The 54,902-nt window shown below is 32.5% G+C and overlaps 4 protein-coding genes across 4 annotated transcripts; 1 reads left to right on the forward strand and 3 right to left on the reverse strand.

Annotated features, from left to right (window-relative positions):
* Nucleotides 1-601: 601 nt before the first annotated feature.
* LOC139527318 (uncharacterized) lies at nt 602-16,615 on the reverse strand. The gene is made up of 11 exons (XM_071322681.1): nt 16,363-16,615; nt 11,934-12,816; nt 10,058-10,644; nt 9,404-9,525; nt 8,927-9,018; nt 8,435-8,475; nt 7,647-7,808; nt 6,297-6,413; nt 3,655-4,311; nt 3,022-3,082; nt 602-1,673 (listed from the first exon to the last, which is right to left on the reverse strand). The coding sequence occupies exons 1-11, from the start codon at nt 16,471-16,473 to the stop codon at nt 1,372-1,374; spliced, it is 3,135 nt and encodes a 1,044-aa protein (XP_071178782.1). The 5' UTR covers nt 16,474-16,615; the 3' UTR covers nt 602-1,371.
* A 32-nt stretch (nt 16,616-16,647) lies between these two features.
* On the forward strand, nt 16,648-27,653 carry LOC139526259 (uncharacterized). The gene is made up of 12 exons (XM_071321391.1): nt 16,648-16,770; nt 17,441-17,561; nt 18,696-18,779; nt 20,096-20,227; nt 20,492-20,623; nt 21,252-22,020; nt 22,913-22,990; nt 23,465-23,759; nt 24,117-24,218; nt 25,219-25,314; nt 25,828-25,915; nt 26,952-27,653. Exons 1-12 carry the CDS (start codon nt 16,648-16,650, stop codon nt 27,035-27,037), a joined length of 2,106 nt encoding a protein of 701 aa, XP_071177492.1. The 3' UTR covers nt 27,038-27,653.
* A 1,536-nt stretch (nt 27,654-29,189) lies between these two features.
* LOC139526260 (uncharacterized protein F54H12.2-like) lies at nt 29,190-30,329 on the reverse strand. The gene has a single exon (XM_071321392.1). The coding sequence runs from the start codon at nt 30,327-30,329 to the stop codon at nt 29,190-29,192; it is 1,140 nt and encodes a 379-aa protein (XP_071177493.1).
* Nucleotides 30,330-31,336: 1,007 nt separating this feature from the next.
* Nucleotides 31,337-32,473, reverse strand: LOC139526262 (uncharacterized). The gene has a single exon (XM_071321394.1). The coding sequence runs from the start codon at nt 32,471-32,473 to the stop codon at nt 31,337-31,339; it is 1,137 nt and encodes a 378-aa protein (XP_071177495.1).
* Nucleotides 32,474-54,902: the final 22,429 nt, after the last annotated feature.

Consider the following 54,902-nt stretch of genomic DNA (forward strand, 5'->3'; position numbering starts at 1 on the left):
TTTCATTCTTCATGTGTTGTTCATGGACACGCTTCGATCAGAAAAAATGAAAGTGAGTGTTTATAATTTAATGGAAAGGAAATTAAAACTTGAAGGACGTTTCACACAGTAATATTGTATTTTGTGTAAATATATGTATATTTCATTGAATAAATTTATATTGATGTGGAATTTTTCGTTGTGTATTTATTTTCTGGTAAAGATATAAAATGTTATATCATTTCATAAGTTTTCGTATTCATTCGTATATTTCCGTATGTATATATATTTCCGTATGTATATATATTTCCGGTAGTATTCGGAAACATTCGTTTATTTCCGAATGTATAATTATTTCCGGTAGTAGTCGGAAACATTCGTTTATTTCCGAATGTAAAGTAATTTCCGATCATTTCCGGAATCGTTCGTTGATATCTGCTTTTTCATTCCGGAATTATTGGGTTGCTTCCGTACTTTACTTCATTGGTTGCATTTTATTGTGTACTTAATTTCTTTTTTCTGGTTATGTATTTTGTTTCTTTTTTTTCCTTGATGGTGATGTATTTTGATTCTTGTTTCACTCTCTGGTGGTATATTTTTTTGTCAAATAAAATAAACCAAAAACTGATTCCATTTCTAAAAGGGAAAATCCATTGTTTTCCTTTTTATCTTTGTAAACTATTTTAAGATTAATTTAATACATTAAATGCTTTTTTAATACTTTATTACTAACTTGAGTATTAGATTTTTCATATTGGCTATAGAATTTTTACAAATTTTACAATATCTTGTAAATTTATTATGAAATGTTTCCTTCAATATACTAGTCCAAAGACCATTTTTAACATGTACACATAGCATAAAATTTGCTATCTGGTCGTTAGACCAAAACTGAAGAAGTGACTTTTTATTGTTGTAAAAAAAAACATCAATACAAACTTAATAAATACCAAATGTTTAATCCACAAATGTTTTGAATAAAGATTGTGGTCTTTCAACCAAAAAGAATGTTGTCAAACGATATTGTATTATTATGGTCTAAAGACCAAATATTCATGTATTTTCTTATTCATATAGAAAAAACAACCAAACAATTAAACCAATCTATAGGTTGTTTGATACTCATAAACTGGTCTTTAAACCAAAAAAAAAGAAAAGAAGAAGAAAATGATTCGGTAGAATTTTTAGTATTTACTATTAAAAACAAAAGATCAATATCAACGAATAAAGGCCAGATAATAAAAAACACAAAACACATCTAGGATTCACTGTCAATGTCATTCTAAGCGCTTTGGGTCTCTCACATGTTATCAATAAGTTACTACTAAGATATTTTGGAGAATAAAACAATTTTTATTAATGAAATATTTAAAATGTGTTCGAAACTTGTAATTACAACTGACAACTGTCTGAATAATATATAAGTTGGTTTGAAATAGAAGGATAGATATGTGATGTAACAATTCTTTCCCAAAGACTTAGGAATATTTTGAGGTAAAATATCAACACTAAATGCAAATATTCATCTATCAAAAGATACATGAACAATGATTCTAAAAGAAAATATATCGCTAAGTATAATCTATGTTTTTGGTAATAACTTTTAGTTTTAAAAAAATAAATATATGAAGAGTAAATTTTTCTGGAAATTTCTTTAACATTCTTCTTCCTTTTCTTTGCTTGGCATGTTTTCTCTGAAATAGAAGAAACGATATATTTACCTAAATTTGCTTAATGCATATTCATCTTTTTTTCTTCAGCTTTAAAGGAAGATATCAATATGAGGTTGAAAATGGCGATACCTTCGTGACTATTCACGGAAATATTCGATGATTTTTCATTTCCTATAGTTAATTATCCGTTTTTAGATGGTGACGTTCCCTTGTCACCATCTTACGGTGTTTATATATCTCAACTTGTACGATTCGCTCGTGTATGTAACAATGTTTTAGATTTTAACGAGAGAAATTTATGTATTACTGAAAAATTATTACACCAGGGTTTTCGATATCACAAACTAGTCAAAACATTTACTAAATTTTATCATCGGTATAAAGACATCATTCGTAAATATAGCTCAACATGCAGACTTCTAATACGTTCAGGTATTTCACATCCAATTTTTTATGGAAATATTCTTTATAAAGCACAAAGGTGTCAGTATTCACCTCAGAAACTTACAAAATCTTTGAATAGACTTATTAAGAAGGGATATAATTACGATACTGTTGTCAAGTCATTAAAGATTGCATATTTTGGCGTTAATATTGAGTCATTGATAAGGTCTTTGCATCGGAACTAAACACATTTATTCTAAAAACAGTTGTTGGCATGACACGGGTTATGTTCTTCTCATATATGTTATGATGGTATGATACTAAATCACTAACGGGAAGGATTGTGCCTGATGTTCATATGATGATTTCATAATCTTTCAGTCAGTTTAATTGTAGTCTGGAGCTGGCATGTCAGTTAACTGCTAGTAGTCTGTTGTTATTTATGTATTGTTGTCATTTTGTTTATTTTCTTTGGTTACATCTTCTGACATCAGACTCTGACTTCTCTTGAACTGAATTTTAATGTGCGTATTGTTATGCGTTTACTTTTCTAAATTGGTTAGAGGTATAGCGGGAGGGTTGAGATCTCACAAACATGTTTAACCCCGCCGCATTTTTGCGCCTGTCCCAAGTCAGGAGCCTCTGGCCTTTGTTAGTCTTGTATATTTTTAATTTTATTTTCTTGTGTACAATTTGGAAATTAGTATGGCGTTCATTATCACTGGACTAGTATATGTTTGTTTAGGGGCCAGCTGAAGGACGCCTCCGGGTGCGGGAATTTCTCGCTACATTGAAGACCTGTTGGTGACCCTCTGCTGTTGTTTTTTATTTGGTCGGGTTGTTGTCTCTTTGACACATTTCCCATTTCCATTCTCAATTTTATTGTCAATTGTCGCGATCGTAAACGATACTTTTTGGGCATACTTACCCTCCAATATACTTAAAATTTCTCAAATGATAGAACAAAATACAAATTACATAATACCTTCTGATTCTTTTCTATTTCCTTTTGATGTCTTTTTTTGTTGTTTTGGCTGTACTTGCACCTGAAATGTACGAGTTCATATACATTGTAGTTTGTTTGAACAAATCACGTTTCTACATTTTGAAAATAACATCGAATGCAGATTTTTAAATAATTGATCTTTGACTTAACATATAACAGAAGACGATAGCGAAAAAAAAAGGTCACATTTAGTAGCGTGATCGACTTTTAAACATTGCAATGATTTCCACAGAAACAAGTATTAAAATGTGTAGTGGGTCGGTCTAAAGTTGGAGCGATATGACTGTTTTTTTATACTTTGCTCCATGTTGAAGGTTCACTGTCACTTTCAAATGAAAAACGTAGAGCGCTGTTCCTTTGGTTTTTATTTCGTGACGTATAGTATTTTTGTGTCCTATATTGATAAACTATGTCTTATCTTTTAGTTAAATGAACTCTGGAAAGCATAATATACGGACAAACTTTTCACATCGACTTAAAGCATTATTTATATTGTGATGGTCTATTTGTTTTACTTTTTTATTCCAATACAATGAAACTAGAGATTAAATTGATTAATATATAAAATGAGAAATGTGAAAACTTATATAGATAAGAACTAGACCGACTTACAAAACATTCCTCTCGCTCATTTTCCAATAATCTCCTTAGTTCTGCTGGAATGTCTTGATCAACGGATGGTCTTTGTCTTTTCAATTGCTGTTTGGGTAACAAAGGGAGAATCCATTTTGCCTTTGATAGAACTTTTGTCCTTCTGTATGGCAGACTGTCTCTAATTTTTTCTAGATGTCCAAGAAATCCTCCCCACCACTTTTGCTCTGTATGTTCTATTTGATCAGTGAATAGACATTGCCACTGTGGTATTCTAGATTTGATCTTATTTATATCTATCTTCTCGAATTGAGGATTGATAACTTTTGGTATTCCCTTTGGTAAATTAGGTTTCCCGGAAATTAGTTGAATAATGCCATGTTCAGTTTTCCATTCGCTGTCTTGGAAAGCTTTGTACTGCATTTTCACATTATGTGTTGCTAAATCCCGGATAAACTTATAATGCAAAGGTTTAGTATGCTTACGAATGTCGTTAAGGCTTGATGTTATCCATGAACGAATGTCATAAATAGCCTCTATATCCTTAACGTTCGGAAGCATCTCCTTCAGACGAGGCATTGTTTCAGCATCATTCCTACGAAGAGTTTCAGCTATTCGGCTAAAAGCAGCATCCACATCTTCGTGTGTATGTCCTACTGGTAAAAATGATAAATGTACCTGAAAAGAAAATTTGCTATTTGTAACAGTAAAATAATTGGTGATTTAAATACGCTAACCTGTAATGCTAGAAAGAACTAACATTATAAGTGTGTAAAATGCCAAATTGCTTGTATTTTAAGAGTTTACAATACCCATCGTATTGAAAGGCAGTAAACTTCAAAATGTATATGAATAAAGAGCACGTGATACGCCCGTAGTATTTTCAAAGAATTAAGTTCCAGTACTCCTAAATGTCATGTTATAAATCTATATAAAAAAAAAATTCAAGGGATGTTATATTGATAGATATAAACCAGCCTTCAAAAGTTTCATGAAATCTTTTTGAGTTGTTGTCCGAAAACTGACTAATCCCCATCCCTTTATGACTAAAACCCCACAACTAGGAACGGTAATTGCCATAATATATAAAATCGATAGCATACTTCAATAAACTTCACCAAAGTATCATGAAAAATGTTCAAAGCATTTGACAGTTATTATCCGAAAACACTGGAAAATACCCCTTTTAAATGGATAAAATTCCTATAACTTAATTGAACACGTAAAATCTAAAATTCATAAAAAAAGAAAGAGACTCACGTAGACAGATCTATATAAATAATGTTTGATGCAGATTGTTATTATCCGACATGTTGACAACGGACGGACGGACGGACTAACGTTCAGCGGTATACTATAATACGTTGATGTACATGTACTTATACAAACTGTGAGTCAACTAGCCTATTTTCAAGATGTGTGTGTTAGCTCTCTGGTTAGAAAAAAGTTCCACCTAATTCATTAAGATATAACTTCTATTCAATATAAGTTTCACTGGGAAAAACATTTCTAACTAAAATCGTAGAAGTATTTTACTTCCATGCTAAAACCTTATATTACAGGCATCATAACTTACATGATCAACCAAAAGTCACACAAAAAATCCCCAAAAGGGGGTCTTGTAAATGAATGTTTTACAGACAGACGTACCATTAGCATGTATAAACTATAATCAATGATACATACATGTGTGCAATTTCAGAGGTAATTATATGGATAGGCAATAATTAATGTGTCAATTGATCATATATTTTCATAGTCTGGTAAGATACAATGTATATGTATATACTGTGCACTGTTCTTTTTATCTACTTGATGTGAATGACCCCATGTGGTTAGCATCTTTATCTGTGGAATTATTGTTGACACAAGATAATTAATCCTTATTAAGATGTCACAGATTATATGTTAGAGAAGAAATATATACAAACCATTAATATAGTATAACAAGAGGCTACGTTATTCAAGTCCAGTCCTACATTTATAGTCCCTCCTCGTGAAAAAGAAGGGGGAAGACGGTTCTGATCCCAAAATCCCGGGCTTAAAAACATGAAATCCCGAGGTCCCGAATTTAAAAAAAAAAATCCCGACATCCCAAACTTCGGAAAGAGAATTCCCGGGTCCCCAAAGCGTAAATCCCGAAATCCCGAAATCCCGAGCTTATAAACACCCCGAAAAATGTCCTGCCGCCCCTCAAGACCATACAATTTCGAATAAAGCAAATCATTGTATTTATTTCTCGAGTAATAATAACACATAAGAATTCAGTGCTGATGAATTTTAATGTACTATATTTTCAAGGATTTGAGGGATCACAGGACCTTATAATTATCCAATACCCACCCCCTCCCCCGGTTGGATCTGCCTATACATTATGTTTAACACTTCCCACAGTTTTAACCCTTAAACCAAACCGTTTTAAATCTTGAAATAACCACACCGTTTAAATCTAGCAATAGCTAATACTTATTTCTTGAAGTGAAGAGGAAGTCCTCAACAAATTTGCCGAGCGGAGGTAAGAGGAATATATATATTTTTTTTGCGTAAAACTATTTTCACCTTTAAGAGTGCACACGCTCATATATATACCCACACAACCACCGGGTAACTGTTCCTTTCAATAAAGTAACAAGAATCGCAATGATTTGTAAATTGCAACTTACCTCATTGAAAATGCGTTGGTGAACAAGGAGTTCACAAAAACCCAATACATATCGATTTTTATTTTCCCGCCAACAATTATCTGCTTGCAAGTACAAAATAGGCGGTAACTTGTTACCCTACAAGAACAATAATCATAAAATTACTTCAGTATAGTATCTTACCACAGTTTTACCTTATAGACACATCGTTTTATAATAAACTTCTTATAATCACTCGTAATAATCCGTAAATGGCTCCCGAACAATTCATTAAAACTGTCAAAACTGTCGCAAAATGACCAAATCGTAAGGGTTTGTGAATGTGTGTGATCCTTAAGGGCTCGTTAGATAAGTTCGTGGATGTGAAACGGTGCAGGATAACTGGGATTGTCCATAGATCAACTCAAACCATCTACAAAGTCAACTCGGATCAGCCTATTCAGACAAAGAGATGTTCTACTTTTTAAATTATTAAACGAGTGTCTACGAAGAAGACAATTCAGACCGTCAATGAAAATGCAGCGAGATTATTAATGATAATCATCTATAATAAAAAAAAAATCAATTTATGGAAAAATTACGGATTTACATAAAACTTTTTGGGGGCACATTAACTCGATTTCAAAGGCAACAAGTTAAAATGGCAATTGTTATGCCCCACCTACAATAGTAGAGGGGCATAGTGTTTTCTGGTCTGTGCATCCGTAAGCCCGTCCGTCCGTCCGTTCGTTCGTTCGTGTACTTTGGACACATTCTTGTTATGTTAAATATATAACAATTAACCATTCAAAAAACACAAAACTCTGTCATTCAAATTATATGGCTAATCAGACGAACTTATTTGTTTTGGGTGTATAGATTAATTATTTTTAACAAATTAAAAAGATATGTAGAAATGTGGATAACAGTAAAACTCGAAACCAATTCAATACTTAATTGATATGGTGTGCCGCTTGGATTCTGTTATCTCATTCTTTACATAATACTTTCGATTCAAAAAATGTATTACTTTTCATATAATGCCTAGGATAAATGCAACTTTTTATTGGTATGATTTTGTGTGATGTGTTCATAGGAGTTCAAATCTGAGAATCAGCTATTCCTTATGTCATGTTTACCTACGGCGAGACTTTTTGATGTGAAAAAATACAGGGCGTGTCATATAACAAGTAATTGGAACTCTTTTGACCTTATTTCCGATTGTTTTCAAATATATTCATATATTTTCAAGCTGGAAATGTGACCAATTCAAGCGGCACGCTCTATCACTTTGTATATAGTATAGGGAGTGCTCATCACCACCCTCACCCCACCCGAGGTCACACATGTATTGCCTGATCATACGTTTAAATTGTGAAGTGTTTTACTTACCATAAGTTTTGAAATCTGGTGAAGAATTAGCATAAGGATATTCATGGTCAGGTTAGAGTCGTGCGCATATTGGTTCCAGTCGAGAAAGGTGAAAAATTTATTTTGTCCATGAGCTAAAACTCCGGTGACATGTGTCGTTAGTTGATCAACTTTATTCACAGCCTGCAATAAAACGTGTCAATAAGACAACTACATATATATGTAAGGACCAAAGTAAAAGATATATACAGATATAGATTCGTTTTAAATTATTTTTTTTTACTATACTAAAGAAATATAATAAAAAATGATTTACAAGGCATACTAAAAAGAGGAAGTCTGTAAAAAACTGACAAAATCAAACGCTGTGTACGGAACAAGTTAATTCGAAACACAATTGCCATATTCCTACATTTTTGTAGCTTGGTACATAAATTCTAATTTTAAAAAATGGAGGTACAATGTCGCGTATGACTGTATGGATCTGTCATTTAATTTACAGTTGTGGCGTGGTCGTAAATTCGCGAATAATTCCTCTCAAACTGCCGTCTAAAAACTTGCAATGAGATAAAAGCTTAGTATGATAAATTAATTGTACATAAAAAATCGCTCTAAATGGATAGATTGATTTATTGTTGGTTGCTTAACCTCTGGTGCTCTTTAAAAGAAAACGTTTGCATGGTAAAAGATACAAAATAATGTCTGAATAATTCCAAAGTTCCACATCAAACTCTATAATCGGAAGAAAACTATGATGTTCGTACATTTCCGAAGAGGGAATTTTCTGTTATACAAAATACCTAACTTACCTTTGCCATTCGACCAACAAAATGAGGAAGATTCGTTTTTGCTACAATGAAAACAAAATTTAAAGTTCATGTTATAAATAGGTAAAATTATGAAAAAAATAGGCAATCTGATAAACTGTTTAAATTGTCATTTCAGTCATCCAAATTTGATTTAATAGAATAACATCACAGTTAAATTCCCATTTGGAATACAAAAAAAAAAGCGGAAAAAAATAATTCCTTATCGAATTCGTTTCATTAGTTTGAACAAAATAGAAAAGATTTTAACTTCAATGTTTTTTCTGTTCATTCCAGATCTTATTGGTTATGCCTTTAAAGTTATCAGATGCTCAAAGGCAATGAGAAATTGGCAAACTGAGTCAATAGTATATCGACTTATACAAAACTGACGCAATTTTAACTGACTTTTACAAAAATGACCGACCATTAATCTTACGGTCGACTCATTTTTCTCTAAAAAGTCCAAATATTTAGCCGTAGATCATAACTTACACTGATCCATTCCATCTATAATTAAGCTTAAATATTGTGATGGGGATGTCTTTGCAGCGTTTTTCTTTGTGTAATAGTACTTTCTTTCTAACCTGCAAAAATAGAAATTAAACATGTTAAAATATTAGTTTGCTGTTCAGCTTGCTTCTAGTAGCAAGCAAAGTCCACAAATACAACCCGATAAATTGATTGTCAGATTTTAATTTTATTCATATTGTTAAATATCAGCTGCTAGATACGATATGGAGCTTTTTGAATTCGTTTGCTGGGCTCACTCGACAAAAAACTTCTTATCGTGACCTGCAGCTTACCATTAATATACAGACATTGTCAATGTAACACACAAACATAAACAACAGGACACGGTCGATAAATATTATTGGCTGTAGCTATAGTAAATTTATATTCTTCTATGTGTAGTATATATTATAACTTGACTTTGATGTCATATTTATTAATTGCATATTTTATACATACATCTGTCTGCTATTGTGTTCTCTTCGTTCAGCTCGCAATTTTTCTCTCATCACTGGATCATGCGTGGTCTCTATCTGTCTTTCCAAACTTGTACATACTGTGCATTTCGAAAAGGAATTGGTCTGAAAGTGTAAATACAATTACAATACACATAGCATATACTGGCAAATGTTTGCGCTACATACCAATGACTAATTTGTAACTATTTTAGTTGCACTTTCACATCTACATATACGTAAGAAGTCTGAATTTATAAGTTAAATCCACAGTTAACGTTTTGCGAATAATCAAGTCAGTGGCGGATCCAGAAATTTCATAAGTGGGGGTCGACTGACTGCCTAAGAGGGGGCCAGCTCTGGTCATGCTTCAATGATTCCCTATATAATCAACCAAATTTTCCAAGAAAAGGGGGCCGCCTAAATCCGCCTCTGCATATACAATTATAGTGAAATTGGTTAATATTAAACTGTCCAAAATATGTCCTGGTTTACAGCATCACCTTTGTTTCGTAATGTACCCCATATAATGGAATAACAATTATTGGTACCATTTTTTTCACGCAAAGGAACATACACGTTTCAGACCTTATTTTTTTTAATATAAGTTTTAACTTGATTAAAGATTTGTGCCTAACTTGTTTGTTTTAATTTATACCTTTTTGACTTTAAGATTGGGTAAATATTTTTTCCACATTCCGTAGAAGGCTGATGGCATTAAAAATTCTTCTGATCTTTCCTTCATATCTTCTTTATATCTTATATAAATCATGCACTGTCGTGTCCGATAAGGTAGTAAGAGTGTATTACAGTCGGGCATCCTGTCAACGTAATATGTAGCGTATTCTTCCAGCCAGTTTATAGCTTGGAGTGATTTTATGCTGGCACAGTAGTGTCTCTCCGATACAGAAAAACGTGCTCCTCCTATGAACTTTTTTCTATTAGAGTAATAGAAATTTTTGTGAATTCCAAGCATTCTCATCAATGCCTTTGGACAAACTACATGTCCGTTCTGTATACGGAAGTATGGTGTATACTCCATATTAGTTTCAGAGAACTTTTTTAATAACCACTGGTTGCGACCATTTATTGTCTTTGACCAGAATTCCAATCGCATGTTTTTAACCTCCACAAGAGAGAATTTCTTCGTACAAACTTTACTACAACAGCGCCTACATGACTTTAAATCCTTCTGAATACTTGCTACTTTTGTATGACGAGCAAGGAGACGACTTCTCTCTGGATCTACAAAAATGTGATATGATAGTTTTGTTAATAAACTAAAACACTAATTTTATTTATTTATTTGTTTTTATCTATTTTAAGCTCTCTTTGTTATTTTTCCCGCTTTACTTAAAGCTATTTTTCCCGCTTTACTTAAAGCTATTTGATCATCAAACGTAATCAATCAATCTTATGTATTTGAACATGCAATTAACCGTAAGTGTTTTAACCACATGTGATTTAATCAACTGACTAAAGAAAAGATTAACGAACAATATGTAACATATGAATACTGATAAAGAACAATTGACCTTCACAAAATATCTTATGAACCTTTAAGACCATCAATTAACGTTAGCCATAATGAGCACTCATTGAAACATTATTCTCAAATCATGACAGATTTTAATAGGATAGTACAAATCATTGCTCTTCTTTTAAAACACGAAAACAATACGCAATAAATTAAATGCGTCCGATGCATTTTTCTAGATTACCCTCCACCAAGAACTCACAAAGCTTCGATGCATAAAAACGATACAGTTGAATAGCTATTTAATAAAAAAAAATCACTTAAAAATAATAGCCAAAATCCTTCAAATCCTTCAAACGCCAACTTTGCCTAAGGTAGTTGAAACGTTTCTAATTATGCTAGTAAACACCAAATTTTATTAAGGAAATTCACAACCATTTAATGTACTGAAACAAGTGTATTATCGTTTGTCGAGCAAAGGCAAGTCATATTTCTCTTTAGAATGAAATTCAAAACAGTGTGGCTGTGGCTATTGATTGACACATTAAATTCATCCATTGGCTGGGACAATTTAGGTGAACGTTTGTATGTAGCAACCACTGCTCACTATGTACTTTTTAAAGACACTTAAACTATTGGGTCACCAAAGGTTCTTCACCAAAGGTTCTCAACACCTTAATAAAGTAATTCGAAAAATTAATCAGAAATAACACGATGTTTTGATTTATACCAATTATATAAATCAAAACATAAAGGTTATTCCTGATTAATTTTTCGAATTATTTTATAAGTAAAGGCGTTAAGAAACCTTTGGTGACCCCACAGTTTAAATGTCTATCGTAGGTACGTCGTGAACAGTGGTCGTTACAGACAAACGTTCACGTAAATTGTCCCAGTCAATGGATGAATTTAATGTGTCAATCAATGGCCACAGCCACACTGTTTTGAATGTCATTCTATATTACTTTCTAACTTATGGATAGAGAGTTGTCTCATTGGCACTCATACCACATCTTTCTATATCTATTATGATAACAAACAAAAAAAAAACACTTACGTGATTGCGATTCAAGCAAAGGTTTTGTTTCTTCTTGGGGAAATGTAGCTCTAACATCATGATACATTTCTGCCATACCAATTGATGCATCTGAATACACTGAAACATTTTCATTTATACTGCTTTCTGAGCGAGAACTAGCAAGATATGAAGTTCCTTCAAAACCAGAAGATAGTGACAGTATTTCGGTTGATGCTAGATGAAGTGTTTCCGTATCATCTTCGTTGAATTCATAAGGCGACGAAGGGCAAATATTACATCTCAGTTTTGTGCTAATTTCTGAACCCATATAACAAGAACTTTCATGTTCACTGCTGGAAATTCCGAACGTTGGTTCTAACTCGATTAAAGTTCTATTTACGGAATAATCAAACAGTCCAAAGTCATAATTATCATCTGATATGTCTGCCACCCCACTAATCACTGGTATTTTTCTTGGTGTACTGGTCATTAAAGCTTTGTTTGGCGATTTTAATGTTGTGTCATAATTTACTGCATACTCTTCAAATGACTCTAATGTTTTTGTTTCTAGAATCAACGACAGGCTGGATTCAGCAGTGTTGCTTAAGTCTCCAAAACAATATGAATCAGACTGTCCAAGATTATGTAAATCAGAATCTCCAAGATTATACGAATCCCCTAAATTATGTAGCTCCGACAATGAATCTCCTAAATTTACCCCGTGTTTTTCGGTATAATTTAAACACACTACTGAGTTTTCCGCTGATTCTAAAAAATGAGAACCACCAAGATTACTTGAATTTACAAATGTATATTCATCAGTAGCGCTCGATGCATCAGCGAAAACAGTCACATCGTTCAAAATTGAATCAACAGGTAGGATAATTTGCGGCACCTGAATGGAGAATGTCAATATTCGTCTCTGAAATAAACAATCGATTATTATGAGCATAAACTAAAAGTGACAATGGATATTTGTAGCCGTATTTTATTCGCTGAACTCCGGCAGTTTGTGTTGTGTTTCTGTTTTCATGTATACCCACGATCTCTTTTTACTCGTATATATATTCATACGGTTAAAATCAGAAAGCTGATGAAGCCTTGTAACGTATGAATATTGAAAAGACTAAGTGATAAAATTAATATATACTAGAACACACCCGCGAAATCGCGGGCATTCAGAGCGTAGTTTAAAGTATCAGTATGTAAAGTGTTGTTGGAAGAATTTTGTTAAATACAGAATGACTGGAGAATTTCAGCAAAAGTATCATAAGTCATAGGTTATTGTTTTTTTTACCCTCCACCTTTATTTCCAAAGTTCACAATTTTTGGTTTTCTATCAATTTCAATATGAACATACATTTAGTATGTTCAGAACATTTATTTAAGTAAGGATCCTGTAATTCAGTGGTTGTCGTTTGTTTATGTGTTACATATTTGTTTTTCGTTCATTTTTTGTACATAAATAAGGCCGCTAGTTTTCTCGTAAATGCATTGTTTTACATTGTCATTTCGGGGCCTTTTGAAGCTGAGTATGCGGTATGGGCTTTGCTCTTTGTTGAAGGCCGTACGGTAACCTATAATTGTTAATTTCTGTGTCATTTTGGTCTCTTGTGGAGAGTTGTCTCAACATGGCAATCATACCACATCTTCTTTTTTTTTGTAATCAATGAATTTTGTAAAAGATTTAATGACTGGAAAAAGTATCAAAAGTTCACATGAATAATTTTAGCGCTTATCTGTATATTATGAACATTCATTACTATATAAATAAAGCGTATTTACTTTAAATTCTAAGTTTACTAATCGATCCATGGTGATCATTGATATAGTATACAGACCCTCTCTATTTAATAAACTCTGTGACTGTCGTGGATAGTAAACTTGAAAATGATAGCAGATAAAATTCTGAAAATACACTTTATTCGTAGTTTATGTATGTTCAAAGTATACAGAAAAACGCAAACCGGAAGTCTAATCTGACTTAAAATTTCGTACAATGACGGGACAATACCCGGATGCCTTTTTTCTCGTTTTTCTCCTAAAATAACTCAATCTGAATAATCATATGAATGGATGACAAATGCGACTATGCACTGTACCTATAGGACACAGAGGCGTGTTGATTGATTTATTGTGGAAAGAAGAGAAGCGACACCAAAAATGAGGTCTTCTCGTTTAATAGTATAGATATACTGCATACATATAGTGTAAACGTTTTGAAACTGTATTGCATGACTGTTTTACTATTGATAGTTTTGAATTCTTTACGTTTTACTTTACGTAAATGAGTGTAGGGCAAAAAAAAAAAAAAGGGGGGGGGGGGGGGGGGTCCTCTGCGCTACAATGTATCAATCAAAATTTATCTTCTTCAAAATTCAATAATGAATATAAGCTATGAGGGAAATCAGATGGATTTAAATTAATTTTTGTTGTCAACGGCCTCACACAAAAAAAATCAATCAAATTTGGGATCAGCATATATTTTTTAGGAAAACAAATCATAATCCCCTCCCCTTTGAAGTTTAATGGTCGTTCTCTAATTTTGGTGCTATTTTCACATTTCCTGACCGGTGTGAGAAAAAAAAAATTCTCCTCACTATTGAAAAATCTGTTCTCGGCAAATGATTGGTTGAAAAGTTAATTGTGACGTTTTCTTCTTAATTTAACATACACAATTCAATTGAATGTCTTATTTAAGTCTCATCCCTCAACAAGTACATGTAAATAAATACATTGTAACTTGAACTAACACTAAATAAATTGAGAGCCATTATCAGAGACTATAACATGCTTAGATATAATACACTAAACAATATGAAATAAAATACTATTTACACATGTACATACGGAGAGTGAAATCACTTTATATAATAATATCCATTATTCAGATGACGATAGGTCATAAGTTGGAAATAAGTACCGACTGTATACCATAGCAAAAAAGAAATTAAAAAACAAACAACTACCAACTAATTTAAAACACTACATGGAAAATACGGAAATGGGGGTTAGCAATACGAGCGCATTAAAAAAAATCTTATCGCATGTGCTGGAATATAGAAAAAAAAAGTAACTGTAGGTCTGAATAAATTACCTATTTTTTTTTTTTATTTATTTAGAGTTGTCGTCTTGCTTTATTCATACAATATTATATAGGCTTATTAAACAGTTGTTACAGTATAGCTAAAACAAATAGCAAAGAAACAATCACCACTGCTTAAGACGTAATCCCACTGAATGTGTGGATCGTAGCTTTTAAGTTATGCAATGTCCAGATAAAATGTTACAGAATCTGCGCCCCGTGGTGAAAATTGCCGTAAAAGTAATGTATGTATACTAAGTATTCCGATCTATAACGAAAAATCTCACCCGCGATCACATCCTCAAAGCAAGAAAACACTTACATGTAATGCGATTAGCTCTCCAATTATAACATTTAGGAGGATTAATACGTTACTATTAACAGGATTATATTAAAGTCTCTTTTGTGAAAATTCGTAACTTAATAAACTTGTCTAAGTGGTTTTTTATTAGATGTCCGCTCCTGACCCCATACTTTTGAAATTTATCATTTGATATCAGTCCTGTGACTGAAAACAAGCTCAGCGTATTTTAAAATATACAGTGCTAGGAAATTTCACCGTCACAGGCCGTAGGAAATTGTATATGGAACGTCGAAAATAGGATAGGAAGGTACAAACATGTACAGTTCCCATGAATTTTTTTTTGTATATATAAAAAAACAAAGGAAACATTTTAGTCTTGCTACCCACGTGTAACTAGCAAATCGATGTTTATCCTCAAGAATACCAGATTAACCTTTATTTGATTTATTAGGTTAATAAGGTCCACTAATTTTCCCTTATCTAAATATTAAAGCATACCCAAAGAAAAGTGATATATACTGTATGATCTGTCTGCATTGAATATGTTAAATTCATTAAAAAGGAGTGAAAGATATAATCACAACAATAAATCATAATAAAAGAAGATGCGGTATAATTACAAAAAAGGCATTTCTCCGCAAGAGACCAAATTACACAGACATTAACCACTATATGTCACCATACGGCCTTCAACAAGACAAATGTTAATAAGTTCAAACGAGAACACTAACGGCGTAATTAATGTACAAAATAAGGATCGAACAAAATAATATGTAAAACAGCAACAAACGACAACGTTACCACTGAATTACAGGTTCACGAATAGGGACAGGCAATTTTAGAATGTGACCGAACCAAGTATATATAAGCGAACGCCTTACACCCCTCTTTTTTCTGTAGAGTATACATTCGGTTTTTAAAAAAAACCCGCCAATAACTACCCAAATGTATCTTGAAGTCTTTGATCATGAATATTTAAAACATTTTAATTATAATAATATATGTGAACCTCTATATTTTTGAATTAATCATTTTTTTTAAATTTTTTTTAAAGATATGAATATTTCAAATTGACTTACCTCTGAAACTGGGTTGCAGTTCTCTCTTATATTCGTCTTGACACCATTCAAAGTTTGAACAGATAACAACACGCTTAAACACAGAGCCGATAAAAAAATACAGCAGTCCATTATGTTCTAATTGGAAAGTAAGAAACACATGGTTTAAAAATATACATGTAAAAAATGCGCACGTGTCTAGCAGGCGTGGCTTCGCAATGCGATTAAATATAACCAGTGGTGTGACATTGTAGCAGTCCACTATTTTTTTTCTAAATCGAGATCAAACGGTCATATTACGCAATAATGTCGGGTTCAGAGAGATGGAAAATCATGATTGAAAACGGAAGACTTTGTGTAGAGGAAAATGGTAGATATTTTGAGGACATCGACAATGTTGGAACAACAAGAGAATTTGGAATTATCAAGGTGACTATATAAACATTTTAGTAATTTACAATTTTATTTGGTCAATTGTGGATAAGAAAAGCCATCGGAAAAAAAACTACAAGCTCAACAAACTTGTATTGAAAGCAAATCAAAATATTCAAATCAAAATAATACATAAAAGTAAAGAGATACTTTTAAGTATAGAGTAGATAACTTTCTATTAAAAGTTGCATTTAACTTATATTAAGGACGTCACTAACACAATTAGTGTACTACATGTATACTATTGTTTCTTAACACATTGTTTTGGAGTTGTAAACATAGGAAACTCTAAAAATATAAACTGAAATAGTAAAACTGTTTTCTTCTTCTGTATTGAACATTGTTGAATTACATCTTCAAATGTTAGGGCAAGTACATTTAGATTTTGAATTCCTTGACATCATGTCAGTGTTTTAAACAAAATCATTGATTGATCTTGCACATCTCTCTACATAAATATCTCAACTCTCGTTTTCAGAATGAAGTTTACTTTTATTAATGTTAATCCATCAATAAGCTGCATATTCTTTATTACATTTACTCTTGTGAAGTAACAACTGTTCATTTTATTGTGGAACGGTCATACAATTCACATTTGTTTTTATTTTAGACTTTGTTCAATGTTTGTCAACGTTCACAAAAACATGATGTTTTCTTATAATTTAAGGTTACATATGAATCTGGAAAAGCAAAAATGTATAGTTTGAAAAACTTATGCGAAGGTCTTGGTTTTGGGCCAGCTGTCAAGACTCGTTCAGGTTTTATGAAAATATGGAACTCCCTGAAAGGTGAGAAATGTATTTAAAATGTGTGTGTTGTTCTTGTATCATGAGTACATAGTATGTGTATGAGTATTTGCTTCTCTTGCATTCGTCACAACTCGGCCGATTCCGTACCTCCATCTAAAGATAGAAGGAGAGTAGCGGTGACTCCGAGGATTGCCAACTGCTACTCTTGATTTTGACATTTTGTCCGATATTCGGAATCCTCTAGTTTTATCCATGTAGTACCAATAAAAAAAAAAATACACTACCAACCCTTACTTTTTTATTCATATTTTTATTACATATAGTTAAACTAGTCATTCATGAAAATCTTATACAATTCTTGTTATTTTTTCATAGTGTTTGAAAGAAAAAAGGTACCAATTTTAAATGTGTGAGCATTCTAAGAGAGAATCATTTCTCTCAAAATTTTCAATTGATTATATCTTAAAAACAAAGTCGCGAACCTATTATTTTTTCCTGCTTTTTAGCCTAGGTTCAGTTATTAATATACTATCAATTTATACCAGTTGATCAAAAAGCTAGTTATTGTCAAAAAGAGAAGCGAACATCCTTAATCAAACTAAGGCCTTAGTTGCTGTCGTATATATTTTAAACATTGAATTTTTGGCGATGTCAAGAGGCTGATATTGTTTTTAAAAAAATGACTACCATGAACAAACATTGATAATACCGTATTTCCATGACTAGTAATCCTCGCTCCAAACTCCGCTGGACCTCCTACGGCACCCGCTGGTACTTGTAGTTAAATATTTGATTGTATTCAACAAATTAATTTATAAACTGCATGTACGTGACGCTTATATACCAAATGGTCAATATTAATCATCCGTGTTATTTGCTCTATGGGATGTTTGTAAAATTTCAACGGAGGCAATGTCTTGGCATGATAATATCAATGAGCTTTTATTCGTATATTTGTCAAGTCTTTGTATGTGTTTTATTTCGTGATAGGAGGGGGAAAAGAAAAAAAAGGTAAAAGGGGGTGGGTTATTGGCTGTCTTTGCCTACAACAATGTACTAGTGGGGTGCGTGTGAGTGCTTTTCTGTGTTTATTTGTCCAATTGGACTTGTCGTTTTTTTTTACTGAAGAATATAACTGTAGCAAACAAGTTTTAACTATATAATTTTTTACAGCAAACGTAGACAATTATCAGCTACAGACATCTTCAACAGATAACATTGATCAGCCGGAGAACCAAGTTAACATGAATATTTCAGGTAGATGTGATTCTTTTAATACATATTTGATATTTACACACGCTTTCGTGAAATCAAGTTACTAAAGTAATCCATAAATATGATAAAATTCGGATTGAAAAACTCTTACCATAACCAATAATATTAATTCATATTTTTGCAATAACCCTATAATATTAATTCATATTTTATAAATAAAAGAAGTTATAGTATACTAGTATGCGTATGTGAGATGACAAGTAACGATTCTAGAGGTTCTATTATCGCCGTATTACATTTACGAATATTTTTTTTTAAATTGCATCTTCGCTTTTCTGCACAAACCCCCATAATACATGTACAATGTTCAAAAGGGGGGGGGGGGGCTGTATCCGTACAATCTTCAACAATAATGGACAGGCCGGCTATACGGACAAAAGTGCAATCATTAAAAAGACGAGGTACATTTGTACGATAAGGCCCGTTTTTTGGCCCCTCCCCCTATTTTCTTATTTTTCAAAAACTGTTTTGGAAAGCTTGTTATCACGTTGACGTTTGTTTGGATGAACTTCAAAACCATTAATTTTAGAAAATGGTTGAGATTACTGGGTTAAAAAGGTATCAAAAACGCCAAATGATTCTTTGGCATTGTTTCTATAAAAAATCTAACACGCGCCGGAGAAAATAATGGCGATTTAGACAGCAAAAACTGTTATGACATGACATTGGAATTAAAAAAAATCCTGTGCCACGTTGGTGCAGGCACCTAAAAACTAAAAATTCGTTGTACGGAAGACCTGCAATTTTAAGTGAATGATAATTACAATATTTGAATTATAAAAGGAAGTTTACCCACTCACCTTACCCAGTTGCTAGTATTAGTGGTTTTGAAGTTCATCCAAACAAACATTCAAACCTCAGGGAATATTCTAACATAAGACGTAGCTTTCTAAAACAGAATTTGAAAAATGAGAAAATAGGGGGGCCAAAAACAGGCCTTATCGTACCAGAATTTCCAGTTTTCCTGCCACACCGACTTCTTGCAACAGAGATTGTTTTTGTTTCTGTTATAATTAAGAGTTTGTTTTTTTTTACTATTCACTGAATCATAATATGAGTCATGTGGTCAATTTTATTCGTTGAACTTAGTTCTAAAGCATAAAACATGACGCGGACGTTATGATTTTGTTCGAGTATCCGGACAAAAATGATACAAGAAATTTGGTATCTGTTGAAGATTTTTTTTTTACAAAACATACATTAAAATTAACATTATAATAATTGTGTTTGCAAAGTTCCATTCTTTTGTTGTAATACGAAACATCTAATTCAAGATAATGCCTTTTTTCTGTGAATAGATGTACCAGGAGGGGAGGATTTAACCAGCACTGACGACAACGTAAACACATTGGATAATGTGCAAAGAAAATCCTCGACGCAAAAATCACCAGTCCAAAAGAAATTATTGTCACCAATGGACAGTTCTGAAGGTATTTTTTTAATCCTCCTTCTTGCAAACAATTGATCTGCTGCTTCGTAATACTAGTCATGTGAATTCGGCAAACAAAAATCAATAGTAAATAAGATATGTATGCAAGTAATATAAAATCTATTGCACTTAATATATATGCTTTTACAATAAAACTGGAAGAGACCAAGAACAAGTTAAAAATGTTAATGAAAATTATTTACTATTTGAATAAAAACCATAATTACGATGCGAAAATTTTATGTATATTTTTCTTTTGCAACAGATGCATCGACAGTTGAAGATATTCTAGGACGTAGCGTGGGTTCTTGCACTGAAGCGCACATAAATACAGAAGACGCTTCCGATAGCACACCAGTTACAGTGGAGCAGTCAATTTTGGACGATTATTTAATAGGTATGATATACCATCTTCATTCTCTTAATAGGCGCTACTCATGGTATGAAGTATAGAAACTTTTAATATTAACTTTTATACTGACTATATGTTGAAGGCCGTATGGTGACCTATCATATTTGTTACTTTGTGTCATTCGGTCTCTTGTGGAGGGTTGTCTCATTGGTTATCATACCACATCTTCTTTTTTATACTTGTCTGTTATTTTGACATCGCCAAACATGTTTTATCTCTAGTTGCTGTTTTTGTTTAATGACCATTTAAGAAAAATAATGTGCAAGTCTTAGTTTTGAACAAACTTGGGGATCGAACACACGATTACAAGGATCACTTCCAGAGGCAAGTTCTCCGAGGATGTTATTTTTTTTTATTGCATATACGGGTACTGGAAACTATAACCATATCAACTTCAGAAATATTACTTTTACATCAAATGTTCAAACACTTGCTCATTAAGTGAACAACATATTTTTTTTTTATATATTTTGAACTCGAAAAATTACAGCGCCCCCTTACGGTCATTGTCCTCCTGAAGTGATCAAAGTGATCGTAATATAACGACTGGATTATTCGGGTTATTGAATTGTTGATTTTCCATTCTAAAGTGATAGCATTTGTTTTCTTTTAGGAGACGCATTAAAGGTACATATTCAGAACTTAGTTATACCTGCCGATGATCGCTGTTTTCGAAATCTGGACACGAAACATGCTCACTGTCTAAAACAATTTTATGAAAATCAGCAAATGTGTCATACAATTCTCATTGGCAACATTGTCAGCGATGTTACTACTGATAAAGGTAATTTGTCAAAGTTTCTTCAAGAACCTGGCAAAGTAGCAGTTGAAACTTTAGGTGGTAATCATACAAGACATGCGCTACAATGTTTATTCGCAAGCCAAACGAAGCCTATTAGCATGGTAACATGTCGGTTATACAACAAATTACCAGACGAGTTGGCGCTACAATTAGGGTATGAACACAATGCATCTAATACATTAGGAAAACCGACAAGTTTTGTTGATTTAGTAAAGATGTTTCGAAAAGAAGCAACAAAAATAGTAGGAGATACAGATATTAGCTGCATGCAAAGTAGTGAAGTAAAGCAATGGAAAGATATTATATGTACCATTCTAGGGATGGACAGAAAGGCGGAAGAATTTCATAACAAGTACAAGATTGTTTTAAAAATTGCAAAATCAAAGGATTCCGTATGGAGAAAATTTTTAGAATTCTGTTCCGCTTTCGAAATGAATGAAATTAGAAATACTCCAAGAGGATCCTTAAAGATTACACAGTTGAGAGATTTTTCAATGCTTTCTAGTGATAACCAAATACATATTTTGGAAGAAACTTTACAGACAAAAGACTGGAGAGTATTTAAGAGAGAAGTAGAAAGGTAAATAAATGCAAATCATGTCGTGTGTACTGGAAAAAAAATTCACTGCACTACATGATTTTCTTAAATGTTGATTTTATATTTGTAACTTGGTTTGTAAAATATGCTTCATAAAAAAGGCATTCAGCATACATTTACGTTATATCGGGAATATTATTAAAAAAAAAAGAACCGTGGTTTTCGTAATTTAATTCACAGTTTAAGGAATAATTGGAGCATTTCATTAACCTTGAGGAATCTCATTTGTAATATTATGACATTAAAAATGAGTTATGAAAAAAGGAATGTACACACCAATTTTTAAAAATTTATCACCTATAAAATTGTTCACGAAAACAAAACACAAAAAAAACCCTAATAAACACCAAGACAAGAATAAAAAAAATGTACAGGCAATGTTAATGAGAGACAGCAACCAAACGACACAAATAAACTAAAATTATCTAGAGACAACACATAGCCTTAAAAATATAGGCGGTCTCCATGCACTTTATCAAGCTCTTAATTTTCCATTATATACATCTTGTGAATAAGTTATACAAAGACTACCAAAGATCTTTCGTTTAATCGAAATCCCCCCAAAAAATGTATTGATGAAATGTCAATCGCAAAGTCATCTCGTCAACCTTTTCGATAGGTCGGGTATTTGGTGGTTGATGTAGACTGCAGCCTTGTAATTTTGTAAACTTATGTTTTTTTTTTGTTTTTAATGTATAATTGGGCTAAAGTGCAATTTCAAAGATCTAATCGATATTTATGGTAATAAGCCCACCTTTCATTTTAAAAAAACCCGGTATATTGAAATATTACAGAAAAGAGCTGACACTGTACGTACATGTATATCAGTAATGAAGTTACCGACTTAGATAATATCACTGGATTTATTTTGTAGTGTAAGTTCAGATCGAAAGAAAACGATTGGGAAAACGAAAGCAGATCCGTCAGATGTTGACAGAAAGATCAATGAAAAGTATGTTAGCATTTTAAACGAACATACAGAATAAGTTTCATGCATCCATTTATGACAATATTTTGTTCAGTTTTATCATTTCACGGGATTTCCAAATATCATTGATTTATATGATTGCGTACTTTAATGTTTGAACATCATTTGGTGCATTTCCGAACGTGCATCTACATTATAAATTCCTACTGGCGGCACAAAACTGCCATTTTGATTTATTTTAGTTTACGATATTATTTCAAAACTGTCCTTTTGTTAATAACTGTTAAGAGATATTTTTTTAAATTTTAAGGTTTTAATTTGTTGATGAAACTTTTCAATATTATATACCTGCAGACTCTCAATATTCTGTTGAAAGCTGGTTTAACTGTAGTAATAAGAGAATAGTTCACTCCTCCTCCATTACAAGTATTTAAAATGTGCCTTTGCTTATTTGAATTAACCCATTAAATTATTGAGCATTTCATTATATTTATCTAGTGAGTGTAAAATAAAACAACTGACTGCCGAAAGAGAAAAATTGGCAACTACTTCATCAACATTAAAATCAAAGTTGACAGAAGAACAAAAGAAAACAGAGGACTTCGAGACATTGTTGAATCAAGAAAGGAAAAAATGCAGTGCACTTGAAACTAAATTACAGCAACTGAGGAGATCAGAGAATGAACTCAAAGTTGTCTTGGATAAGCAGATTGATAAAAATGAAAAATCTAGTAATCTGCTACAAGTTGAAAAAACAAAATACCAAACCCTGGAAGAAATGTACAATAAATTGGTAAGTTGAGTACTCTGTTTTTTAGGGCTGTAATAGCCCTTTTGACAAAACGCTTATTATTTTGTTGATGATATATGGAATAATATTCTGCAACAGACTTACGATAGTTATCAGATCACATTAATGATGCATAAAGAGTTGTTCAATTGACCATGCAGTCTGATGATCTTGATCTTGCATTACATAATTAATCAAACATATTTACCAGATTAGAATAAATACCAGAGACAACAAAGAAAAATAATTTATACAAGAAACATCTTACATGTTATGTACTTGTATTTAAACATAATAAGAAAATATTCCTTATTCAAATGTTCTCAATACGCAAACTCTGAAAACAATGATGTTTTACAGGAAGAAGCAAAAGCTTGTTTAGAAAAGAAAGTTCAGGAATTTGAAGAATCTAGTAGATGTCAACATATTGAAAAACACAAAAGCCAAGTAGACAACTCTGTTGTAAGTTTTATAACCTACGTATATATTTACCTTACAATTAAAAAAAAATGTCCTTTAATTTTTGTAGATTGTTTGTTCAACAAATGATATTCACTTTGTTGGTCTGAGTGAACGTAATTAACTTAAAATCGGGAAGATGTGTTGAGTTTCGTACGTAATTCTTCTTTAGAAGTAAGTTACAAAATAATGTTGACCCCTGTGTTCATAATTTCTCATTTTTTTAATTTGGTCTGATTCTGTTATTCATATGCATTTGCTTTGCAAATGAATGATTTTCATTGGATAATTTTACAGTTTTTCCTTTTTATTATATTTTATTATAAATTTTAGTTCCAACGTGTGTATCGTCACGTTTGTTTCATCAACTATTATCTATATCAGTCTATATCAAGTTTACGTTAAGTTTTTATGCACCACCTACGATAGTAGAAGGGCATTACATGTATGTTTTCTGGTCTGTGCATCCTTCCGGCTGTACGTTCGTTCGTTCGTTCGTCCGTCCGTCCGTCCGTCCGTTCGTCCCACTTCAGGTTAAAGTTTTTGGTCAAGGTAGTTTTTGATGAAGCTGAAGTCCAATCAACTTTAAACTTAGTACACCTGTTCCTTGTGATATGATCTTTCTTATTTTTAAACCAAATTAGACTTTTGACCCCATTTTCATGGTCCACTGAACATACAAATTAAAAGTGTGAGTTTCAGGTTAAAGTTTTTGGTCAAGGTAGTTTTTGATGAAGTTAAAGTCCAATCAACTTGAAACTTTTCAGGCCAAACTAGATCTTTTACCCAATTTCACGGTCCTTTCAACATGGAAAATGGTAATGCGAGTGGGCATCCGTGTACTTTGGATACATTCTTGTTCAATATAGATTTGTATATTAAGTTTGTTTGCTGTTAATGACTACATATTACTGTAACTGTCTGTGACGTGCCATTGTCTTTAGAAAACTTTTCATAATATCTCTTAAAAAGATATACACAACATATTTGTATATATTTACAGGTATCTGGTAGAGATTTGACTCCAAAACAAAAACTAAAAAATGACTGCAGTCACAGTGACAACTTAAACAAGAAGAAAAGAAGGATGAGTTCAAAGGTAAATAAAAGAATAAAAAATGTGTACAAACAACTATAACAAAATCTCTGATTACAGAATAATTCTGGACAGTATTGGCGTAAATAGACAGTGGGCAAATTTGAACATTCTGGACATTTCTGCCTCTCTAATATTTTTTTCTATCCAGAGCAATTTTGAAAAAAAAAATCTCAAAACTTGTGCTTTACTCCAAGTCTATTTTAGCCATGCGGGCCATATTAGTTGGCAGGTGGGATCATAAGAAAATTTAAAAACAAAATACTCCAATGATGCGTATGTAATTTCATAGAAAATTTGCTAAAAGGTTTACAGATAACGACAATACATGTTGTACGATATTTTTAACCTACTTTTAGGACGAGTTTAACTGCTGGACAGGTGGAGACTAGTCGGCCATGTCTTTAAACCTTGTCAATCTTTCGGGTCTAGACACAAAGAAATACACGGTGTGGTATAAACTCTATCATATGTTTTGTGCAGTTGTAAGATGCTTATTTTTCATTTATGTTGTAGGAGTTTGAAGTTGGTACGTCTGTTGAAGCATTTTGGTATCCAGACAAGTGTTGGTATACTGCAAAAATACTAATGAAGACAGGAAAAGGTAAGTACTGTTTTATGAAAACAAAATTTGGAGGGCAAATGTTATCAGATATAATATCAGACTGTACAAAGATAATTCTGTCGTATAAAGAAATAAAAGTGGAAATGTTTTGTACTCAATCAACACATGTGCATATAAGTTGAAAAATAATCATATTAGTAAAAGTTTTCAATTCATGGTAGCTATCCTGATAAAACAATTCAACAAAAAAGACGACGTTTATTTTTACAGAGGAGCACTTGTACTAAACTATCGTTTCGGTATATATTTATTTAATAAACTTTTTTAGTTTATGAACTTTGTTTTAAATCCATTTGCAAAGAGAACGCCAAGTATTAAATTTACGGTAATACAGAATTGTTTCAAAAGTACTACTTTTAGGCGTTGCATCGTCCTGAACATGCTTGTACTATTTCCCATTGGACGTCATTTTTTAGGCTTGTCACACTTTTTTTTACGTTTTATAATGTTTTCTTTAAAATGAGCTAACTGCGAATGAGTTTTTTTTTATAAAAAGGACTTCATAATGGTCGAGAAGATAATATTCCAAAGACTCAATATGCTGATTTTTTTATGAAAGAAACAGTAGTTGCACCAGTAAACCGGTTAATCAGTTGATCAGTTAGGGTCAAACATTCAGTCAAACATTAAGTCACATTAAGTCTAGGTCAAAGTTAAGGTCAGGTCAAGCATATTTGACTTCACAAATCTAATACTTAATTTAACAAGGACCAGAGCAGAAGATATTGGCATGTAGTCATGTATTCTAAAACCAGGATTTATGACACTTAATCTATCTGAAAAAGTACCGATAAAAGCATTACATGCTATATAATATATAATCACACATACTCCTGTATTTATCAGTAATTTATATGGCCAGGGGTACTATTTTGAACCGACAAAAATACATCTTATTAATCGAAGTCAGTTACTCTTTACTAGTATCATTATAGTTTCAACATTCAAGTAAAATAGTCCACAATTTATTATGCATTAAGACTCAGATCTTTTTAAAAAAATGATTTTTTTACAGGCTATGAAGTAAAGTATGATGTTGATAAATTCGTCAAAGATCTCCCCTTAAAGTATGTGAGAGCGGAAAAAAATTCTACAGAATAGATCGATTAGCTGAAACAAAGAAGAATGACCATCATTGGAGGAAAACTATGATGCACTTGCTAGCCAAAGTGGAGAAATATTTGACGAACATGTGTTTTTTGAATTATTATTGTTGTCCCTATAGAAATAATATAGATATTGTAAATAATGCGTAGTTGTTAATTATTGTCATAGAAAGTATCATATAGCTTTACTCTGCGTAAGGAATTTACAGCAGTCATTGTGACAAAGATGGGGATTTCTTTATCATTTACACCAGAAATTTGCGAAAAACAAAAAGAAAGCAATGGAAAATACCAATAATAATCAGTCACGTTTTGATTCATTGTGCTTATTAATTGCATTTGAAGTTGGATGGCGATGTTTAATTGATAAATGATATGAAAATATCATTGACTTTAAGTGTTCTACCATCTTAGATGAAGCGAATTAGTATCTACAACGCATATTTCAATATTAAAGACAGATACATACGACCGGTTCACAAAATCGTTAGAAAAATAAATCTAATTTCAAATAAAGAGTTCCAAAGTAATATGCAATTTCAATGTAATCAATAGATCTGAAAAAAGAAACATTTATATGAAATTCATCTTTAAATAAATACTTCGACTGGTATGGTACACGTTTTTGTTTACCAGAAATATGCATCATTTCAGGGCCTTTTATTGTTGAAGATTCGGTATGGATTTTGCTCTTTTTTGAAGGCCATACGTCACAGTAAACCTATAGCTTTTTTATGTCATTTGGTCCCTTGCGGAGAGTTTTCTCATTCGCAATCATACCACATCTTATTGAATATTTGAAAACGAAAATGTTACCGGTTGATTATGATATACATGTACTGTATGTACCTTTCTAATCTATGAATAAGTGTGATTAGAGTAACGTTTTCACGTTGTTCTTGGTCTAAGAACCAAAAAGCAATTTACGCATTATATTTTACATTCAATTTTGTTCTTGGTCTAAGAACCAAAAAGCGATATACGCATTATATTTTAAATTCAATTTTGTTCTTGGTCTAAGAACCAAAAAGCGATATACGCATTATATTTTACATTCAATTTTGTTCTTGGTCTAAGAACCAGAAAAAATAAGATTGATAATAATTTATTTGATATCATTCGTTTAGTTGGTCCATAGACCACAATCTGGTGGACAACAGCTCTATCATCTGCGTGAATGTAACATTTTTTTTGTTTAAATTAGTTAAATATAAACAACTTAGCGCTGACGCCTAATGTCCAAAGTGTTTCTGTTTTTCGTCTCGAGACCAGACTTTTTCAAGCATAAACAGTTTTATGCAAGTAAATACAAATAACAGTTTGTTGTGTTGTTTTCAAATGATGGGTTCATGCAGGGATTCAGCCATACCTTTTATATATTTAATGTGAGAACTTACCCGTTTTTTTATATTCTGGTCCAATGACCAAAATATGTATACACCGATCTAAAAATGATTCCAATTCTGTTAGACAAAACTGTTATAATTTATCAAAAAACAATTTGGGGAAATTTCAATGTCACTGCTAGTGATATATCAATGGTATGGGTGTTAGAATTTTCAAAATTATTCAAACTTTGCAATGAAGTCAGTTAAATATGTCGATCTGCATTGGTATTTTAACTAGTACATGAATGTATAATGGTTGACATGTTTCAAAGAGGAAAAGAATGCATTTTCCCTTTTAGAAATGGATTCAGTTCAAAATAATTAGAAACATCAGTGTATAAAACAAACACATATCTCGAAAAATAAACACAACGACATAAGACAATTAAGGTGTAGACAACAAACAAACAAACAAACAAACAAAAAAACAATGTGTGAAGACCAGGAGAAAGTGCTTTTACCATTTCAGTCACCGTGTTGTATACAAATAGTTGGACCTACTCAGTCAGGAAAAACCATGCTTACATATAAAATACTAGCTCAATCTGAATACCTATTTACAAAAACACCAAATAAAACCATTTATTGCTACTCTGCATATCAGGATTTGTTTTCAGAGATGGAGAGGAAAATTGAAAACATAACTTTTTCGTTTATTTGAATATATTTATTAGTAAAGCACACATTATAATTTTTTTTAGATGTACACAATAAAAACAAACAGTTATAGTCATGATAAATTCAGTTTCCATTGAAATGTTAGTGTTCAATCTTTATTTGTCGATTCTCAGTTATTTCAAAGTATCCATAGTTTTCAGCTAAAATCAGTAAGGCAGCTGTTTCTGGTAATGGTGTACCGAACTGACATTCCAAGCGTATTTTTCCCTGCTTCAGTAGTGAAAGATATTTGGTATCCGAAAAGAATGGTTCTAAGTTGAAGCATAGAAGCGTATATCCATTGTTGAATTCAGCCCTTGTTATTTCATTCCCCGTATCCAACAACCACTTTCCTCGTGTTTCGAACATTTTTACATAAGGAGAAACGTTCGTTGCACCACTATTCTCGTTGAAATCAAGTTTGAGTGGTATGCCATCAACTGGTATTCCGTCACAAAACAGAGTCACTTGTTTTAAATCATAATTCATAAAGTTGAATGGGTTTTTTGTATATGCTCCAGACATAGCAGTTGAAGAAACCAATCCAAGCACAATACTTTTTGGTTTCACATCTTGGAAAACATTTTCTACGATTAAAGAGGTGCTTCCTTGCATGATTGTAAAATTTTTCATCATGGTTTTTGTGAAAGGATACTTAGCATTTGTTGTCTTTAAAGCTTCTGAATGAGCGACAATTATAGCTGGGTTAGGTCTGATCTTGCAAAGCTTGATCACGACATCTTCCAAAGAAATATGATAGTTGGTATCAATTTCTCCAGACATCAAACAAAAACTTGCATCGTTGCGGTATAGTTTTAGTTTAAGGGATAACATATTTAGCAGGTATCTATCCATCTCAAATATATCGGAAAAAATTGGTCCCTCCATTTCTAATGTTTTCGAATTAGAAATAAATTTTCTGCGTTCATACAGTCCAGTGTTAGTCGATATTTCATCCATGTGACCATATCTATCTTTTAAGTATAGACCAGAAGATAATTGTGTACTCTTTGCGTCCTGGCCATACTGCAGTAACGTTTTCATCATACATTTATACGGGTAATACGTATTACTAGACGTTACCATTTGTCCTTGTATATAAACATCCAATTGCGACCAAAGCGACTGTAAAAATAAGTTCACAGGTCCTACCGTATCGCCATCTTGTAAATCCTCACCATTTGCTTTTTTCACTTTTAATTTCACGTATAGTTTTGATCTTTTAAGATCAATATAGTCCATACCATTGTTTGCACATAGATCGAATTCTATAGGATTGTAAGCGGTTATTTGACTAACAGGTCTGCATTCCTCGTATGTTATACTTTCAACACCTACTTGGTATGGGGGTATCTCAAAAATCTGTTACTCTGACGGTTGTGCTTCAATAAAATTCTCTTTCGTTAACAAGGACATTATGTTGAAAATATATCCCTTTTATGTTTTTTAACAGTTTTATCTTTTTTCGATTTCTTCGGCTTCTTTTCACCTCCTCTGCTTTGTGGCGAATGATGATATTTTCTCTTTCTGTCCGTTTTATTTATACTCTCATCGTCAATTTTTTTCTCTTCTTTTGCTTGATTTACAATTTGTTCACTAGGTGACACTAAACGCACAACAAAATTGTTTTCTTTTTCTGCACGAATTGGATAAGATTTATTCGAAATTGGTATCATAAATGATCCCGATTGCGATCCTTTGTTATATCCAGATTTCATATGATTTACGTAAGCATTTGATTGACCACTAACTACATTCTGATAATATCTTGTCCATTGATTAACATTAGGAATGTACATTTTATCAGTATTTGTCATATCTGCGCTAAAATAAGCTTGGTATAAATTGTAGTGTAAACGACAAATTATTCTTCAAAAATGAAGCGTTTTCTCCGTGTTCGTCTTTTATAAGAAATTCTAAGACTTGAATTTCGTTTTTCTTTACTGGTAAATATATTTGAAAAGAAAAAATATAATTCCATGTACTCATATCCGTGGGAAATATTCTTCTCAAAAGTGAATATTGTATATTAGGGAAAACATTTACTCCACTGCATACATCACAAAACAAGTATAATTGATGATTGTTCTTTTTTGTAACTTTTTGATCAATGTAAAAATCTAATATTCCCAGTTTCCATTCACCTTGTAATTGTAAAACTTCATTTAAACACACTTTGAACTTGAACGGTGAATTATTAGGATAATATGCATCTGATTGGTCACTTCGAATGAAAATTTTATGTTCCATTATGATAAAGATTGAATTTGTTCTGCTGGTATGTATTCGTCATACGAAGGAGGCCACCCTTGAAAACGAACCAAGTACTCAGTTTTTCCTCGTCTTTTTCTTTTCTTTATAATTTTTTCAATTATCCAAAGACTATTTTCATCTTTCTCTACTCTTTGGAGCTCACTATCATAAAAGGTCCCCCTTATAAATTCATCTCCTTTTATATTTGAAAGCCTGTAAAGATCAATATTTTGTTGTCTGAATCTTTGCACCACTTTGAATATCTCTTCCGTCCATCTTTGGCTATAGGATCGATCAAAAATATGAGCAATATTTGACAGTCGAACTAAAGACCCGATTTTGTATTTGAATTGTTTTTTCCTCCGTTTCTTTTTGTTTGTTTGTACTTTTATTTCTTTTGGTTTCTTCTCTGTTTTACTTAAATACATTTTCCCCCAGATATCACTTTCGTTGACAGAATTAACATCTTTAGGTGCAATGTTTTGTAAACTTCTATGTGGAGTACCATTATAGCTTTTTGCAAAATTTTGCAAGTTGTTAATATATCTGTGAGTTCTATTCTTTGTGAAAAAGCGAAAAATTTTATTCTTTATAGTTTGTAGGACCCTTTCAGCATAATTTGCATGAAGTTCATTTTGAGCCGAAAAATGTCGGACACCGTTACTTTTAAATAACGATTGTGTCTTTTTTGCTAGAAATTCTTGTCCCTTATCTGTTCGAATTTTTTCTGGTTTTACCTCAGTGAAAATCTTTTTAAATGCAGAGGTGACTTCGTCTCCCGTTTTATTTTTCAATGGTTGTAACCAAAGATAGCGTGAAAAACAATCAACAACAACTAATACGTATTTGAAATTTTCATTTTCTTTTGAAAATTGTTTTAGGTCCATTAAATCAGCATCCCACAAATTATTCATCCCCGTAGTGTAAACTCTTATTCTTTTAAAAGAACGACGAGGTGTTTTTTGTAAACTGTAATTATCTTGTGAATTTAACCACCGTCTTATTTTATATCTTCCAACTTTTTTGCCCTCTGCATTTACAATGTGATATAGTTTTTCGGCAGAAGCATATGAAGCTGGTCCTCCAACGTCATAATAGTATTTACTCAGGAGAGAATCTAGTTCCTCATTCATACTCAGGTTATTTTGATAAGATGTTACTTCTAACAACTACAAGAGTCTTATTAAAAGTAATCATAGTTATAAATAGTTTTTATAGGTTTTTTTTTATCAAATCAAAGTGTATAATATTGGGGTTGTACCTGAAAATGAAAAAAAAATATATATTATGTTTTTTTTTGTACATTGAAAGTATTTTTGTTGTTGTTTTTTTTATTGTTTTTTTCTGCTGTTTTTTTTTAATGATTTTTTTTTACATTAAAGTATATGGAACAACTCAAGTTAGTTTTTAGATTGTAACATGGAAATAAAATTAAAAAAAAAACCAAAAAACACTTTTTTATCCATCTTTATTTTGACATAGAAAATAACATATTTTATCAATTGTTCATTAGCAATGATGCTATAGTTTGAATCCTTTCCATTTTAGTTTAGGTTTTTCTTCAAACAGTCTCGAGAGTTCCCTCCTAACAAAATGTTATTAATCTTCCTCATCTTATTTTTCTCTGGTTCACTTTCAGCTAATTGTTCATTTTCCTCTGTTGTTTGTATATCAGATTGAACCAGTTGTTTTCTCATTCTATTTGAAATTAGTCCCATAGGTATGTGAATATTTTTAAGAAAATCATAAAATATTTCATGTCCACTTGGTAGTTGTTTGCATCCATAAGGAATAACAACATCCCGCAATAAGTCAACAATATGTGAGTTTGGTACAGTTTCGTTGTTGATCTTAACTTTTCCATGTTTGTTCCAACTTATTGTAGACTGACTCTGAAGAAATTGCAATAGTGTTTTTGCCTTTTCTCTGTATTTCACTGGTATGGTTAACTCGAACAAAGTGTTCAAATCATCTGAACTATCTTTTTCTGTTTTAATATCCTCCTGGGGTGAAATTTCTTCCTTAGCACTAGTTTGTTTATCGCTTTCAGTGTTTTCTGTTCGTATTATACTTTCATATCTATGTTTTGGCAGAAGAATCATTTCTTTCGTCATTTTGAAATTGTATCAAGTATTGGTTACGATATTTAAGTAACAATTTTTTTCTTTGAATACGTGTTGTCTCTCTATCTGTCATTTTCCGAATAATGTTTTTATATCTCATGAGTTTCTTTTTATCTGATTGACTAAGCGGAAATACCCCACATAACACATTTAAAAAACATTCAACTAAAAGTTGAAATTGTTTATCGTTCATGGTCTTCAACAATGCAATTTTCTGTTCTTCCTCACATGAAATTAAAAGTGATAAAAAATGTACATGGGCTGAAACTTGTTTACTCATTTCGGAACAAAAATTACTGGATCTTCTCCTTTGAAAATTTTTGTTCTCAATAAATATTTTTTATCTGTGTGTGTTGACAAATCAATAATAATATATCCATATATTAAAGAAACTGCCTTTTCATAAGCTGACATGAAATAGTCTAATTGACCTGGGAGAATCTGCCTTCCTAATACTGATAACTGGTGTTTGTCACGTTGGTTTTTAAGACAGATTATGTATGTCGCATTTAACGAAATAGTACGAATGCATTTTCCAGGAGGGAAAAATTTTGCATCAAAAACAAAACTGATATGTTACAATGATGAGATTTAACGGTAAAAAGATTTAAAACATCACTAGAGTTTGCAGCTTGACACAATAAATCATCAAGACAAAGAATCATATGTTCTTTATTTTCTGACCATTTATCAATTTCCTCACTAGTTGGTAAACCTTCGTGAAAAGTTATGTTTTCAATTTTCCTCTCCATCTCTGAAAACAAATCCTGATATGCAGAGTAGCAATAAATGGTTTTCTTTGGTGTTTTTGTAAATAGGTATTCAAATTGAGCTAGTATTTTATATGTAAGCATGGTTTTTCCTGACTGAGTAGGTCCAACTATTTGTATACAACACGGTGACTGAAATGGTAAAAGCACTTTCTCCTGGTCTTCACACATTGTTTTTTTTTGTTTGTTTGTTTGTTGTCTACACCTTAATTGTCTTATGTCGTTGTGTTTATTTTTCGAGATATGTGTTTGTTTTATACACTGATGTTTCTAATTATTTTGGTTTATTTTATTTGACAAAAAAATATACCACCAGAGAGTGAAACAAGAATCAAAATACATCACCATCAAGGAAAAAAAAAGAAACAAAATACATAACCAGAAAAAAGAAATTAAGTACACAATAAAATGCAACCAATGAAGTAAAGTACGGAAGCAACCCAATAATTCCGGAATGAAAAAGCAGATATCAACGAACGATTCCGGAAATGATCGGAAATTACTTTACATTCGGAAATAAACGAATGTTTCCGACTACTACCGGAAATAATTATACATTCGGAAATAAACGAATGTTTCCGAATACTACCGGAAATATATAAACATACGGAAATATACGAATGAATACGAAAACTTATGAAATGATATAACATTTTATATCTTTACCAGAAAATAAATACACAACGAAAAATTCCACATCAATATAAATTTATTCAATGAAATATACATATATTTACACAAAATACAATATTACTGTGTGAAACGTCCTTCAAGTTTTAATTTCCTTTCCATTAAATTATAAACACTCACTTTCATTTTTTCTGATCGAAGCGTGTCCATGAACAACACATCGTCGCTGGGCTTCTAAAATGTCGTATATGACTTTTTTGGCTAAAAAATACTTTTTGACACCAATTGTCTGGGCGGGAGGAAATCTTTGGTATTACAAACTAGCATGCAGTTAGACCAATCAAAATGTGTGAAATGAGACATATTACAAAATTGCCAATGTCAGTTGTTTGTAAAGTTTGCTTCCAAAATGTTGTATGAAAACTTGAAAATCGTTGTAGAATGTCTATGGGAAAAAAATAATTGTACATTTCTTTATTTCTGTGAAAATAATTTAAGTTCTTGGATAATCCAGAAATGTCAAAGTTTTTATTTCACTGCTATTTACAAAAATGTTCAAGTTTACATACGACATTTTGGAAGCATGCATTTTGCCAAAATTTCAAAGCCTGTTTGTGAGATATTTTTTTCTTGAAAAATTTGTAATTTACAACATTTTAGAAGCCCAGCGACGACATGAAGAATAAAAAAGTTTAAAACGACACTATTTTCCAAGGTCAATGTTCTCACATTCTCTCTGTATTTTCCTAGTATGTGACTGTATTTAAACTCACAGAACGCCTGATCAAAATGTTTTTCGAGTTTATCTAGTTCACTATCCATCAAACATTCGTGTTTATGTTGTGATCCATGTTCCACTTTGCATCCCTGACAAAACTTCTTTGATAATTGTTGCACCATTTCATCCAATAATTCAGCAAAAGAAAACAGTAATATAGTTGAAAGCAGTCTTTTTTTCCATACCAACTTTAATTGCCACCATTGTACTATCAGTGTTCGTCTATAAATGAATGAAGAAATAAGATGCTGTCCTATACAATCTAGTTTTCTTTTCTTCGAAAATAAACAAGTTGTGAACCTTTTGTAGATATTTCATATTCGTTGGAGAAGAAAAACTATCTGATCATGTACAACAATAATACACTCTTTTTGAATGATTTGTTGGTTCTTAAAAGGACCGTTGTACACATGTAAATGATATACATGGATTTTTTTCTTATTGGTAGTTGACAGGATCCATAAACGTGTAGTCTGCTAACACTGCATCAAAGTAACATCCACAAAAATATAGATCTTCAATAAACTCTGGGTGGTGTTCAAAGTTGTATAGAATACAAACAATGTAACCGTTTTTCAGAAGCCATGTTTCTACTGAACACCGAGATAGTTCTTCATGATGAAATTTATCAACCCTGTTCCTTATCAAATTTGCAGTCTTTTTGGGTCCTTTTCGTGATCGTCTGATCTTCCCTGTTAGTTCTCTTTCTCTTAAGAGTGTATACATATTAAAATATTGGAGATTCATACTGTTTGTTCTTATGAAATTACTAATGATGTATGCTATATAGTAAACGTTTTTCTTAGTTTATAAACTTTTTACATTTAGATTATACGTTTACAAGATTACACTTTAGGATGTAAACGTGCATGTCTCAACGTGTATGCCACGTTTACAAGATAATACTTAGGAGGGTAGGGGGGATTAAAAAACATGTCCGTTAATTTTTTTTCCCCACCGGATTTTAACCAGGATGTTAAGTACAAGTTAAGAAGATTAAGAGATTAATCCACTTCAGTTAAGAGGATTATAACCAGGATGTTAAGTAGCAGTTTAGAGGATTAGGAGATTAATCCACTTCAGTTAAGAGGATTATAACCAGGATGTTAAGTAGCATTTAAGAGGATTAGGAGATAAATCCACTTCAGTTAAGAGGATTATAACCCGGATGTTAAGTAGCAGTTAAGAGGATTAAGAGATTAATCTACTTCAGGTAAGAGGATTATAACCCGGATGTTAAGTAGCAGTTAAGAGGATTAAGAGATTATAGACCGGATACTACGTCATAGTTAAGAGGATTAGCTGTGACGTGACTTCCGGTGGGTTTTTGGTGGGTGACTGACCCCATTTCATACTACTTGTATGTATATATGCCGTATACCATATACATATATTGTCGGTTAATCATTTTAAGCATAAAGTTCATAAATCGATCTCTGAAACAAATTATATATATAGAATAAAGTAAAAGTAAAGATTAAACTGATGCATGGCAGAAAAGAAATATATGAAAACGATAGATACAATGGGCATGCAGCCTTGCAAATGATATTTAAAAAAATATATATTTACTTTATTAAACTTAGGACTTTAATTTAAGTATTGTTGATGGGATGTTGAAGTATACAGAACATAGAAAATACACAAGAAAATTTATCAGTACACTATTCTATCAAAATGTGTTTGGTGTCCATTTTACAATATATTTGTTTAAGAATTTAGTGTTTTCTTATTCATTCTGACATCTGTGTCCATGGATCTGAACAAGAAATTGCGAAGACGTTATGCTTACCTGTTTACCTTTTATTTTAAAAAATGATGAAAACATGTTTCAACAGAATATTTTATATATATAAAATTATTTAATTTTTGTTTGTCTTTGCGAAAACAAAATGGCCCTAAAGCTAAATGTCATCGTCAGCATGTATAATGGAAGGCGATAAACACTTTAGAATATACACCACCTGCTGGATCTTTTTATCTGGGCCCAGATCTTGTTACGTAACAAGTATGAATGTAAAATGCTCGATATAGTATATTCAGTCGAATATACACGATATCTCTGGGCTGGGGTATTTAAAGTATTTTGATCTCATAATGTAACATGTAAATTTATTTGTGCTTTATGTATGTATTTGACCATTTTATTTTCAAAACTTCTTTAAAATGAGTTGACTTTGAGCATTTATTTTCAAAACCGGGTACAAATCACTGATTTCCAATTTTAGACCAATCTCATTATTATCAGTAGTGGGCAAAGTATTTGATGTAATAAATTGTATTTAAAAACGTATTTAATCACTTAATTAGTTATACACTGTATTTCAAATATACAAAATGCGTTTCCGTTTCAAGTTCATATTTGCCTTTTGAGAATACTAATGCAGGAGTTCCACAAGGCTCTGTATTAGGTTCCCTACTATTCCTTATTCATGTATATGACAAAGCTGGTAATTTGATAAGTCTAACTCGATTGTGTGCTGATGAAAAATCCTTTTCGTATTTAGGTACTAGTCCTAACAAATTAGCGAATGTCTTAAATAGCGATTTAGAACAAATTTTAGTATGGTCTAAGGATTCATTTGGTTTAATGATTTTAATCGGAACAAGACTATTACTATGCTATTCTCCTGTAATCCTTCTCTAGATGATATTAAAATAGATCAAGATTCCAACAATCTGGAACATGTCGTTCAGTTGGAAGCAGGAAGATTAGTAACTGGGTTGCCTGTGTTCGCTAGTCCGGAAGTTATATATATTTCAGTGGTACAGGCAGACATTTGCTACTGTGGACAGAAGAAAATCTAAAAAGCTGAATACGTTCTATTCTTCACATGAAGTGGGACTACCTCTACGATTTAATGCCAATTTTTCAGTTATAGATAGAATATCAGAAAATCCTTTTTTTTATCATCTACTACTATCGAATAAAATAGCCTAAACTCTGACTTTAAATTTGGGAAGTCGTGTATACATGTATCCCCATTTCTTAGGTTATTTAACATGAAGATAAAAATAAATATCAGCTGGTTTTAAGAGTTGCAAATATTAACAAATTAAGTTTATGATACAGAATTATTTTTTTATTTGTGTTCCTCAACAGTGTTTGCTAAATGGTTTTTTTCCTTGAATCCCAAAAAGTGAATTCACACAAACGACGTTCATAAATGATCTGTTCAAGAGTTTAATTTCATTTTTCAAAATATTTCAGACACGTTAATAATATATGTTATTAGTAAGAGAAAAAAATGTTTGATGAAAATTTTCGATAACATTTATTTATTTTTGTTCGTCGTACCATTGTAATTCATGTTTAAAGTGACTTATAGACCCAAAGGGTCGGGTGTTCTAGTTATTGTTTTTATATCTCACTGTATTATATAATATTTTGTGAAAAAGACATGTCACTATAATAAATAACTTACTTACTTACTTACTTACTTACTTACTTACTTACTTACTTACTTACTTACTTACTTACTTACTTACTTACTTACTTACTTACTTACTTACTTACTTACTTACTTACTTACTTACTTACTTACTTATTAGTGCTAGCTTCACAAAGAAAATATCCACTGACATGCGTAATATTTAATGCCATGGGTCACGCATGGACTGTCTTATTTTATAGGGATGCCAATATGGCACATCAAAGATAAGATTGATTGAATCATTGTTATTTCAACCGATCTTAAATTCACTTGAATACATTAACCTGTTATCTTGTCGACTTTACAGCTAATTTCCTAATGCTTGTAGAGTAAAGCTTTGATAGGCTTCCTTGCTTAGTTTGTATGAACATGGATTCAAGCTTTGTAAATAACATTAACATCTTCTATCAATATAGAGGCATATTTTAATGTGTATATATTATATTTAAATTTGATTGGACATTATCCCAATTACAATTGTAAAATATACAAACTAAGCAAGCAAGCTAACCAAAGATTCGCTTTACATTCATAAGGAAATTAGATGTAAAGCCAACATACAAATAGCCGCTATATCATGAGAAGAGACCGCTATAAAATTTGAAAGTTAAACAAATCAACGAATATTTTGTTAAAGCGATGCAGTGATCAGATCATCAATGACATAATTTTAAAAATAAGATGACAAGGTTGAAAATAGTTCTAGACGTCTTATAGCAAGAAAGTCTCCTCACTCAGCTTGTGGTTTTGTGTTGGTGGAGGATAGAGGCACAGCGACTTACAATTAACTATTTCTCTGCGGTTACAATTAAAGCTCGAGGTCGAGAGATACCATTAAATTTTTACAGGGAAGGGGTGGGGGAGTTGTGGCCAAGATGAAATATGCTGTCAGACAAACTTTTTCGTGCATGTGACTTCATATTTGAAAAGGGATGAGAAATGTCTTACTTGATAAGTTCTGCATTGCATTTAAAACATCCATTGCAAGAATATCGTATAATTAGAAATCATTATCCGCTGTTGGAAGTTTAGTTTAAAATTTGCCATTTTTCGTGCTTGTCATAAGAAGATATTGCAGGGGTTTCGATTGTTTAACTTGTTAAATCACATAACGAACATATTCCATCTCAACCTGAGAAAGAGTGGCTCATTTACATTAATTTTATCAATGATTATCGTTTATAAGATGTTGTACTTTCAATGCTATTTATAAACGCCGAGTAAAATTTTAAATGTTTGGTATACAAATTCTAAATTGTTCATCTTAAAAAGTATTCAGAAGACAATGGGACATATCGAAGAATCTTTGAGTTCTGACGAAAATTATAGTGTTTTTTCTATCTTTCCATAAAGTATATAAAAGTACCAAGCGTTTTTCTCAACTTTGACAGCCTGATTCTGTAACAGATCTTGGCAGAATTTTTCAACGGCAATTTTCGCTTAGACTATTACAGTGCACCGTTACGATTCAAATACGATTTAATGGTATAGAAAAACCTTGCAGCTGACTAACTATTGACAAAAACATGCTACATTTGAGAAAAATGACTGTAAAGATTTTACATATATCTGCCGTCGCCATATTGGGATAGTCGTAATTCCAGTTACGATTATCAGTTTAATACCAGTGCAGTTGAGTAAAATGGTGCAGTTATTCAAATGCAGATTTAAACATTATTAATATTAAACCCAATACCACAAGCAGCTATGGTCATCTTGGTGAGGATAGTATTCACTATTTTGTAAGTGCCCTTTTATCAACGAAGCAAGAGAAATATTGTTTTCAAAATTAGAAAGATCTACTATATAAAAAAGAAGATATGGTATGATTGCCAATGAGACAACTATCCACACAAGACCAAAATGACACAGACATTAACAAATATAGGTCACCGTACGGCCTTCAACAATGAGCAAAGCCCATACCGTATAGTCAGCTATAAAAGGCCCCGAAAAGACAATGTAAAACAATTCAAACGAGAAAACTAACGGCCTTATTTATGTAAAAAAAAAAATAATGAAAAACAAATATGTAACACATAAGCAAACGACAACCACTGAATTACAGGCTCCTGACTTGGGACAGGCACATACATAAATAATGTTTATCAATTTTGCTTTTATTAGCTTGTGACGGTGACATATATCAGAAATACACTAAGATTTAGAACATTCAATTAAAATTCGGAATTCCTACTTCTCAACTCTTCACTCTAGATCAGTTTTATATATTACTCTTATACGTTTTGTTTTTGAAACAATGCTATATTTTGTCAAAAGACAAGCACAATAACCCCAAAGCGAATTGCGAGAAGTGGTTTCGTGTTTCGTTTTCGTTAAAGAAAAAAAATACTAATAGTTTATGTAAAATAACGACTCTTGTACGGTGTTGCGTTTATATCTTTTGAATGCATTGGTGCAATTGGATACAAACAATAATGACCATAAAATGTCAGATTTGCGAGATCAGAAAGTATCAAAATCCATACAACATAATACCAATATACAGTTGTATAAAGATGAAGGAAAAACAAACATGAACAAACGACAACCACTGAATTAGAGGCTGTTGCCTTGGGACAGGCACATACATACATACATACAGAATGTGGTTGGGTTAAACATGTTAGCTTTATCCCAACCCTCCCCCTAAACTAGGACAGTGGTGTAACAGTGCAACATAAGAACGAACTATAAAAAATCAGTTGAAAAAGGCGGAAGTCATCAGATGGATACAAATAGAAATACTACATAGAGTGGACGGGTACTTGTATATCCCAACAACAAAGGTACATTTGAGTATGATTGCCAATGAGACAACTCAATCAAAGTTCAAATAAAGTGGATGTTAGCAATTATTGCCAACTGTACAGTCTTCAACAATGAGTAAAACCCATATCATATAGTCTGCTGTTAAAGGCCCAGACATAAATTATATGAACAATTCAAATGAGAAACTGACGGCCTAATTCATTACAAAACAAAAATGTCGAAAATTAAAAATGACAACAACCGCTGAACTAAATAAAGGCAACAGTAGCATACCGATGTTCTCAAGCTTAAGGCATACATGTAAGACTGTACAAGGGTTAAATAATACTATTAATTTGAAAGCATGCCTTTTATGGCTTGATTTGTAAATACCCAGCTATCTATCTAATTGCCAACCGCGGAAATTTACTTTTCAGAAAATACACAATTAAGGAGCCCCTGAGATGAACCCTGGTTTTTGGTAGGGTTTTTGTTGCTTTCTTTAGTTTTTGTTGTTGTGTTGTGTCCTTCTTTGACTATAAATACTAGGAAAAAGAAATAACCTAGTAAACTGAAATAGTAAGTCTATCAAGCCTCTAAACCTTGTTGTTGGAGTATTTTTAAGACTTAGTTAAGTTAAAATAAAATTGCAATGAATAACAATACAGTAGAAAGTACATGTAGGTCAACAAATACTATCTCATATGATGTGGCTATATATGTATGTAGATTTATGTTAAATTGAAGGGCATGTAAATAAAATAATCAGATTTTCCTGTTCTTTTAGTTAAAATCATTCACAGCCTAAAAAATCTGGTGAAATTCTGTTGATTGATGTGCAACTCAGTATATTATATAAAGGCATACGACTACAATTCACACATATGCACATTACATAAAATCATGAGTTACTTAATCCTGCAAAAAATTCATAGAAGAATATTGACAGCAATACTGCATTGCTCTACAAAATAAAACAAATTCATTATACATTAATAAATACTAAATCACCGGTGTAAAAAATTGTCTAAAATAATAGTCTGAGGTCTGACACAATCAAATAAGACCTTGTACAGCTGTTGTATACTTGCAGTGTTTTATTCATTTAATAAACAATTTCCAGGGTAACAAAGAAATACAATTAAAGACTTCAAATCAAAGAGGACTGACAGAAGACCAAATAAGGTACACAAGCTCCATACAAATTTAAAAAAGAATGTTTAGAGAAGGAAGGCATCACAGAAAAAAATAAAATAGCCTTTCAAGACGTCATGATTATTTGGACTAGCCTAGTCCTATAATTTTAGCATCAAGGTAAAAAAATAAATAGTCTTTCAAAGTGTCAAAATTATTTGGACTATTGTACTGCATGTTGGGAAGAACCCTACAAATGAGGACAAGGGGTCATTTTACTGTTGAAGAAAAGAAAAAAAGAAAATTAAAATTTTTAACTTGAAAGGCGAAAAATTCATTATATTTGAAACAGCTTTTTCAAAGAGGCCTAGGGTCCCATTATTTTTAATAATAAAAACAAAAGATATAAATCCAAGCCTATTACAATGTATAAAACTCTTGGACATGTTTTGAACTTACAATATCAGATAGATGTAAATAGTTCTTTCAATGCCAATGGGAAACATTTCTTCAAATAATATAAATATACCGTATGCTCATTTGACATAAATTTTGTACTAAAAAGTGGCTTTTTCAACAAAAACAAAATTAATCACTTGAAATGTATTACTCATAAAAGGGATAGTCATGCAATAGACCACTTTCGAGTTCCGTCACCGGAAAAAAACTCGTCAATTATACGCGCCTTTATGACATCATTTACCAGATAGAGGGGGTCGCCTGTATCCCTGCACTATTTACGTTCATCAAGCGTCTTAGTGATCGTCATTGTGCAGGATAACCTAGAAATAATGGATGTTCTGTAGGTACTTAATGACAATTCCCTAATGACAGCAAATGCTGATTGTCAATTTTGAGAATTCAATTTGCCGAATAATTCGTACAATATAGAATTATAGTTTTCCAACCACTCGCTCAACATTGGAATGGAAGTGACGACGCCCCTAAACGCACAAATGACATTCACTAAAACCAGAGTTTTTGACGGAAATGCATCGAACTCGAAAGTTGTCTGAGGGGTTGTTCCAAACCTGTTGGAGGCAATGTCTTTTTAATACAATAATTAAATTAAAATTATTTTGAAACTCAGATCACAGGGGTTTGTTACAAACTCTGTGTTCAAATCACAGGGGCTTGTTACAATTGCCGGGTTTACTAACCATACGAACCACTAAAAAAAACATTTTAGGGGTTCGTATGGTTAGTAAACCCGGCAATTGTAACAAGCCCCTGTGTTCAACTGTTCAATAAATTTATGTTGCGCGACTTTACTGTTTTTGTTTAAACCTATTAACTTTTAATAGTCCGGCCGATCGGTGAAAAAATTGCTCAAATAATGAGGAAAGCACCAATTTTTGCATGATGGTACATTTTTGTGTACTGAGCAATATTAGCTATGGACCCATCCTCAAAATTCAATATGGCGGCCTATTTCAAGATGGCTGCCGTACGTTCTAAAATATTTTCCAGTATTGCACAAACCACAGTGGATTTGGTGCTGGGTGCACAAAAATCAACATATTTGAATGACTTGGTGTACTTAGCAAGATTTTGTTTTGTTCTATTTTTGAAATACAAAATGGCGGCTATTTTCAAAATGGCCGCCTTGAAAAATAAGCAAATATTCATTATTGAGAATTGACCTGAATATAAGCATTTTATTGATGTATAGTGTCATTTGGTATCTGTCCCAGTTCTGTACTTTCTGATTTTGCATAGCTTGTCATTTCATACACAAAGTAGTAGCTTCCATAAAAAGCTGCAGTAGTAGCTTTCATTAAAAGCTGCACTATTTGTTGTCTTGGGTCACACATAAAAGCTGTAATTTGGGATTTATCTGCCTTAAGATATTATTCAGTGCCTATCTTATCTCTTGGTCGCAATATTTTGCAATTTGAGACATTAAACTGAATTGAGAATCAGTTAAACACATATCAGTGAAATGGCAGGAATTGAGGACAACAAGGACAAGAACATTGAAATGGAAGAAACTAAATCACTTGGTGATATTGAGAAACCCGCAGCTGAAGACGCTTTAACAGAGGACAGCTCAGAAATGACTATTAAACAATTGTACCAAGAATATTTAACAGATAGAAAATCAAATGCTAAAAGAACAGTTGATATTTACCGCAATATAAAACAGAGCGAAGCGCGAATATATAAAATATGTGTTGGTCTCATTACGTTTCAAGCTGAACAGAAAGTGGCAATGAATATCAATAACAAACAGGTGAAAGCAATATCTCAGCAACTTCAGCAGTCTGAAGACAGGATAGACCACAAGGCTAGTAATAATTGCTTGGCGGAATTGATGGTCAGACCAATAAGATATTCAATGTTGTGGTGAGACGAATGGACAAGCTGACAACAACTGAGGAAGGAGACACAGTTCTATTTCAAAGTGCATTTGAACAGCAGGGTACCTTCCAACAACTGGCATCTGTTGTGAATGAATCAGTGGACAATCGAAATAAAGAAGTCAATATTTACTGCAATGGACACATCATCTAAGCCAAAATTTGACCTTAGCCAGTACAACGCAAGTTTACCAAAAGTACACATCAAAATCCATGCCGTGGGTCTTTCCACAATTGTAGTTCGCATGAACCGAAAACCGTGCCAACTCTGTTGAAGGTGTCTTCGCCTTAAGTCAAAAGTCCTATGTCAGGGCCCTTGGCCCTGCATGAGACAGTTCAAATTATTCAACAACAATCTCCATTTAAGAACATACTATAAACCTCTAGTACTAATCAAGGATACCAGCAAAAGGCTTATGTGTCTTCTTACGCACACTAACCATCTACTATGAGTCAATAATATTTGGTTTATATATCAGCACACCATTACAGAAACAATTAGCTGCAAATGAATTCTATCAAGTTTCTCCAATGTTGAATGCAGTGCCTACTTACGGTATCATCCCCGTCGAGTCAATGGCAAATCCCACATTTATCACTCCAATTATGACAACCTCGTCCGCTTCTGGAGCTCTAATATGCTTCCCATAACATCAAGTTGGCTCTATTGACCGATCCAGGAAAGGGCAGAGGAAAGAAAAAGAGTGTGACAACACCTCTTCTTCAGACTCTTCACTGGAGAGAGAATATACTATGTGGCAAGAAAATCTTTGAGCAAGGGACCGGAGCCGAAGCCCACAGCTGCCACAAATTTAAAAACTCAATTGTAGAGGATCCATCTCTTGGGAGGCGCTCATTTACCAATTTGAACGAACTGCCGGTAGATGACAATGGGAAATCAGGAAAAATGTGTGTAGACCCCAGATTGCCAGGCCGATGTTGGCTTTGAGTACGCTCGCATGGTAAACACAGATGATGATTCCAAGGCCTTAAAAAGCATTCATTTGGAGCAGCGCTTCAGCAAGGAAGACGATCAAACCAGATTGAAACCAAAACATTTCGTCGAGGATGTAAAGACAAAGAATCTTCAAGGCATGTAATAGAGAGGAACCTAGAAACATTCAACAAGGCGTTTAAACACGTGAAAACCTCAAAAGCAAACCAGATGGCGATATATGGATAAAAAAGTGCCAATCATCGACCACCGTTAAAGAAAATATGAGCAGTCCTTTGGATTATGAGTTGCATAACCTCACACTAGATTGGCCGATCAATATAATCTCGGTTCTTCTGATAAAAAAATCATGGAAGATCACCAGTTCAATGGAAGATCACCTGATCAATATAAACGTGGAAGATCTATTGAGCAATACAATCGCGGTAAATCGGCAGATAGAAGTACATCCAAGCTTAATGCCTATCGATCAGTAAAACCCCCACTAAGATAGAGAAAATATAGTCCCTAAAGACAACGGTTAGCATCTCCACGGACAAACTCCAGAAATCCCGAATATTTCAGACAACGGTCACCTTCACCAGGATACGGAGCAAATCAAAGTGTAACCTCAACAATGGAGCAAAGGGTCGGACCAGTAGGACAACACAGATTCCAAAGTCTATTGGCAATGAAACATCATCTTATCACACAATCGAACAGAGGCCCACTGCCTCGTCCAATATTGTCATCAGACGAACCATTTGAAAGAGCTTAGTAGTACGAGGTACTACACATGACCAGAATGTGAGCATGATTGTGGACACTGCTGCAATGATAACATTAGTAAATGAGAAATTAATTCCGGTAGAAAATTGAGATTTGGAGAACGTAATGCTATGTGGTGAGGTTAACAGCTTGTTATTGAGAAGATTATAAGGAACGACTCTCGACATTAATAGAGTAAACATACAATGGGATGTGTGCAAAGAGCCATTAACAGACGATGTTATACTTAGGCTAGTTATTTTGGACACACTGATCGCAGTGATAAACCTGAGTAGTCCCACAATTACCATTAACAATAAAGAGATAAATGCGTCATTTGTTAATAGTGGAAACGAGATTTTAACTCAGCTAGTTTGCATAAAACGAACCATCACAGTTCCACCAAATTCAAACATGACTGTTACCATTAAGACTAATAAAAGTGCTGACCAGGAGTGCATTTTAGGACCATGCTCACTGAAATGTTGCAAATTGGTTACGTACGTAGTTGGAAAAGGAAATAGTTGCCCCTTAACCATTTTAAATGATGGCAATCGTCTAATCCGCCTGAAGAAAGGTACACCTATTGATTACATAGAATAATTTGACGATGTAGTGGGTACGGCAGATGCAAACGCGATAAGTGACGTAAGACGTGGCATTGAAGAGACAAAGTTCAGATGAGTTACCTACTATTCCATCACATTTATCCGACCTATATTAACGTCAATCGACTCGTTTCAACCTATTTCATTCCAACCATTAAAACTGAAAGCGTTTAAAGAACAATTACAATAACATGCAACATTATGATATTGATTAACATTTTGAATTTCACTATTTGTTTTTGTATATGCAGCTATATTTGCAACTTATGTGTTATAGAAATACCCAAATTATTTGTTTTATACTTTTGAATTAATTGATAACAAATTCAAGAACATGAAGTCCATTTTTAAAGAATCATTACTTTAATTTCCGAAATTATATAGAATACTTTTAGGACAATCTTGAATTTTATACCGTTTTTCCGCCATCTTGAAAATGGCAGCCATATTGGATTTTTCAGAGTGGGTCCATAGCTGAAATCAACGGATATATAACCAAGAACTTCTATGCAAAGTTTCATGCTTTCCTCATCAAGTGAGCAATTCTGCTCTATATCTGCACCAATCGGCCGGACTATAATGATAACCTTCTATTTACCTACTGCTTTTGACAACACATTAATTACACCATGACCCTTTAACACGTATATGCTAGCTGCATGTTGATGTTCTTTGGTTGAAGTCGATAAAAAAACGCATGTATTATCAGCCATAGGTTCAATATCAGCCCAAGAGCCGCATGGCTCGAGGGCTGATATTGACCGAGGGCTGATAATGCATGCGATATGAAAAATGACATGTTATGATCTTTTTATCATATGCTTCAACAATGGCGAAAAATAACAGATTCATATATTGATCCTTTTACGTGGTTCCCAAATAGAAGTTCAGAGATTGAAAAGTTCACGGAAGTCGGACCCAAATTAAGTACATTCGGTATCAAATCTTTCTACCATATGCCTTAACAGAGGAGAAAACATTTTTAATATGGACGACTCGACAAACAAAAAAAACCCAACAATATACATAATGAACACTGTTTGGAAAAGTCAACCTTTGTCAAAGTAACTTTCTAAATTATGTTTGAAACTTATAAAGAATGCATTTATCTAATAATTTGTTTGGTTTTTTTTATTTTTTTATTTTTTTTTATTATTTTACACACTATACTTTTCACGGTATCTAAATAATTGTTTTGTACACTATTTCGTTATGTTTTTCAGTGAAAACGTAGCATTGAGATGTATTTTCCGGAATTTGCCGAGTAACACCGGAATGCCATGTGATAACGTTACGGAAAGACATGTGATAACAATCGAAACATGTGATTAACTTTTCATATCAGCCTGCTAAGCACCAATTCGAAAAATATGGATACATTAATTTAATGCTATTATCATACAGTAAAAATCATATGTTATTTAGTCTAAGTATATGATAAACCGCAATATATAATCGTTATGTAATCGATAAAAATAAAGACAACACGTTAAAAAATCCTGGGTTGAGTTCAATATCGTAGCAAATACGTAACGGCTACGTAGCTGCTATCAATATCTATATAGCAACTAGTCTATAGCTATACGTTCAATAGTCAAAATCTACGTAGCACTACGTAGCTGCTACGATATTGAACCCAACCAAGGAGATTCCAAAGTGTTTTTGTGAATTTAATTTCCTCATCAACGACCAAAAGCCGAATATTTGAAGGCCAATAGTTTATAAAAACTGCAATAGCCGATTAAAAGTTAAAGATGATTGTTCAGAATTGTACGTTTACATGACATTGCCGACATGATTGCAGATAATAAAAAAAAAAGTCGTAAATAAAAAAACAAACAAACAAAAAAAAACAAATATAAGGGAATACACGTGTATTTAATAATTTTATGCCTTAACGTACAATAAAAAATATATTAATACTCAACCCTAACATACGTTTCGGCTTAATGCGAATTGATAAGTTTTCACTGTTGCTCCTAAATGATGAGCGTTTGGAATACATCAGAATTGTGTATGTTTAATAATTCTTTAGCTTAATTTTTGCATACAATTATCAGAGTAACAAATAATGTTGTTTGTAACAAATCATATATGACATCTGAGTATATTACTTTTACTTTTAAAATACATTAATAAAAGTTTGTCTAAAAACTCGAGTTACGGTCATCTTTCAAAGTTACGACCATCATCCAAAATACTATAGTTGAATTTACGACCATCACACATATAAAGTTACGACCATCATGCTTGAATTTTTGAATGACTATTCTACGAAAATTGGAATGATTTTGTCTATCAAATTTGGTTTCAATAACAACGCACTCGCGATAAGTATATATGAGACAAGAGGTTTGGCTCAAATGATCTTTTTACTGCATGAAAATCGGAAAAGAAAAAATTATCCCTAGAGCTGTCTCCCATCTCCGAAGGGTCATAACTAAAGTTACGACCATCCGCTTATCACCAGTGGTATATAGATAAAACTGCTATTCAGTCGATTTTAAAAGACATGCTCTAAAAGAGAATACATAAACAATATTTAACAATCTTTTTGAACAAAAAGTCAACCTTAAGACTCGGAATATATTTTTGTAAGCACATTATATTAATTATGACTTCCATCTAAAATAACTTGAATTGTTCATTTGAAAAAAAAAAGGGTGATACCTTAGGCTATTTTCAAACAAATGTTGATTGATCCGAATTATACGCATGTTATCACCTATATAAAAAGATTTAACAGAACACAATTCATGTTTCATATTTAAAAAAAAACATATACGCTAAACGAAACTATGCACGCCAAGAAACAATGTAAGCTAAACGATACGATATACACTAAACGAAACGATGCACGCTAAACGATACGGTATACGCTAAATGAAACGATTAACGCAAAACCATAGGATATACGATTAAAGGGCGCTTATGTTATCGTTTATGGTATGGTTTATGGTACATGGTTTCGTTCGTACATCATTCGTTCAGCGTCCGTACAACGTTCGGTCAGCGTTTCGTTTGCATTCGTACACCGTTCGGGAGGCGTACGTACATCGTTCGGGCATCGTCCGTACATGGTTCGGGCATCATTCGTATTGTTAACTTTTACGTTACACGGACTGTATCCATATTCTGTGTATCTGTCTAATGATTGAAACATTTTGAATTATCTATCACAACTGGCAGCACATGGTGCTACTGAAACAGTAAATATTCTCTCTAATTTTTCACGGCAATTAAAGGATTAACTTTTCATTTGAACCAAACATTCTTAAAAATTGAGAATGGAAATGTGGAATGTGTGAAAGAGACAGCAACATGACAAAAGAGCAAAAAGCAGTCGAAGGCCACCAATAGGTCTTCAACAAAGCGAGAAAATCCCTCGCCCAGCGGCACGCTTCAGATGTCTGCTAAACAAAATGTGTACTAGATCAAACTCCAAAACATAAAACCGAACTTACAATTAATAACATACAAGACTAACAAAAAAACAGAGATTCCTGACTTTGTCAAGGTAATCATACCAAGATGCACACCCAATATGCATAGGTCAAAAGTCAAAAAGTCATAGTCTGGTCAAGAGTTCCATAACCAACAAAAAAACCAACAAAAAAACACAAAGCTGATTTGAGGAAAGGGTCATCGTGGTACACAAAACTAACAAATATATCTACATTTGTATATATTTAGAAGATATAAGAAGATGTGGTATGAGTGCAATCAGACAATTCTCCGTATAATTCAAACAAAAGACTAGATGACATAGAAATTAACAACTATAGGTCACAAGAGACAAGATGATACAGAAATTAACAACTATAAGTCACCATACGGCCTTCAACAATGAGCAAAGTCCATTGGATTGAGAGTTGTCTCATTGGCACTCACCCCACATCTTCCTTTATCTATACAATATTCAAGTTGTACATTGAGGGCACAGATCAAGCTCATATGAATGAAGTTTCTCTTGCCAAAAGACTCACCATCTTATGACAATACATATTTATGCCACATATTCAGAAGCAAGGTAAATTTAAAATTCTACTTTTAGTTCAGGGTAATATACAAAGGGAAACACTGTATCATGATGACACACCAACAGTGCATAGGTCAAGAGTCAAAAAGTCATATTCTGATCTAGAGTTCTATGTCAAAAATACACAAAGCAGTCCTGCACGAAAATTCATCATGGTACACGTAACAATGTTTTATTTCACGATGCACTACACATGCCAAATACAGAAAACATGGGTCAGGGACAGAAACAGATTTGCAACGATTATCTTAGGCCACACCAATTTGATTCCTTGTTCGACGGACCCGCCCGCTACTATTTTTTTTTCAAAACAGATTTTTTTATTTGTTTTATATTCCCGCTTCCCGCATCCGGAAATGTAATCATGTCCATTTCCCGCACCGTTTTTTTTTGTAAATATTATAAAAAGATATCAACATCTATAATACTAAAATTACGAGGTCCAATTTGTCAGCTGTCATCACTTAATAACGACGAATCAAAGAATTCAACTTTATATATAACTAATATAGTACAAAGGTGTAGATTAAAAATTACACCACTCAAGGCCCTTTTGTTTTCCACGTAATTAATATTGCCAATAATTAAGAAGTTCCGAGTCGAGTCCGATACCGATACCAATAGTATATTCACCTGTTGCATATTACCTTATCTGTACGTTCCGCATCTGACAGGCACACCACCAAACGGTGTATTCAGGATTAATTCTATGCTATATACAGGGGTCATAATCACAGGATTGACACTACTAAATTGTCAAATTGTTACCTAATGTAGTATTTTAATCAGTAAGACTTTCTAAGATAACAATACGAATACTAAAAATCTGGACTAAAAATAAGGCGTATAGGTACAGTTTTCAATTTATTAGCGGGCATGACGTAAACTGAACAGCGAATCAAAGAATTCAACTTTATTTATAACTAACATGCTGTTGATTAAAAAAATACTCCATTCCTGGACCTTTTGTTTTCCAAATAATTAATATTACCAATAATTGATAAGTTCCAGTTCGACGGGTTCAAACAGAAAGATTTGAAAGCAGAGAAAATTGTGTATCTTATAATCGGCATGACTTTACCAGATGACAATACTAATATATACTAAAATAAGGCTTGCGCATAGTTATATACTTTAATTCAGTCACGGACCCGCGATATCACGGGTGTGTTCTAGTTTGATTTTAAAATCACAGTCTAACCTGTATATAACGATTTTAAACATAAAAGCACCCCACCACACTGTGTAAATATCTGTGAGAATATTTTTTTCAGCATGAAACCTATTTATCAAAAGAGGGAGTGCTCCGAAATAAATTTATAAGACTCTTATAACAGTGGAAATACATGTAAAGAACAAAAAAATGGTTTCTGTCCCCCTTACTTATATCCCCTAACAAAAAATGTTCGTTGTTAGAATAAAGTACAGAGAACTTTTGAAGGATTTGCCTTCAACTGCAATTATATTGTATGCTGGCGAAACAAAACTATTCATAGCCGCTGCATGTTTATGCACCTGTCCTGATTGATTCAGGGGCCTGTCGTTCGGCAGTTATCGTTTATTGATATTGTTCATTGCTATTTTCCCGTTTGGATATATAAATTAGATCGTTTGTTTTCCTGTTCGAATTGTGTACGCTAATAATTTTGGGGTCCTTTATAGCTTGCTGTTTGGTCTGTATCAAAGCCCTGTGTAAACATGGTAAAGGGCCGTACTTTGACTTGCGTTTGTTATTATCAGGTTGAGAACAATCCTCCCTCAGACAAGGGGTCATTTTACTGATGTAGAAAAGAAAATAGAAATACCAAGGATTTGTACTATAGTTCTTCTATACAAAACCTTTGAAAACTTAGAATTTTGTACTCAAAAAGAGGAGAGTAACATCATATTTTAAACAACTTTTTTTCTAAAAGAGGGGTCCACTTATTTTGAATAATATTAAACTGTTAAAGTAAATGTGTTAATTTAACATGGTTAAAGTCCAGAAATATTACAAAATTCTTGGACATCTTTTGACCATTTAATACTAAATAGATATATAATATAGTTCTTTGAGAAAATATGAGGCCCTTTTGTACAAACAAATATATTATAACTTATATTGATCCCTCATAAAACATGTAAAAGGGATATTTATAACATAAAGGGGTTGTCCCCAAACTGATTAAGACTTGGATGGAGAATTGTACATGTCTCATTGTCAGTCACACATACATCATGATGTTTACAAAAAAAAAATATAATCGCTCGCCTTTACTTTTCAAGCTTCGCCTCAAAAGTTTGCAAATTAAATATTTTTTTATTAAAATTTTCAAATCGCTCGCTCGCCCCAAATTTTGGAGTCCAAAAATCCGTAGAACAAGAAATTAAATTGGTGTAGCCTTACCACTGTTAATTGAAAATCGGGTCGTGCAGTTAGTCAATAAATTAAAACGGTAAGATTAGACATTAAAACACTTAAAACTAGAGTTTACCACTAACTTCTAACCTAACCATGTGATAGCACTATGGTAAACTGATAGAAACACATGATGCAGTAATGGAATTGAATATTTGTATTAGTACGACCAGAACAATACAAGACAGAGTTGTAAACAAATGAAAGTAATGATACATACGAATTTTAAATCACAATGCACAAATAAGGAACCGTAGTTTTTATTCAATTTATTCGTCTAAATTATAAACAATGGAAATTAACACTGTATATTTATATAAACGATCAATCTTGTAAATAAATAAATAATATTTACGAGGAGGTTTGAATTCATCATGAAAATCTCTTTTTAATCTTCTATTTAAAACCGTTTTCGGGAATATACAAGAACATAACATTGCATTGAATAAAATAATTGTTAAATTTTCAGCCAATCTTTGTAAAAGTTTTTCAAAAAGTCCATGAGACAGAGAAATAAAATTGGAGTAATTGGTGGTCTGACACCTGTTAAGAAACTGGAAAAACTGCACTGCATTCAAATGCTTGATATAATTGCTTCATTTAATTCTATAAACTAAAGATTCAAATGCTAAATGTATAAATGCCGTCTTGAAAGCCACTACGTATACTGAGACTATTCAAAAGGATGGCCACCATGGCTAAAATAGCACGATGGTAAAATATAGCTAAATGTAGTGTAGCTTCGTCCCCTTAGAATTAGAAAAATTAGTAAAATAATAATAAAAATAAAAAAAGGTATATAATTTCCAATATACTAATGTCATGAATGAACTAG

Source organism: Mytilus edulis, chromosome 6 (genome assembly GCF_963676685.1).
Source record: "Mytilus edulis chromosome 6, xbMytEdul2.2, whole genome shotgun sequence".
NCBI lineage: Eukaryota > Metazoa > Mollusca > Bivalvia > Mytilida > Mytilidae > Mytilus > Mytilus edulis.

Bases quoted from the DNA above. Each gene is read 5' to 3' on its own strand.
- LOC139526262 (XM_071321394.1), bottom strand. From the start codon at position 32,473: ATGAATGAGGAACTAGATTCTCTCCTGAGTAAATACTATTATGACGTT.
- LOC139527318 (XM_071322681.1), bottom strand. From the start codon at position 16,473: ATGGACTGCTGTATTTTTTTATCGGCTCTGTGTTTAAGCGTGTTGTTA. The intron at 10,645-11,933 runs GTAAGTGTTTTT...ACATTTTTGTAG, and splicing joins TTTGCTTGAATCGCAATCAC to ATCCAGAGAGAAGTCGTCTC. The intron at 8,476-8,926 runs GTAAGTTATGAT...TTTTCATTGTAG, and splicing joins TATAGATGGAATGGATCAGT to CAAAAACGAATCTTCCTCAT.
- LOC139526260 (XM_071321392.1), bottom strand. From the start codon at position 30,329: ATGGACTATATTGATCTTAAAAGATCAAAACTATACGTGAAATTAAAA.
- LOC139526259 (XM_071321391.1), top strand. From the start codon at position 16,648: ATGTCGGGTTCAGAGAGATGGAAAATCATGATTGAAAACGGAAGACTT. The intron at 18,780-20,095 runs GTAGATGTGATT...TTCTGTGAATAG, and splicing joins AGTTAACATGAATATTTCAG to ATGTACCAGGAGGGGAGGAT. The intron at 25,916-26,951 runs GTAAGTACTGTT...ATTTTTTTACAG, and splicing joins ACTAATGAAGACAGGAAAAG to GCTATGAAGTAAAGTATGAT.